Source organism: Cherax quadricarinatus, chromosome 37 (genome assembly GCF_038502225.1).
Source record: "Cherax quadricarinatus isolate ZL_2023a chromosome 37, ASM3850222v1, whole genome shotgun sequence".
Classification (NCBI taxonomy): Eukaryota; Metazoa; Arthropoda; class Malacostraca; order Decapoda; family Parastacidae; genus Cherax; species Cherax quadricarinatus.
In genome coordinates, this window is record NC_091328.1 from 8,330,562 (window position 1) to 8,402,650 (window position 72,089).

Sequence of the window (72,089 nt, forward strand, 5' to 3'; positions counted from 1 at the left end):
ATACACTGGAGTACATGACAGTACATAACAATACATGGGACTGCATGATAGTACATGTGAGTTTGTGACAGTACAACACAAAAAGTGGGAGTACATAACAGCACACGGGAGCACATGACAATACACGGGAGTACATGACAGTACACTGGAGTACATATTACACGTGAGAACATAATACATGGGAGTATATAATACATGGGAGTACATAACAATACACTGGAGTACATAATACACGGGAGTACATTATACACTGGAGTACAAAATACACGGGAGTACATAATACACGGGAGAACATAATACACGGGAGTACATAATACACGGGAGTACATTATACACTGGAGTACAAAATACACGGGAGTACATAATACACGGGAGAACATAATACATGGGAGTACATAATACATGGGAGTACATAACAATACACTGGAGTACATAATACACGGGGGTACATTATACACTGGAGTACAAATATACGGGAGTACATAATACAATGGAGTACATAACAATAAAAAGCAAAAAGAGATTATGAGGCTAAGGTCGCAAGAGATTCAAAGACTAACCCAAAAGGGTTCTTCCAGGTATACAGAAGTAAGATTACGGACAAGATTGGCCCACTTAAGAGTAACTCTGGTCAGATCACTGACAGTGATAAGGATATGTGTGAAATTCTCAATACCTACTTCCTCTCAGTTTTCACCCAGGAAAATACTAGCGATATTTCTGAAATAATAGATTATGTAGAACAGGACAATAATAAACTATGCACGATTGCGGTAACTAGTGACATGGTCCTCAGACAAATAGAGAAACTAAAACCTAACAGATATCCAGGTCCTGATGAACTGTTTGCAATGGCGTTAAAGGAATGTAAAGAGGAACTTAGCATACCTTTGGCTAATCTTTTTAACATATCACTACAAACTGGCATAGTGCCTGATAAGTGGAAAAGGGCAAACGTAATACCTATTTACAAGGCAGGTGACAGATCCTTGGCTTCGAACTATAGACCTATAAGCCTTACCTCCATAGTGGGAAAATTTATGGAATCAATAATTGCCGAAGCAATTCATAGTCATCTTGACAGGCACAGATTGATTAATGAATCTCAACACGGTTTTACAAAGGGTCGTTCCTGTCTTACAAATTAACTAACTTTTTTCACTAAAGTGTTTGAGGAGGTAGATCATGGTAATGAATATGATATTGTGTATATGGACTTCAGTAAGGCTTTCGATAGAGTTCCACATCAGAGGCTATTGAGGAAACTTAAGGCACACGGAATAATTTTTCCTGGGTAGAGGCATGGCTGACAAATAGACAACAGAGTTTGCATAAATGGGAAGAAATCAGAATGGGGGCACGTCACAAGCGGTGTTCCACAGGGGTCATTGTTGGGCCCGTTGTTGTTCACAATTTATATAAACGACATAGATGAGGGAATAAATAGCGACATCAGCAAATTTGCTGATGACACCAAAATAGGCCGTCCAATTCATTATAATGAGGACACTAGAGTACTCCAGGATGATGTGAATAGACTGATGCAATGGTCGGAGAAGTGGCAGATGCAGTTTAATATAGACAAATGCAAAGTTCTAAATGTTGGACAGGAAAATAACCATGCGACATATAAACTAAATAATGCAGATCTTAATACTACTGAGTGTGAAAAGGATTTAGGAGTTCTGGTTAGCAGTAATCTAAAACCAAGACAACAGTGCATTAGCGTTCGCAATAAAGCTAACAGAATTCTTGGCTTCATATCTAGAAGTATTGATAATAGAAGTCCTCAGGTTGTTCTTCAACTCTATATATCCTTGGTTAGGCCTCATTTAGACTATGCTGCGCAGTTCTGGTCACCGTATTACAGAATGGATATAAATGCTCTGGAAAACATACAGAGGAGGATGACAAAGATGATCCCATGTATCAGAAATCTTGATAAATTAGACACATGTGCAACTCTTGGGTATCTTTATTGAGGAAACGTTTCGCCACACAGTGGCTTCATCAGTCCATACCAAGGAGAATCTTGAAGAACAGGAGAATGAGGTAATCAGTCCCTCAACCTTGAGTCGATGTGGTCAGTCACTCAATCTTGAATAAAATACGGCATATGGGCGGAGAAGAAATCTTCCCTATGAAAATAGATTGAGAGCCCTGAATCTGCACTCTCTCGAAAGGCGTAGAATTAGGGGGGATATGATCGAGGTGTATAAATGGAAAACAGGAATAAATAAAGGAGATGTAAATAGGGTGCTGAAAATTTCCAACCAAGACAGGACTCGCAGCAATGGTTTCAAGTTGGAAAAATTCAGATTCAGGAAGGATATAAGAAAACACTGGTTTGGTAATAGAGTTGTGGATGAGTGGAACAAACTCCCGAGTACAGTTATTCAGACTAAAACGTTGTGTAGTTTTAAAAATAGGTTAGATAAATACATGAGTGGGTGTGGGTGGGTGTGAGTTGGACCTGACTAGCTTGTGCTGCTGGGTCTGGTGCCGTGCTCCTTCCTTGAGTGGAGGTGACCAGACTGGATGGGTCATTGGGCTAATCCGGGGGGAGGAGGGGTAATGGACCTGCTCCGCATGGGTCAGTAGGCCTGCTGCAGTGTTCCTTCTTTCTTATGTTCTTATAAAATGGAGTACATAATACACGGGAGTACATAACATTACACTGGAGTACATAATACACGGGAGTCCATGGGAAAGACAGTTAAGAGAAAACCCAAGAACATTGGCACTCCTGATGTTTTAGCGCTTCCCCGTGAATATAAAGGCAATACGGAGCATTAAGAGTCAAATTCATTTGAAAATCTGGTGTTCGGCTAAACCCTGATGGGTTTAACGGGTTGAGTTGGGCAGGTCCACTTCCTCGAAACAAGAGCAATTTCACCGGCAATTTCAAGCCGCATTTTCGCCAGGAAGCGTCAAACACGTAAGAGAATAATGAGTATGTTGAAGCATGAGAGATATGCTGAGTCATGAGAGGTATGTTGAGTCATGAGAGGTATGCTGAGTCATGAGAGGTATGTTGAGTCATGAGAGGTATGCTGAGTCATGAGAGGTATGCTGAGTCATGAGAGGTATGTTGAGTCATGAGAGGTATGGTGAGTCATGAGAGGTATGCTGAGTCATGAGAGGTATGCTGAGTCATGAGAGGTATGCTGAGTCATGAGAGGTATGCTGAGTCATGAGAGGTATGTTGAGTCATGAGAGGTATGTTGAGGCATGGGAGCTATGCTGAGTCATGAGAGGCATGTTGAGTCATGAGAGGTATGCTGAGTCATGAGAGGTATGCTGAGTCATGAGAGGTATGTTGAGGCATGGGAGGTATGCTGAGTCATGAGAGGTATGTTGAGGCATGAGAGGTATGTTGAGTCATGAGAGGTATGTTGAGTCATGAGAGGTATGTTGAGGCATGAGAGGTATGTTGAGTCATGAGAGGTATGTTGAGTCATGGGAGGTATGCTGAGTCATGAGAGGTATGTTGAGTCATGAGAGGTATGTTGAGGCATGGGAGGTATGCTGAGTCATGAGAGGTATGTTGAGGCATGAGAGGTATGTTGAGTCATGAGAGGTATGCTGAGTCATGAGAGGTATGTTGAGTCATGAGAGGTATGTTGAGTCATGAGAGGTATGTTGAGTCATGAGAGGTATGCTGAGTCATGAGAGGTATGCTGAGTCATGAGAGGTATGTTGAGTCATGAGAGGTATGCTGAGTCATGAGAGGTATGCTGAGTCATGAGAGGTATGCTGAGTCATGAGAGGTATGCTGAGTCATGAGAGGTATGCTGAGTCATGAGAGGTATGTTGAGTCATGAGAGGTATGTTGAGGCATGGGAGGTATGCTGAGTCATGAGAGGCATGTTGAGTCATGAGAGGTATGCTTAGTCATGAGAGGTATGCTGAGTCATGAGAGGTATGTTGAGGCATGGGAGGTATGCTGAGTCATGAGAGGTATGTTGAGGCATGAGAGGTATGTTGAGTCATGAGAGGTATGTTGAGTCATGAGAGGTATGTTGAGGCATGAGAGGTATGTTGAGTCATGAGAGGTATGTTGAGTCATGGGAGGTATGCTGAGTCATGAGAGGTATGTTGAGTCATGAGAGGTATGTTGAGGCATGGGAGGTATGCTGAGTCATGAGAGGTATGTTGAGGCATGAGAGGTATGTTGAGTCATGAGAGGTATGCTGAGTCATGAGAGGTATGTTGAGGCATGAGAGGTATGTTGAGGCATGAGAGGTATGTTGAGTCATGAGAGGTATGCTGAGTCATGAGAGGTATGTTGAGGCATGAGAGGTATGTTGAGTCATGAGAGGTATGTTGAGGCATGAGAGGTATGTTGAGTCATGAGAGGTATGTTGAGTCATGAGAGGTATGTTGAGGCATGAGAGGTATGTTGAGTCATGAGAGGTATGTTGAGTCATGAGAGGTATGTTGAGGCATGAGAGGTATGTTGAGTCATGAGAGGTATGTTGAGTCATGAGAGGTATGTTGAGGCATGAGAGGTATGTTGAGGCATGAGAGGTATGTTGAGGCATGAGACGTATGTTGAGGCATGAGAGGTATGTTGAGTCATGAGACGTATGTTGAGTCATGAGAGGTATGTTGAGGCATGAGAGGTATGTTGAGGCATGAGAGGTATGTTGAGGCATGAGAGGTATGCTGAGGCATGAGACGTATGTTGAGGCATGAGAGGTATGTTGAGGCATGAGAGGTATGTTGAGGCATGAGAGGTATGTTGAGGCATGAGAGGTATGTTGAGGCATGAGAGGTATGCTGAGGCATGAGACGTATGTTGAGGCATGAGAGGTATGTTGAGGCATGAGAGGTTATGTTGAGGCATGAGAGGTATGTTGAGGCATTCCTTGGCATGCCTCGGCAGTACGGGAGAGGCATGTCACACAATATTGGTACAATTGTAAGCAGCACAGTAAGGTATATGGCTCACTCAATCATTCTGGAATGCTGTAAACATGGCGTGGATGATGCCATAACTCAATGATAGTGTGACAAGTCTGTTTTATGGTGAGTCTAGGATGCTGCCCTGGGCTCTTTAATCTTGAGAACTAGGATGCTGCCCTGGGCTCTTTAATCTTGAGAACTAGGATGCTGCCCTGGGCTCTTTAATCTTGAGAACTAGGATGCTGCCCTGGGCTCTTTAATCTTGAGAACTAGGATGCTGCCCTGGGCTCTTTTTTCTTGAGAACTAGGATGCTGCCCTGGGCTCTTTAATCTTGAGAACTAGGATGCTGCCCTGGGCTCTTTAATCTTGAGAACTAGGATGCTGCCCTGGGCTCTTTAATCTTGAGAACTAGGAAGCTGCCCTGGGCTCTTTAATCTTGAGAACTAGGATGCTGCCCTGGGCTCTTTAATCTTGAGAACTAGGATGCTGCCCTGGGCTCTTTAATCTTGAGAACTAGGATGATGCTAGGATGCATCTTGGAACTAGTGATGCCATGGGTTCTTTAATCTTGAGAACTAGGATGATGCCCTGGGTTCTTTAATCTTGAGAACTAGGATGATGCCCTGGGTTCTTTAATCTTGACAACTAGGATGCTGCCCTGGGCTCTTTAATCTTGAGAACTAGGATGATGCCCTGGGTTCTTTAATCTTGAGAACTAGGATGATGCCCTGGGTTCTTTAATCTTGAGAACTAGGATGATGCCCTGGGTTCTTTAATCTTGAGAACTAGGATGATGCCCTGGGCTCTTTAATCTTGAGAACTAGGATGATGCCCTGGGTTCTTTAATCTTGAGAACTAGGATGATGCCCTGGGTTCTTTAATCTTGAGAACTAGGATGATGCCCTGGATTCTTTAATCTTGAGAACTAGGATGCTGCCCTGGGTTCTTTAATCTTGAGAACTAGGATGATGCCCTGGGTTCTTTAATCTTGAGAACTAGGATGATGCCCTGGGCTCTTTAATCTTGAGAACTAGGATGATGCCCTGGGTTCTTTAATCTTGAGAACTAGGATGCTGCCCTGGGCTCTTTAATCTTGAGAACTAGGATGATGCCCTGGGCTCTTTAATCTTGAGAACTAGGATGATGCCCTGGGCTCTTTAATCTTGAGAACTAGGATGATGCCCTGGGCTCTTTAATCTTGAGAACTAGGATGATGCCCTGGGCTCTTTAATCTTGAGAACTAGGAAGCTGCCCTGGGCTCTTTAATCTTGAGAACTAGGATGCTGCCCTGGGCTCTTTAATCTTGAGAACTAGGATGATGCCCTGAGCTCTTTAATCTTGAGAACTAGGATGCTGCCCTGGGCTCTTTAATCTTGAAAACTAGGATGCTGCCCTGGATTCTCTAGTGAGTCTTGAGAGCTAGGATGCTGTCCTGGGTTCTTTAATCTTGAGAACTAGGATGCTGCCCTGGGCTCTCTAGTGAGTCTTGAGAGCTAGGATGGTGTCCTGTGCTCTCTAGTGAGTCTTGAGAGCTAGGATGGTGTCCTGTGCTCTCTAGTGAGTCTTGAGAGCTAGGATGCTGCTCTGGGCTCTCTAGTGAGTCTTTAGAGCTAGGATGCTGCCCTGGGCTCTAATCTTTAGAGCTAGGATGCTGCCCTGGGCTCTAATCTTTAGAGCTAGGATGCTGCCCTGGGCTCTAATCTTTACCTGGAGTTTACCTGGAGAGAGTTTCGGGGGTCAACGCCCCCGCGGCCCGGTCTGTGACCAGGCCTCCTGGTGGATCAGCGCCTGATCAACCAGGCTGTTGCTGCTGGCTGCACGCAAACCAACGTACGAGCCACAGCCCGGCTGATCAGGAACTGACTTTAGGTGCTTGTCCAGTGCCAGCTTGAAGACTGCCAGGGGTCTGTTGGTAATCCCCCTTATGTGTGCTGGGAGGCAGTTGAACAGTCTCGGGCCCCTGACACTTATTGTATGGTCTCTTAACGTGCTAGTGACACCCCTGCTTTTCATTGGGGGGATGGTGCATCGTCTGCCAAGTCTTTTGCTTTCGTAGTGAGTGATTTTCGTGTGCAAGTTCGGTACTAGTCCCTCTAGGATTTTCCAGGTGTATATAATCATGTATCTCTCCCTCCTGCGTTCCAGGGAATACAGGTTTAGAAACCTCAAGCGCTCCCAGTAATTGAGGTGTTTTATCTCCGTTATGCGCGCCGTGAAAGTTCTCTGTACATTTTCTAGGTCGGCAATTTCACCTGCCTTGAAAGGTGCTGTTAGAGTGCAGCAATATTCCAGCCTAGATAGAACAAGTGACCTGAAGAGTGTCATCATGGGCTTGGCCTCCCTAGTTTTGAAGGATGCTGCCCTGGGCTCTTATCTTGAAAGCTAGGATGCAGCGTTGGTCTCTCTAGTGAGTCTTGAGAGCTAAAATGTTGGCCTGGGTTCTCTAGTGAGGATGTGAGCTAATATGCTACCCTCATGCTGCTCTAAGCTCACCAGTCAGGGTAATGACAACTACCCTTCCCTCTGCCCCGTCAAACCTGTTTACCTTCCATTCTTTTTTCCTATGAAAATAATAATAATAATAATAATAATAATAATAATAATAATAATAATAATAATAATAATAATAATAATAATAATAATAATAATAATTTATTTATTTATTTATTTATTTATTTAGAAATTTTAGCATACAAACAGAGGTACAAAAAATACAGATAAGAGCAGCATGCCAAAGCCACTTATACTATGCATAGCATTACGGGCTGGCTTAAAATTAACTTAAGATTAACTAAGCAATGATGAAATCAGTGATAAAACATTAATGTAAACAGATTACTATAAAGCACAAGTGAGTATTACAAAGACAGGTCATATGGTTGCATGCATTGCTGTACATTCAGTCGTATGAAGTATTCTGTTAGGTAGTGTATTTAAAAAATAGTAAAGTTAGATTCGGTTTTAGGTTTAACATTTATGTGATATAATTGTGAGAAACATTTAAGATATACAATTTATAAGGTTCAGTTATTCAGTATTTATTTGGTTTTGGGTGAGTAAGTGATCTTTGAGAAGAGACTTGAATTTATAAACAGGTAGTGTTTCTTTTATATTTACAGGTACTGAATTCCAGATTTTAGGGCCTTTTATGTGCATTGAGTTTTTGCATAGTGTGAGATGGACACGAGGAACATCAAAGAGTGATCTGTGCCTTGTGTTATGGTCATGTGTTCTGTTGAGGTTGGCAAGGAGATGTTTGAGGGGAGGGTTAATATCAGAGTTAAGTGTTCTATGTATGTAATAGGTGCAGTAATAAGTATGGATGTTTTGTATGGTGAGTAGGTTTAGTGTATTGAATATTGGTGGAGTGTGCTGCCTGTAGTGAGAATAATAATAATAATAATAATAATAATAATAATAATAATAATAATATAAAGAAGAAGAAAAATGAAAATACTACTACTACTACTATTACTAATAATAATAATAATAATAATAATAAGAAGAAGAAGAACATCGATACCATGCCTAACCCTTTTTGGGCAGGGTAGGTGCCTGAGCCCGAGCCTTTAGCTCATAAGACTGTCCTTCCCATTAGTCCCCTTGGGGCAGGGATGGCAGACCAGAGAGGCCTAGCTTGTGGCTAGGCCTGGGGACAGTTGGTCCCAAAGATGAGGAGGTACTTGTGCCTCCTCCCATGGGAGACTTAGGTCTCAGACACTCCCTAAAGAGGGAGCCAAGGCCGGGCCACCACTTGGAAAAGGCCCGGGCCGGGAGAATACCGGCTAATATTTAATAATAAATAATAAATAATAATAATAATAAGAAGAAGGAATATAATAATGACAGCAATAATAGTAATAAGTCACAGCTTAGAATTAATAAGTTATCATGGCATTTAAACGGAATACTCAGCGCTTTGTTAGAGGAATTTAATATTTTCTAAAATTCCCGGAGAGAACTCCGGGAATTTTAGATATTTGTGCAATTTTGATATTTAGATATTTTTGAATTTAGATATTTGCACGAAAGTAGTAAGAAAATGGAAAAATATATTTCACTGTGTACCGGCGTCATTTTCACCTCGTATCTGCGTTATTTTGTAATATAGTTGCGTCAGGTTTTCTCCATTCATCAGCCAGGAGGAGATAACAAACAACTAATTATTATCGTTATTATTATTATTATTATTATTATTATTATTATTATTATTATTATTATTATTATTATTATTATTATAATCATGACTAAGTGCTAAACCACAATGGTCATACAGCAGAAACTCCTGTTACGTATGTAATGGATAATCAGAAACGGGTTAAGACAAATAGGTCGTCAGAAATAGTAAATCACATCAAACTGGAGAATAAACAACCACTTATGAAAGTGTATATTGGCTAACATGTGGATATTTTTAAATATATATATATATATATATATATATATATATATATATATATATATATATATATATATATATATATATATATATACATATATATATATATATATATATATATATATATATATATATATATATATATATATATATATATATATATATATATATATATATATGTACATGCAATGCAATAAGATCACAGTAAACAGGTGATTTCAGAATATGCAAAACAACCACTATGAAAGAATAGAGAAATTCCAAGCGCTTTCGTGACTACTCACATTATCAAGGAACAATGATCATTGTTCCTTGATATTGTGAGTAGTCACGAAAGCGCTTGGAATTTCTCTATTCTTTCACAGTGGTTGTTTTGCATATATATATATATATATATATATATATATATATATATATATATATATATATATATATATATATATATATATATATATATATATATATATATATATATATATATATATAAACACATCGAACGTCTCCCACCAAGGCAGGGTGGCCCGAAAAAGAAAAACTTTTACCATCATTCAATCCATCACTGTCTTGACAGAGGTGCGCTTACACTACAGTTATAAAACTGCAACATTAACACTCCTCCTTCAGAGTGCAGACACTGTACTTCCCATCTCCAGGATTCAAGTCTGACCTGCTGGTTTCCCCGAATCCCTTCATAAATATTACTCTGCTCACACTCCAACAGCACGTCAAGTCCTAAAAACCATTTGTCTCCATTCGATCCTAAGACACTCATGCATGCTTGCTGGAAATCCAAGTCCCCTTGCACACAAAGCTTTCTTTACCCCCTCCCTCCAACCTTTCCTAGGTCGACTTCAACCCCGTCTTCCCTCCATTACAGATTTATACACTCTCGAAGTCCGAACCACAACAAGCTCTCCTCAGCCCTTTGGATAATAGTTTTGGTAATCCTGCACCTCCTCCTAATTTCCAAACTACGAATTTTCAGCATTATATTCACGTCACACATTGCCCTCAGATGCGACAACTCTACTCCTTCCAGCCTTCTTGTTGCAACAATCACCAACAAGGGTTGTGATGAATGGTTTTGAAAACCGGTTTTCAAAACCATTCATCACAACTGTCAGACACTGCATCATCATGGGATCTGATACAAAGAATTCTCCAACTTGTCCTACCTTTGGACGAAGACCTACTTCTACTAGTGGATGGTACCAGTATGACCCTGCCTCCCCCTGCTTTGCCTCACCTGACTACAGTATATAAGCTACGTCTACGACCCTATGCTGTACATTCTACAAGATTGATGGACTGAACACATCGACTCCAGGCTGAGGGACTGATTACCTCAATCTCCTCCTCTTCTTGCACCTCTCTGCTTTGTATTAGACTGATGAAGCCACTGTGTGGCGAAACGTTTCCTAATAAAGACTCCCATATGGTGCGTAAGTGTCTCAATCTTCAACTTGTCGGTTTTCAAAACCACTCATCACAACTGTCAGACACTGCATCATCATGGGATCATGATACAAAGAATTCTCCAACTTGTCCTACCTTTGGACGAAGACCTACTTCGACTAGTGGATGGTACCACTATGACCCCGCCTCTCCCTGCTTTGCCTCACCTGACTACAGTATATAAGCCACGTCTACGGCCCTATGCTGTACATTCTACAAGATTGAGCTGTATAGTCCTTGTGGCTTAGCGCTTCTTTTTTTTGATTATAATAATCTACAAGATTGAATGACTGAACACATCGACTCCAGGCTGAGGGACTAATTACCTCAATCTCCTCCTTTTCTTGCACCTCTCTGCTTTGTATTGGACTGATGAAGCCACTGTGTGGCGAAACGTTTCCTAATAAAGATTCCCATATGGTGCATAAGTGTCTCAATCTTCAACTCATATAAGGATGAGATTACATGGTGAGTTTAAATATGTGGCCTGTAGTTATAACTTTTCTCTTGACATATGCAAGACATCACCATCCCTGTAGAAGCTATTATTAGATGTACTAGTCATTATATTTTGTTGTTGCAGAAGTACTATGAAGATTCTATGTTCAATAAAGCCTAGAGATAAGGCCTGTGTTTCTATCACAACAATTTATTGAACATAGAATCCTGGGCTACCTGGTGGTGATCCTGCGCTAGACTACATCACAACATGGAGCGTTTACTGAAACCTGAGAGGCTAGACTGTGACCCCAGCTTATCAACGGCTGCTCAGGAATGGAAGCACTGGTTTAAGACTTTCGAAAACTTCTTGGGAGCCCTTCCTAAAGAAGATCTAGATAAACTAAGTCTGCTCATCAATTTTGTGTCACCTAAGATATATGAGGCTATTTCTGAGTGTAATACCTACGAAGATGCTATCAAAACCCTCAAGTCTCAGTATATTAAACCTACAAATGAAATCTTTGCACGCTATCGCCTTGCAACTCGCCGCCAGCAGATTGATGAGTCCTTAGAGGAATACTTTCAAGCACTGAAAATTTTAGGTAAGGACTGTCACTTCCAAGCAGTGACAGCTGCTCAGTATTGTGAAGAGTCCATCAGGGATGCTTTTATCAGTGGCCTGCAATCACCAATAATAAGGCAGCGTTTATTGGAGAATAAAACTCTCGACTTAGCCGCTGCCTTTGACCAGGCAAGAGCTCTAGATTCAGCCCAGAAGAATTCTGAAGTATACAGTACCACTCAGCCTTCTCGAGTGGTAAGTGCTGCAATTCCTGACCAAGACTCTTGCAATGAAGTTACTGGGGAACCTGCCTCAGTGACAGCAGCAGCAGGTACGGTGTGTTTCTTTTGTGGTTTTTCAAGACATCCACGTCCAAAGTGTCCTGCTCGTGAAGCAATGTGCCATAAATGCCACAAGAAAGGTCACTTTGCTAAAGTATGTCGTGCTAATGCATCAACAAGAGCTAGTGCCTCCACACATTCCAGTGATCATGCGACTCTAGCAACAGTGACTTCTGCGGCTACTCCAAATTCACTGTCAAAGGCAGTTGTGAAAGTATTCATCAAAGGAACAGAAGTAGATGGTCTTATTGATAGTGGCAGCTCAGAGAGTTTCATCAACCTTGACTTAGTTAAACGGCTCTCCTTGACTCTACATCACTCATCAGGTACCGTTTCCATGGCATCAACATCTCTCTCTATTCAGACCTTAGGGTTTTGTAAGGTAAATCTCAGAGTTAATGGAAAGGATTATCAAGATGTACATTTAGCTATTCTGCCACAACTGTGCTCTGATGTTATCCTTGGTCAGGACTTTCAGAAGCTGCATGGTAGTGTCACCTTAACATATGGAGGTGAACTGCCTCCTCTTGTTGTCTGTGGACTTAGCACTTTAAGGGTAGACCCACCAAAGCTGTTTGCAAATCTTACCGCGGATTGCCATCCTATATCAGCTAAGTCACGCCGCTATTCTTATGAGGATCGGATGTTCATTGAGAAAGAAACTCAGAGGCTGCTGAAGGAGGGTATTATAGAACCGAGTGATTCCCCTTGGCGTGCACAGGTTGTTGTTGTTAAGGGCCCCTAGAGGTGGTGCAGTATTATCCTGCTGCTGCTCCCCACAGGACCAGTATCACTACAGGTTGTTGTTGTTAAAGATGGTTATAGGAAACGGAGACTGGCTATCGATTACTCTGAGACAATCAACAAATTTACACTTCTTGATGGGTACCCTCTACCTCGAATTGACGATACAGTGAACAAAATTGCTCAGTACTACGTGTTTAGCACAATTGATCTGCAGAGTGCCTATCATCAAGTCCCTATAAGGAATGAAGATAAACCATACACAGCGTTTCAGGCTAGTGATGGCCTGTATCAGTTTACCAGAGTCCCTTTTGGAGTCACCAATGGGGTAGCCTGCTTCCAACGAATTATGGATTCACTCATTCAGGAAGAGCAACTCATGGGAACCTACGCGTATTTAGATAATGTTACCATTTGTGGCAAAACCCAGGAGGAACATGATGCAAACCTTGATAAGTTTTTGGAAGCCGCCAAGAAGAAAAATATCAGTTACAATGAGGAAAAGTGCACTTTTTCAACTAAAAGGCTTAGCATCCTTGGTTATGTAGTGGAAGGAGGTTCAATATTCCCAGACCCTGAACGACTACGACCTCTACGGGAACTTCCAATGCCTCAAGACAAAAAGTCACTCCGAAGAACTCTTGGTCTCTTTGCTTATTACTCACAATGGATCTACAACTATTCAAGTAAAGTCCGCCCATTGAGTGCTACCACATTTCCTGTGACAAAGGAAGCAGAAGCCGCTTTCCATACTCTCAAACAGGACATTGAAAACTCAGTAGTTCAAGCCATTGATGAGTCCCTACCATTCGAAGTGGAAACGGATGCATCTGACATTGCCATTGCTGCAGTCTTATCTCAGGCAGGACGACCAGTAGCCTTCTTTTCGAGAACTTTTCAAGGATCAGAGAAATGTTATGCTGCTGTAGAAAAGGAAGCCCAGGCCATCATAGAAGCAGTTCGCCACTGGAGGCATTATTTAACTGGTAGACATTTCACCATAAGGACTGACCAACGGTCCGTGATGTATATGTTCGACAAGAGGCACAAAAGTAAGATAAAGAATGACAAGATATTACGCTGGAGGATGGAACTATCGTGTTATGACTTTGATATTCTGTACCGACCGGGTCAAGAGAACATCTCACCTGATGCATTCTCTAGGTCCCACTGTGGAGCAGCATGTCATGATTTGCAATCACTCTCAGCTCTCCACAAGGCTTTGTGTCACCCAGGAGTTACACGCCTGTACCATTTTGTCAAATCAAAGAACATGCCCTACTCAGTGGAAGATGTGCGACAAGTGATCAGAGCATGCAGAGTATGTGCAGAGTGCAAGCCAAACTTTCATCAGCCAGAGAAGACTCATCTCATAAAATCCACCCAGCCTTTCGAAAGATTGAATATAGATTTCAAAGGACCTCTACCAAGCACAAATCAGAATAGGTATTTCCTTAACATAGTAGATGAATATTCAAGGTTTCCCTTTGTATTCCCCTGTGCAAATATGGCTGCTTCAACTGTTATTAGTTGTCTTTCACAGTTGTTCTCTATTTTTGGTATGCCAGCTTATATCCATTCAGACAGGGGATCCTCGTTCATGAGTTACGAACTTCAGGAGTTTTTGGCTAGCAAAGGTATTGCCTGCAGCAGAACAACAAGCTACAACCCTCAAGGCAATGGTCAAGTGGAGCGGTTCAATGGTACTATATGGAAGGCAGTTACAATGACATTAAAGTCGCGCAATCTACCTGTTCAACACTGGCAAACTGTCCTACCTGATGCTCTTCACTCTATTAGATCACTGCTGTGCACAGCTACTAATGCAACCCCTCATGAAAGACTCCTCAACTATTCACATCGTTCCTCTACGGGAGCCTCCGTGCCCACTTGGTTATGTCATCCTGGACCCGTTCTCCTGAAGAGTCACCGTAGGATGAACAAGACGGATCCTTTAGTGGAAGAGGTAGAGCTCCTGCAAGCTAATCCACATTACGCCCACATTCGCTACCAAAATGGTGAAGAGACTACAGTATCTACAAGACATTTAGCCCCAGTTGAAATCCCTATTAGTGTGGAATCTCAAGATACACCAATAGATGTGAAAGATGCTTCGTTTTCTCCTCGAAAGCCCCTTGAGACTACCCCTATGGAAATAGAGGATTCTGCTCCAGCAGTTAATCAAACCCCGCTGGAAAATATCGAACCTGGTGAAGAGGCTCAAGGGCTACGAAGGTCGGGACGTGTACGTCGCCCACCTAACAGTTTGGGAGATTACTGTCTCTGATATTTTAGAAGGGGGAGATTGTAGTGATACTGGTCCTGTGGGGAGCAGCAGCAGGATAATACTGCACCACCTCTAGGGGCCCTTAACAACAACAACAGTTTGGTGTGTGTCATGGGCACCAACACATGGTGTGTGATTCTCTCCTACTTTATCCATTTATCAGCTATGCAGATTACATGGTGAGTTTAAATATGTGGCCTGTAGTTATAACTTTTCTCTTGACATATGCAAGACATCACCATCCCTGTAGAAGCTATTATTAGATGTACTAGTCATTATATTTTGTTGTTGCAGAAGTACTATGAAGATTCTATGTTCAATAAAGCCTAGAGATAAGGCCTGTGTTTCTATCACAACAACTACATCTGCAACTTCTCTTCAGAATCTCCCAAAAGCACAGTGTTATCAGCAAAGAGCAACTTGCCAATACCGGAGCATTAATATATATATATATATATATATATATATATATATATATATATATATATATATATATATATATATATATATATATATATATATCCTAGGTAGTAGGTTGGTAGACAGCAACCGCCCAGGGAGGTACTACCGTCCTGCCAGGTGAGTGCAAAACGGAAGCCTGTAATTGTTTTACATGATGGTAGGATTGCTGGTGTCCATTTTTCTGTCTCATAAACATGCAAGATTTCAGGTATGTCTTGCTACTTCTAGTTACACTTAGGTCACACTACACATACATGTACAAGCATATATATACACACCCCTCTGGGTTTTCTAATATTTTCTTACTAGTTCTTGTTCTTGTTGTTTATTTTCTCTTACCTCCATGGGGAAGTGGAACAGAATTCTTCCTCCGTAAGCCATGCGTGTTGTAGGAGGCAACTAAAATGCCGGGAGCAAGGGGCTAGTAACCTCTTCTCCTGTATATATTACTAAATGTAAAAGGAGAAACTTTCGTTTTTCCTTTTGGGCCACCCTGCCTCGGTGGGATACGGCTGGTGTGTTGAAAGATATATATATATATATATATATATATATATATATATATATATATATATATATATATATATATATATATATATATATATATATATATATATATTATTATATATATATATTATTTATTATCACACTGGCCGATTCCCACCAAGGCAGGGTGGCCCGAAAAAGAAAAACTTTCACCATCATTCACTCCATCACTGTCTTGCCTGAAGGGTGCTTTACACTACAGTTTTTAAACTGCAACATTAACACCCCTATTTCAGAGTGCAGGCACTGTACTTCCCATCTCCAGGACTCAAGTCCGGCATGCCAGTTTCCCTGAACCCCTTCATAAATGTTACTTTGCTCACGCTCCAACAGCACGTCAAGTCTTAAAAACCATTTGTCTCCATTCACTCCTATCAAACACGCTCATGCATGCCTGCTGGAAGTCCAAGCCCCTCGCACACAAAACCTCCTTTACCCCCTCCCTCCAACCTTTCCTAGGCCGACCCCTACCCCGCCTTCCTTCCACTACAGACTGATACACTCTTGAAGTCACTCTGTTTCGCTCCATTCTCTCTACATGTCCGAACCACCTCAACAACCCTTCCTCAGCCCTCTGGACAACAGTTTTGGTAATCCCGCACCTCCTCCTAACTTCCAGACTACGAATTCTCTGCATTATATTCACACCACACATTGCCCTCAGACATGACATCTCCACTGCCTCCAGCCTTCTCCTCGCTGCAACATTCATCACCCATGCTTCACACCCATATAAGAGTGTTGGTAAAACTATACTCTCATACATTCTCCTCTTTGCCACCAAGGACAAAGTTCTTTGTCTCCACAGACTCCTAAGTGCACCACTCGCCCTTTTCCCCTCATCAATTCTATGATTCACCTCATCTTTTATAGACCCATCCGCTGACACGTCCACTCCCAAATACGTATCTGAATACATTCACCTCCTCCATACTCTCCCTCCAATCTGATATCCAATCTTTCATCACCTAATCTTTTTGTTATCCTCATAACCTTACTCTTTCCTGTATTCACTTTTCATACATCTGCTTTATTACATTCGTGAGAGGAGGAAGAGGGGGGGAGGGGATTAAACCCATAGGGGTTCTACTGTGCCTGGGGAAATGACAGGCATTCATGGTTAATCCAAGGAAGGGAAGCACAGATTTAGAGCCCATCACTAGCATCAAGGAACCTCCTCCAAGGGTTCCATACATTTTTAACATTCACCACATTGCTGTCCTATCCACATTGTCTTTATACAGTGGAACCTCAAAAATCGAACTGCTCCCAACACAACCAATTATGTAAGTGTATTTTTGTAAGTACTTTTATAAGTGTATTTTTGAGGGTCTGAAATGGACTAATCTAATTTACATTATTCCTGATGGGAATAAATTCATTCGGTAAAGGCACTTCAACAGCCTTCTGGACCGAAGAAAGTTCGATATTTGAGGTTCCACTGTAATTGCAAGAAACACACATTACAATTACTTAAGTGTCACTCACTCTTTTGCTTCAATGATCACTTGATCTACGCACTTTTTTTTTTTTTTTTAAATATGCCGGCCATTTCCCGAGGCAGGGTGGCCCAAAACTTAAGAAAAAAACTTTTGTCATTCAACACTCTCACCATCACTCATACATAACCAGTCTTTGCAGAGGCACTCATACAACAGTTTAGATGTCCCTCCAAACTGCCATTATCCTAAAATACCTTTTTTTTTTTTTTCTTTTTTTTTTTTTTATACAAGTTGGCCGTCTCCCACCGAGGCAGGGTGACCCAAAAAGAAAGAAAATCCCCAAAAAGAAAATACTTTAATCATTCAACACATTCACCTCACTCACACATAATCACTATTTTTGCAGAGGTGCTCAGAACACAACAGTTTAGAAGTATATACGTATGTATAAAGAGACACAACACATCCCTCCAAACTGCTAATATCCTGAAACCCCTCCTTTAGAGTGCAGGCATTGTACTTCCCATTTCCAGGACTCAAGACCGGCTATATAAAAATAACCAGTTTCCCTGAATCCCTTCACTAAATATTACCCTGCTCACGCTCCAACAGATCGTCAGGTCCCAAATACCATTCGTCTCCATTCACTCCTATCGAACACACTCATGTACGCCTGCTGGAAGTCCAAGCCCCTCGCCCACAAAACCTCCCTTACCCCTTCCTTCCAACCAAAATACCTGTAGTTACAAAATACCTGTAATTGTTATGGGGAAGCACTAAACCCATATGCACTCCAGGTATGATTGGAAGGGGAGGACAGGTCAAATTCCTTTAATCAAGAGCACATCAGACACCAAGGCACCCTCTCTTGAGAAAACAATTACTAAACTCATATGAATCAATGCCACAAGTCTAATATTGCCACTAATTACACAGCTAGTGCGCTAAACCTGTAGATTATATAGTACCTGGGAAATCATATTCCATCCAAGGGAGGCCAGAGCCAATGAAGTCTAATTTTCTAGATCTAAAGCTCTTCACCAATATCAAGGAACCTCCCTTAAGAGGCCGACTAGGGTAGTCGAGGTAAATAAGATATTAACAGCACACTGTCTTTATTCTTCTAAAAGAATTAGAATTTACTTTGGATTCCAATAAATTAACAGTTTAGGTTTACAGTATATACGAGTCATTAAAATGAGATCTATTAGCCTGTCCAAATTATTGAAATCAAAACTCCAGCATTAAACCCACACGTCATACAGCACTGCAGCCAGTCCAAAGATAAGTACGTTGTACAACACATTTAAGTAGTGATTTTACCAACAGCTTTTTATTTGTTCAGTAGCCAAGATCCAATTATGAGACATTTCCAAATCTTGCTTCAAGGTGCCAATATAAGAGGTAAACTAAACAATGAACAAAAGATATTTTTTTTATTATTATTATTATAATCAAAAAGAAGCGCTAAGCCACAAGGGCTATACAGCGCTGCAGGGTAGGGAAGGAAGCAAGGGAATTGGATGACAGGAGGGAGGGGGGATGATCAGCAGGTTACAGAAAACAGCGGGGCAGGGGATAGTACGGGGGTAGAGGGTAGCAAGAGATACAAGTAGAAAGGGCTGAAAGTATCAGAATTTGTGAAGTAAGTCAGTCGTTGTCAAAAAGTCAATAAGAGAGTCCGGATGAAAGGTGGGTCCATCAGCGAGAAGGGAAGGTAAAGAGAGAGCAGCGGGGCGAAGACGACGACAGAGGTAAATTCTGCGTGCTCGTTGATAAAGTGGGCAGTCCAACAGAATGTGGCTGACTGATAATGGAGCTTGGCAATTCTCACAGAGAGGAGCAAGACGCCTCTCCATGAGATATCCATGAGTAAGACGAGTATGGCCAATGCGAAGACGGGAGAGAGTAGTCTCCCAACCTCGACACTGGTGATAAGAAGACGGCCAGTAACCTATACTCGGTTTAATAGACTGAAGTTTGTTGCCGAGCATAGTAGACCAACGTTGTTGCCAACGGGTGTGAAGGTGGGAAGATATTACAGCAAAATAGTCCGTACATGGAATACCTCTGTAAGAAACTGGTAGGTCATGTACTGCTGACCGCGCAGCAGTGTCTGCCTGTTCATTGCCCTGTACGTCAACATGACCAGGGACCCAACAAAAAACAATATCTTTATGCTTAGTAAAGATGCGGCGTAGCCAAAGTTGGATACGGAGGACTAAGGGGTGAGGTGTATCAAATTTTTGTATAGCCTGTAAAGCACTAAGGGAGTCTGAGACAACCACAAATGATGACACAGGCATAGATGCAATACGGATAAGTGCTGTAAGGATGGCATATAATTCAGCAGTAAAAATACTAGCTGAAGATAGTAAATGCCCTTGTACGACGCTGTCCGGAAACACTGCTGCGAATCCTACGCCGTCAGAAGACTTAGAGCCATCTGTGTACACAGCAATGGCATGAGAATGAGAGTGAAAGTGGTCAAGAAAAAGAGAGCGGGAAGCGACCGTAGACAGTTGGGCTTTCGAGCAAGGGAGGGAGAAAGAACAGACTCGAACAGCTGGGACCTCCCAGGGGGGTAGGGAAAAGTGAGATGCTACATGTACATAGAAAGGTGGTAGTTGAAGAGAAGACAAGAGCGAATGAAGGCGAAGAGAGAAGGGACGGAGTAAGCAGGGGCGGCGAACAAATAAAGAATGTCTACTAATATCAGTGACCATTCTATAAATGGAAGGATTGCGGAGATCATGAGAGCGTACATAGTAGCGCAAGCAATGGGCATCACGGCGATCGGATAAGGATGGAACGTTCGCTTCTGCATAGAGGCTTTCGACAGGGGAAGAGCGAAAAGCACCAAGGCATAAACGTAATCCTTGGTGATGAATGGGGTTAAGGCTAGAGAGAGTAGCAGGAGATGCCGCTGAATAGATCTGGTCACCATAATCAAGTTTCGATAAAATAAGGGTGGAATGTAGGTGAAGGAGGGTTCGACGATCAGCTCCCCACGAAAGATGAGCAAGGGTTTTAAGAAGGTTCAGCCGGCTGTGACAAGTTGCCTTCAGAGAGGTAATGTGAGGTTTCCAGGATAACCTACGATCAAAGAGGAGGCCCAGAAACTTGACTGTATCACGTTCAGGGATACGTGAGCCATAGAGGTACAAAGGATGATCAGAGATGACAGAGCGTCTAGTGAAAGTGATTTGGTGGGTTTTAGTGCTGGAAAATTTAAACCCATGTGTGGTGGCCCAATTGGAAACACGGTCGACTGCATGCTGGAGAGAAACTGTAAGGAGGTGACAGTCAGCGCCTGCACAGGCAATAGCGAAGTCATCAACATAGAGTGATGACCAAATATTTGATGGAAGACTAGAGGCCAAATCATTAATAGCAAGGAGAAAAAGTGTTGTGCTCAGAACACATCCCTGGGGGACACCTTCAGCTTGGATAAAGTCCGGGGAGAGCACATTATTAACCCGAACACGGAAATGCCTGTCAGTTAAAAAGTTCTTAAGGAAGGATGGTAGATTGCCTCGAAGGCCTAAGGAGTGGGCTTGGGCTAAAATATTATACCTCCAAGTTGTGTCATATGCCTTCTCAAGATCAAAAAATATGGCAATAACTGAGTGGTTATTCGCAAAGGCATTACGAACATACGTATCCAAGCGCAGTAAGGGGTCTATGGTAGAACGTCCCTTACGAAAGCCATATTGACGAGTGGAGAGACTGTTGTGTGTCTCTAAATACCACACTAAACGTCTATTTACTAGACGTTCCATTACTTTGCAAACTGCACTGGTAAGAGCAATGGGACGATAGTGGGAGGTTTCATGTCCCGTAGTGCCTGGTTTGCGGAAAGGGAGAACAATGGCGGATTTCCACAGCTGTGGAAGAACTCCTTGTGACCAAATAAGATTGTAAAGGCGTAATAGGACTGCAAGGGCTGACTGATGTAAATGTTGTAGCATACGAATATGAATGTCGTCGGGCCCAGCTGCCGATGATCGACAAGCTGAGAGTGTTGCCTCCAGTTCTTGAAGTGTAAAAGGCACATTATACTGTTCTTCTCTGAGAGAAGAAAAGTCCAAGGGTGCTAACTCTCTGGCAGACTTTGAGGAAAGAAATGAGGGGCATAGATGGAGTCCCTGAGAAATACGGACCAGATGATTGCCAATTTCATTGGCAACATCTAGTGGGTTTGCTATATCAACACCGGCAACCCGCAGAACAGGAGCCGGGTCAGGAGAATATTTACCACTCAGTTTTCGTACTTTTTTCCAGACTGCACTCATAGAGGAAGCAGAGGTGATGGTGGAGACATAATCTCGCCAGCAAGTGCGTTTAGCGTCACGGATGACACGGCGAGCGATCGCACGCTTCTGTTTAAAATCAAGGAGTCGCTCTGTGGTTCTATTGTACCGGTACCTGCCCCATGCAGCGCGTTTCAAACGTACTGCACGAGCACAAGCAGGAGACCACCAAGGCACGCATTTCTGAGAATGCCTGCTCGAAGTTTGGGGTATAGAATGAGAAGCTGCGGTGAAAACGGAGGATGAGAAGAGGTGTAAAAGCTCATCGATGGAGGACGAAGAAGGAACCTCTTTAAAAACAGTCAGGTGTGAGTAAAGGTTCCAATTTGCCCGATTAAATTGCCAGCGTGGGGTGCGAAGAGGTGGCGAATATGAAGGGGAAGTAAGAATGATTGGGAAATGATCACTGTCATGTAAGTCCGGGAGAACAGACCAAGTAAAGTCTAATGCGGCGGAGGAAGAGCAAACTGAGAGATCGATGCAAGAGAGAGTATGAGTCCGAGGATCAAAATGGGTGTGAGTACCTGTATTTAAAACATGGAGGGGGTGGGTGGCAAGAAAAGCCTCTAACTGAATTCCACGGGAATCACAGTGAGACCCTCCCCAGAGGAAATGGTGGGCATTAAAATCACCAAGTAACAGAATTGGTGGCGGTAATGACGAAACAAGGAAGGCAAAATCCGGAATAGATAATGCCCGAGAAGGAGAGAGATATAAAGAACAGAGCGTATACCACCTATGTAAGTGGATACGGGCTGCTGTGTAATGCAGCGAAGTATGAACAAATAGCTGATGGTACGGAATATCAGTGCGGAGAAGAAGGGCACTTTCATTAAAGGTCCCATCAGGAAAAGGATCTGAAGAATACAATAAATTATAGCCTGAGATGTGAGAAATAACAGCAGAGTGTAATTTTGGTTCCTGTAAGCAAACACCAACAGGGGCAAACTGGGAGAGTAACATCTGAAGCTCACCCCGATTACCCCTGAGGCCACGTATATTCCACTGTAAAAAGGCCATGAATGGCAATGATAAAGATACTTGAAATCCGCAGGTAAGGGTTCCTACGGACTAGGAGGGTTAGAAAAGTCCACATGCGGAGGCAGTGGAAAATGTTCAAGCAGCGAAGGAACGGTGCGCTGTGAAGAAAGGAGTTGCGCAGATGGAGCAGAGGAGAGAGAAAGAGCGGAAGGTGGATCAGTGTCCATTGATGGTTTGGTCTCTGCAATATATTCAGAGATTGCTTCAAGTGTTTCAGAATTCAGAGATGTTGTATGGGAGACAATATTGGGAATGGTAGGGGGAGGATGAGTAAAGATTGGAACTGTATTGGACTGTACCAAGGTAGGGGGGGGCGAAAGGGTGGAGGGAACTGGAGAAGCGTGGCAGGGGACAGAAGAGACAGGAACCTGGGAGGTAGCAGAAGAGGAAGAAACTTGGGAGGGAACAGGGGAGGAAGGTACATTACGAGGAGGAGGGTGAACCTCTGCACTTGTAACTGAGCCAGTGAGAGGGGAAGAACTAGGGACAGAGACAGGGAGGGTAAAATGAGGAGGTGGAAGATGGGTAGGAGGTGTTACCGGACCTTTTTTTGACTTTTGAGAAGTAGAGGGACGATTGGGAAGAGGTGTCGTACGAGGTCTCGTCGATACTGAGGCTTGTAAGAGAGAACTCGAAGAAGCGAGATTAGACTGAGGCGTTGAAGTAGGGACGTCTGAGCCGAGGACAGCAAAAGGATTAGATACAGGAGTGATTATGGGAGAGGTAACCACAGAGGTGGGTGTAGAAGATGGGATACCAGAAGTGGGGGGACGTTTTGAAACACGGGAATAAGAAACACGTGGGAGTCTCCCTTGGAGGCGGAGATGAGAAACTGCCATGGCATAAGGGAGACCTTCTGTCTCTTTGAGGTAACGGATTTCCCGCTCGTTTAAATAGACCTGACAACGGCGAGAGTACGAAGGGTGAGCCTCATGACAGTTAAGGCAAGAGGGAGATCGATTGCAAGACGTATTAGAATGGTCATCGGCACCACAGACTGGGCATTCGGCGATAGATCTGCAATATTTCGCTGGATGGCCAAATCGCCAGCAATTTCTACACTGTTGTGGTGTAGGGATCACCTTTCGAACTTGTAACCGATGTCCTGCTATATAAACTGAGGATGGGAGTTCTCGGCTGTCAAAAGTTAAACGAGCCACATTGCTAGGGTATCGTCTCCGCCCACGGGCAGGAAGAACGTAAGTGTCTACCTTGAGGATTGGGAGATCTTGGAGTTCCAGCTGTTCTAGAATGTCGGTGCCACATGTCTGGAAATTTTGTTGAACTATGGTATGGGGCAGAATAACGGTACCACTACAAGAATTGAGGGAATGATGTTTTTCAAGGGTGACAGGAACAGTATCTATATGGGAAAGACGAGAGAGCTCACGAGCCTGGGTAGCATTCTGTACGGTAATGATGCGCGTACCGCTCTTAAGAGCATGAAAAGAAATATCTTTACCAACATGGCGTAGGAGTGCCTTGCCAATACTATGGTCAGAAAGATAGGCAGTAGAGGAAGTTGGTCGTAAAGTGAAGAATTTAGTCCACTGTTCAGTCTGAAACTGAGCGTGGAAAGGTAGTGAAGGACGTGTCGATCTTTTCTGAGAAGAACGAGAAGGTGAAGGTGGAGAAGTATCATCAGCAGGTAATTGTCGTTGACGTTTAGGCGTGGGACCAGAGTTGGTCCGACGTGGAACGGGTCGGCGATTTGAAAATTGCCGCACCGTAGAGGGAGAGGCCGGAAGCATAGTCAGAGGAGAGCGAAGGTCTGGTAAATCGAAGGAGTCAGTCGAGGCCTCAGTACCTGAAGCAGGTGAGGAAACAGCACCGGCAATAGGTACAGAGGCATGAGGAATGTCTGAAGAGTGGTCCAAAGACGAGGCGGGGTCAGAACGGGGTGCGGTATCAAGAAGGGGCCCGGGGGTACCAGGTTCATGGACTAGGGCTGCCATGGTTAGGTTACTTCTTTCTTTTTGTTTTTAAGAAAAAAAAAGAAAGAAGAAAAGAAAATAAAAATAAAAAAAAGAAAAAAAAAAGGGGGGACCGGGGAGGGATAGTTCCTAGGAGGAATGAAAGGGCCAGAAATCTCCCTCCGCGCCCAAGAGGACTCGACACCGCTAGTAGCGCAGATGCAGCATGGAACCCGTGCCATACCCTACCCTTCATGCCAGTAAACCAGCAATCTGGGATAGCAACCTCACATCTGCCGAGCTACCTCGGTGGACAAAAGAGAGGGCGGCCGGATATCCGCCACAAAGCATACCTCCTTCAGCCACCACCCCCGGAATCCGAAAGGTGGCTTCCAGAGATACACCCGTCGCCCAAAAGACACCCAAAGCTACTCCGGGATACCGGAGAGGGATCGGGACATCCCTAGGCAATCCAGATTCCACGGCAAACTACGCCACCGCCAAGAAACCTCAACGGAATGGGATCGACCCCGGTGTCCTTTCCTCTACCTAGGAACTAGCGTGCCTGTGGGAGAAATCCCAAAGGACAAAAAGAGGAAGGGCAAAAGGGAGGAGTGGGGAGGAGGAGGAGGAAAGGAAAAAGGGGAGGATGGGGAGGATGGGATAGGGGAGGGGAGATTGGGGGGTAATTAGGTTCGGTCTGAGGAAGAAGACCGATAGGTCTAATTCCTCAGACCAAGAGCCTCTTCACCACGCCAAGGAGCCCCCCTTGAAGAGGTACACTGGTTAGAATCTCAGCATATTTCTTTTAGACGATTTTTATTTTTGTACAATTATTACTATACGCTTAGGAACTTTTGCCATATCACTCACTATATAATAGTATAACAGATTATGCGAGTAAATGACCATTAACATTCTTGCACTAAAGTATTTGATACAAGTTACCCCCTAAATTTCTACCTCTCAAAAGTAAGTACTAGGATGCATCACAGTCAGAAAACATTTTAAAATATAAAATGAAGCTACAGTGTCTAAGGACAATTTCACTTTTAAAGTAAATGAGAATTATGGATCCTTTAGTTTTTAGGTATGGCTTAAAATACGAATCTTAAAAAATACATTACATTTCATAAGAGTACAACATTTCAGAAAGAAAAAGTGAATCTTATTGAGTATGGTATTTTTATCTTTAGATCAAAAGTTGCATAATGCCAAAAAAATTGGTGAATAAAAGATATGTAAAACACATGAGTATCTTTAACGAGATACCCGGGTGTTGCACATTTGCCTTATTCATCAACTCTAGTTGTTGCACGTGACCTCTAAATATAAGTGCTATACATACACAATTTTATGTCTAAATATGGTTCAAATATTATATATGTAGTTTCAAAATTAAAATATTAATACTATATAGAACATTTATGAAAATATATGCTAAAGAGCTCGTATACACAATTTACAACATTCTAATAAATTTATATATATACTGTATATCCATATAACATTGCACCTCTACAAAAATATAGCATTTAGTTATTTAAGAGATTTTATAAAAATACTGTGTAAGTACTCTAGAAAAATACATCTTTATTAATATGAGAAAAAGATTAATTACAAAATATAAAAGATCTCTGAACCTTAAAACATTTCCTTTTATTCAACAGGATACTCAGACTCCTACATCTGCAGTACAGTAATTTGTGAACCTATAACAATTCATGACAATTAGAGTCCCGAGATGCATTACGTTTTTTCTCTGCACTCCTCAGGTTGTACCTCGGGATAATGCCACTCTGAAATACAAATATATCAGGATTAACACATTTTTTATTTTTACTATACTCCCATTAAGAAAAAGGGTTTGTATTATTTACAACACACTAGAACTGTTTGGTTATTCAGCACTTTAAACTTATTCCATTCATCAAATTTACATTATCATCAACTTGTAATTCCGGTGACCAATTCTTTGTTTTTTATTGAAATGACTGTCTCCAAATGACCTTCCAAACTGCTACATCCTTACTCATTTTAGATTACTTCCCACCTCCATGACAAGTCCAGCTAATCAGTATCTCCTAAATCCAATTCTTGTATACATAAGAACATAAGGAGGAGCACTGCAGTGGGTCTACTGGCCCATGCTAGGCAAGTCCAAGTCATCTACTAGCCTAAGCTAGACAGCTCGAAACAAGTCACAGCCATTTAAGAAGGAAGGAGCAATGCATCAGACCCACTGGCCCAAGCCAGTCAAGATTCAACTTTGTATTACATTAATCGTAATCACAAAGCATGTAAAACGATTCAAAGACTGTTTTCAGATTCCATAATCCAGACAAGCATCACTGGCCATGTTGGCAAATTAAGACAAAAGGATACATATCACCACCATTTATGCAGAAAGAGATGCTGTGTCCTTAGTAGAGATGTATCGGATGAGAAAATTTTGATATCCATGGATGCGGATATGTATGTCTTACTTATTTTGGGGATGTGGATGTAAGAAATAGTGCAGATGTTCTGCGGATATCTGTTTACAGTAAAATGCAAATGCAAGAAATTGTGCGGATATTCCGCAGATGTGGATATCCGATACATCACTAGTCCTTAGCCAGGCAAGTACCCTATGGGTAGTGCGACATCCCTCCAAGAAGCCAAAACCCCCAGGCATCAACTACGTGTATTAGGCTCAGTCTGCCCAAAAAGCCTCGGCATGATAGTGGCCATCTTTGTACTTAGCAAATCAAAATTGTAATTACACACTGTAATCTTTACAAAAATAAACTTGACTCGTATCCCTGCACCACATTTAAGTGACCCAGCATCGGGGGGATCATTTTAATAAGGAACAGCAAGGCATTTTATATAAAAATTAAAATTCTTTGGAATTAAGTCAGAAAAATATTACTGAGAAGGTAAAGGATAAAATAAATACCAAAGAATTATTTTATTCAATGCTTATACAGTGGACCCCCAGTTAACGATATTTTTTCATTCCAGAAGCATGTTCAGGTGCCAGTACTGACCGAATTTGTTCCCATAAGGAATATTGTGAAGTAGATTAGTCCATTTCAGACCCCCAAACATACACGTACAAACGCACTTACATAAATACACTTACATAATTGGTCGCATTCGGAGGTGATCGTTAAGCGGGGGTCCACTGTATTTAAATAACTACGTAAATGACAAAATAAAGAAACTGAAAAACATTTTTCATTCAACAATACAGTGGACCCCCACATAACGATCACCTCCGAATGCGACCAATTATGTAAGTGTATTTATGTAAGTGCGTTTGTACGTGTATGTTTGGGGGTCTGAAATGGACTAATCTACTTCACAATATTCCTTATGGGAACAAATTCGGTCAGTACTGGCACGTGAACATACTTCTGGAGTGAAAAAATATCGTTAACCGGGGGTCCACTGTATTTAAATTTTTTAAGGTGACCTATTTCAGAAGTTGTTTGCACATAACAGTAACTTTTGTCAATCACAATAAAAGTCTAAAGATTATTAGTGTATGCATGTCAGTAAACCTGAAACATGAAAGTTATTTATCATATTTAAAGTTTCATTTTTCCAAGTATCTTCACTGGTAAAGTATTAAACATTTCCTTGATCTAAAAGAAGTAAGACAGCTTACCTTTGAAGAATCTTGTGCTCTGCAACCAGGAGATTCTATATTGCTCGTGGTTTGGCTGGACTCCTGTAAATATTGATAGTCAAATATACAGAATGGTGTATATTAAAGAGAATGATAAGCAAGGAAATTTTTAAAAATAGCCAGTGCCAATTTGTAAAAAACACTGCCATGCTATAATAAAAATGTTATGCTAACATTACTTTGATTTATTTATTTATTTATTTATTTATTTATTAACAATTTGAGCACACATACAGAGGTACAAAAAAATACAGATAAGAGCAGCATGCCAAAGCCACTTATACTATGCATAGCATTACGGGCTGGCTTAAAATTAACTTTAGATTAACTAAGCAATGATGAAATCAGTGATAAAACATTAATGTAAACAGATTACTATAAAGCACAAGTGAGTATTACAAAGACAGGTCATATGGTTGCATGCATTGTTGTACATTCAGTCGTATGCAGTATTCTGTTAGGTAGTGTATTTAAAAAATAATAAAGTTAGATTCGGTTTTAGGTTTAACATTTATGTGATATAATTGTGAGAAACATTTAAGATATACAATTTATAAGGTTCAGTTATTCAGTATTTATTTGGTTTTGGGTGAGTAAGTGATCTTTGAGAAGAGACTTGAATTTATAAACAGGTAGTGTTTCTTTTATATTTACAGGTAATGAATTTCAGATTTTAGGGCCTTTTATGTGCATTGAGTTTTTGCATAGTGTGAGATGGACACGAGGAACATCAAAGAGTGATCTGTGCCTTGTGTTATGGTCATGTGTTCTGTTGAGGTTGGCAAGGAGATGTTTGAGGGGAGGGTTAATATCAGAGTTAAGTGTTCTATGTATATAATAGGTGCAGTAATAAGTATGGATGTTTTGTATGGTGAGTAGGTTTAGTGTATTGAATATTGATGGAGTGTGCTGCCTGTAGTGAGAATTTGATATCATTCTAACTGCAGCCTTTTGTTGGGTAATTAGTGGTCTGAGATGGTTAATTGTTGTTGAGCCCCATGCACAAATTCCATAGGTGAGATAGGGGTAAATAAGAGAGTGATATAGGGCCAGGAGGGCTGACTGTGGAATATAGTACCGTATCTTCGATAGTATGCCTACAGTCTTGGAAATTTTCTTAGAAATTTGTTGTATATGTGTATGAAATTTGAGTATTATCAAGGTGGATTCCTAAGAATTTTCCCTCTGTTAGCTTTGTGATAGGTGATCCGTTTATCATTATGTTAAGAGGGACATCTGTAGCTCTGTTACCAAACTGAATGAAGTAGGTTTTGTCAATGTTTAGTGTAAGTTTGTTAGTCCTCATCCAGGTAGATATTTTCTGTAATTCGGTATTTACAGTATTGGCTAGCGTGACTGGGCTCGGGTGAGAGAAGACGTATGTAGTGTCATCTGCAAATAGCGTGGGCTTGAGTAATTGCGAAGCATTTGGAAGGTCATTTATGTATAGGAGAAAGAAGAGGGCCCAGGACACTTCCCTGTGGGACACCAACTGTAATTGGTTTCGCAGAAGAGTTTGCCCCATTTGCGTACACATATTGGCTTCTGTTGCTGAGGTATGACTTGAGGTAGTTGAGGGAGTGCCCTCTTATACCATAGTGTGACAATTTTACGTGGAGCAAGTCATGGTCAACTGTATCAAAAGCTTTACGTAAGTCAATGAAGATCCCCAGTGGGACTTCTTTTTTCTCTATTGCAGTGTATATATGTTCTAGCATGTGCATAATAGCATCATTAGTATTTTTATTAGGCCTGAATCCAAATTGGCAGGGACTGAGTATGTTTTGGGAGATAAGGTAGGAGTAGATTCGTTTATGAATTAATTTTTCGAAGATTTTTGAGAGAGGGTGCAAGTTGGATATTGGCCTATAGTTATTCAACTCTGTTTGGTCTCCTCCTTTGTGGATCGGGGTGACCCTTGCTATTTTGAGTACTGTAGGGAAGGTGGAGGATTCAATGGATTTGTTAAAGAGTGTTGCAATGATTGGTGATAGCACTTGTGACACTTTTTTGTATATAAAGGGTGATAAGGTATTTAGATCTCCTGCCTTGTTTTTTAGTGCGTTGATAATAAGGGAGACTTCGTATGGGTTAGTCGGAGCTAGGAACAGTGTGTTCGGGTAGTTGCCGGTGAGGTAGTCATTTGGTGGGGTATCTGAGCTTGGGATTTTATTGGCAAGGTTTTGTCCTATAGTGGAGAAGAAATCATTGAGTCTGTTTGCTGTTTCTGTTGGTGGGAGTAGGAGTTCATCTGATTTTGCTAATTTTATTTCGCTATTTCGTGATATCTTTTTTGTTCCCAGAATTTCTGATAGGGTTTTCCAGGTCTTTTTTATATCACCTCATAAGTTGGATAATCTGTTCTCATAATACAATTTTTTTGCCCTTCTTATCAGGCTGGTTAGGATTGACGAGTAACGTTTTGTTTGGTCTCTGGTTATGTGACCCATTCTGTACTGTTTTTCATATTGGTGTTTTGTATTTATGGATTTGAGAATGCTGGGTGTTAGCCAGGGACTGTTCAGTCTCTTAGCTGTCATCTGTTTAGTTTTTTTAGGGCAGTGCTTGTTATAGAGGTATTGGGTCTTTTTTAGAAAATTATTAATACATTCGTCAATATCTGTATAGATTTCATGGACAATGTGTTACACTATACATATTAAAGTAGGAGATATGTACTCTTGTTTAAAACAAGGCCATAGGTTATAGAGGTCCCACTTGCCAATCACAAGGTTGCATCCACACAGTTTTTCCTATAATTTCCTAGTACAGTGGACCCCCGGTTAACGATATTTTTTCATTCCAGAAGTATGTTCAGGTGCCAGTACTGACCGAATTTGTTCCCATAAGGAATATTGTGAAGTAGATTAGTCCATTTCAGACCCCCAAACATACACGTACAAACGCACTTACATAATTGGTCGCATTGAGAGGTGATCGTTAAGCGGGGGTCCACTGTATTATTAGAAGCAAAATTAAAATGAATTCAGGTTTTTTCACAATGCTTACAAGTTCTTACAAATATGAGAAAGATAATTTCTTGAGGTTAAAACTTAAAGTGTATAAATTATTTGAGCAGTGTAATAAAATAAGACAACTTGCAACAAACCATACATACTAAATGTGGTCAGGACTATTTAAATAACATGTTACATAGAGCAGTATGGGTGGGACACTGGCATTAAATGTTACTTCAAGGAGGCAGGAGGCAGTGGAGCTGTCATGTTTAAGGGCAATATGTCGTGAGAATGTTATGTAGAGACTTCAGAGCAGACACATTAGAAGGGAGTGTGAGGGCATCAAAACATTAATTCAGGATATGATTCAGAGGGTGGAGGAGAGATTAAGTGGTTTGGGAATTTAGAAAGGATGGAGCTTGAGAGAATGACCAAGAGCATGCACAAATCAGGAAGGAAGGAGGAATAGGGATCATGCCAGGAAAGGCTGGAGGGAGGGGACAAAGAAGAACTAGATGCTCGAGGCTTGAGCACCCAGCGGAGCTTTTGTGAATGTATTAAATCGGAGTGGAGAAAAGTGATTTTCATTACTTAATGTGCTGTTGGAGTTTGAGTAGGGTAACATGAAGGAATTCATGAAAACCAATTAGCTGGACTAGTCCTAAAGGAGGGAAGTACGGTGCCTGACTCTGAAGGAGGGGTTGGGATGTTGCAGTTTGAAGTGTGATGTCTGGATACTTGTGGCAAGAAGTGGTGGTGAACGAGTTTCCTAGTTTTCTGGGGTAATCCTATCTTAGTGGAATTAATATAATCAAAACCAAGCACTAAACCCACTAGGGTCATACAGCTATCTTAGTGGGAGATGGCTGGAGTGTAGTAAAAAAAAAAAAATATATATATATATAAAAATAAAAAAACTTCATCACATTCAAGCTGAGGTAGATAGGCATTTTGAGATCTGAATAGTGTATTGCTCTGGTAGGTCACACAGAGCACTCTTGGCAATTAAAAATAAATACAACACAAAAACATCCAAGGTAAAATTAACCAAAAATTAAAAAAATTACTACCATAAATAAAAGCCAACAAAAACTAACATGCAAAATTAAAATGGCCACTGTTAAAAATCCCAATGTTCAAGGTCATAACTTCAACATTCCTCAGAGTTTCACAAGCCAAGAATAGTTATCTTACCTTACCTGGAGTTTGCCTGGAGAGAGTTCCGGGGGTCAACACCCCCGCGGCCCGGTCTGTGACCAGGCCTCCTGGTGGATCAGAGCCTGATCAACCAGGATGTTGCTGCTGGCTGCATGCAAACCAACGTACGAACCACAGCCCGGCTGATCAGGAACTGACTTTAGGTGCTTGTCCAGTGCCAGTACCTTGGCTAGTTTAAAAGTCTAGCCCCAGTTGAGGTATATATAGTACTGTTCCCCAGAATGCAGTTGAACAGTTAGATAACAGTCAGGAATGAGACCTATTTATTGTTAGGTGAAGAAAGGTAGCAGGTAGGGATATTCCAAAGTATTGATACTGGCTGCACTGACTAATTTTGATGGTATCAGCCTAAAATTGAGTATGTTTTTTTTATTATATCTGTACTGGTATAAAAATTTTTGGTGTAAGGAGACCTGGCAATAAAGTCATATAGCCTTAGTAATGTAACCCAGGACCTTGTAATTGTGAGTTACATACTGACCCCTAAGCTACATTTAAGAGCCAGATGGTCATTTAAAACAAGTAAATGGGAATATCTTACTCCAAATCAAAAACCTACAAATTTTTAATCAAGCATAAATAAAGACAATTTGAATTACATTAATTCTAGATCCACCAAGGACAAGAATATTTAATTATCTTTCATTTCCAAGATACCCACATTAAATGCAAGTAGACAGTATATATTAGTTTTAATTACCTTTTCAATGTAAGAGCTGGCAGAGTGCACACCTTTCAATGAGTGTTGGTCATCTGTTTGGGAAGTGGGTGAGGCAGGCAATTGAGGATCAAGGAAGCCCAAGAATTCTTTAGTAAAGTAGCATTCTGGAGAGACTGCAACACTTTCAAGTCGTTCTTCATCTACACTGCTAATTTCATTACATTCATGAAATTCCGTAGGTGTATGAACTGGCAAAATTTGTGGGTCAACTTTGACACTGGATGTAACCAGTGGAATAAAATTATCTGTAGAAGTTCCCTCTGTTCTCTCATTTTCTGATATGTCTACAAGGCCATCATTTTTGTTACCTTCTTTTGTGTACTGTGATGGGTCAATTTTTTCTTGACACAATGCACTACATTGCTCGCCTGTAGGAGTTACACAGAGATGGGGAAATTCAAATTCCCAATCATCCTGAATTACTGATGAAAGCTTGACTGAGTGCTCAGTGGGCTCTATGTTTTCAAAGGGCTGCAGCATCTTGAATTCATCACTAAATCCTACATCTCTTAAGAGATCATCAAAAACTACAGATGGAACTGCATCAGTTTTTTGGGAAGATTTATTAGGGAAGCTTTCATAAACCTTAGGCTTTTCATAATACTTTGGCTCTTGGTTCAACAAAGGATCAGGGTATTCCTGTTCAGCCAATAATTTATGTAGCAATCCAGACTGCCTAGCTTGCTTGAGTTTTTTCAACAAGCTTTTCAACATGGGTAACTGAAGTTCCATATTATTAATGGTTAACTCTAAGCTTTGAATTTCCATGTTTAGAAAAAAGGGTTCATCCTCATACATCACTTTAGGTTTATAATTTTCTGGGCAACTAGTTTTATCATTATTATGCACTATATCAGCATACACTTTATTATGTAAGGATTTCTTAAAATCTTGAACATAAGACACTGCATTGTAGATCTCTTCAGCATCAAAGGCATTTTTGTCATCCACTGACAGAGTACTAGTCTTTGATGAACATGTAGAGGTGTCAGTTTTATATAAATTCAAGTTAATTGCATTAGTCTTTTCATAACAAGGAAAGCCCTTTGAGACAGACGATTCTTCACAGTAACTGGAGGAGTCGCTGCTGCTAATACTACTGTATAAAGGTGATGAACTGAGTTCCCCTGAAGTATCTGAACAGGTTTCCCAGGAACTGCTACTGCTGTCTATATCTGCATCTTCAGCATTACTGGAATTAGCCAAGTTTTCAAATTTAAACCTACTACTTATCTGTTGTGAAGTAGACAAGCTAGATTCATCTCTAGCTGTTTTATCTGCCACAGCCTTAGACATGGCAGTGTCATTTCCTTCTGGAGTGATGCCAGCACCAGCTTCAGACATGGTAAATTCAGCCACTTCTTTATGGAATACCTGCAACAAGTATAGCACTGTAACTGAAAACAGCCTTATGGTTAATACAGCAATTAATAACACTACTAGGGTATGCCTACATGAAAACAGAGTCTACTGTTCAACTATGAAATAACTACTATCCTACTGTACAATTATGATATAATCCTTAGTGTTAAGTAGACTGTAAGCCAATAATGCTAAGTTGGCCCATAATGCCTAGGCATAATAGAGGCTCTCTTTGCATTGCAACCCACTATTGTGAATCTAAAATCTCAATGTACTGTTTGCAAAGACATTAAATAAATAAATAAATAAATAAAAGATTTAAAGCCTGACAAATTTCACTCCATAATTAGTAACTTACAAGAGATTACATTAGGAGTATTTATATGAAAATCTTTCAGCAAATGAGATCTTACACTTAAGTGCTACATACTACTGTTAAGCAGGGTGGCTCGTGCATCATACAGTGGTCCCTCGTTGTTCGTAATTAATCCGTTCCTGGAGCCGTTACTATAAGCGAAATTTACGAATCAATTTTCCCCATAAGAAATAATGTAAATACAATTAATCCGTTCCTGACACCCAGAAGTATTAAAACAAAAAAAATTTTAACATGAAATATACATGTAGTACATAAACAATACAATGGGAAATGATGAATGAAACATTAACAGCATAACACTTACCTTTATTGGAGATTCTTCTTAGTGTATGGGAGACTGGAGGAGGAGAGTGTTGATTGTTCATAGTTTGGAAGGGGAATCCCCTTCCATCAACACCTCAGGTACCATTTGCTTTTCTGGGGTTGTTTCTCTTCTCTGTTTCTTAATGCCACTAGGACCACCTTGAGAGTCACTGGAGTCCTGTCTCACAAAATAACTGTGGAGAGAGCTCTGTTTCTGGCGTCTCTTTAACACTTCCCTAAAATGGCCCAATACTTTGTCACTGTACATGTTGCCAACCTGGCTTGCAACAACCTTGTTAGGGTGATGTTTCTCCATAAAGCTTTCCATCTTACCCCACATAGTAAAAATCTCTAATTTCTGAAGAAGGCACCTTCTTCCATCTCTCTTCCTCCTCCTCTGCAGCAAGATTCTGAGCTGAGATGTGTTGCTCTTCCTGCTGAAGCTCTTGCAGCTCCTCAGTGGTGAGCTCTTCATTGTGGTCTTCCACCAATTCTTCCACATCCTCCAAACTCACATCCAACCCCATGGAACTCCCCAGTGCCACAATTGATTTTACAACAGACATAGGCTCATTAGGGTCAGTCCCAAATCCTTCAAAATCCCTCTTGTCGACACAATCTGGCCACAATTTTCTCCAGGCAGAGTTCAAAGTCCTGGTAGTCACTCCCTCCCAAGCCATACCTATAAGGGTTATGCAGTGGAGGATGCTGAAGTGTTCTCTCCAAAATTCCCTTAGGGTCAAGTGAGTGTCTGTGGTCACAGTCAAGCACCTATGAAACATTGCTTTTGTGTACAGTTTTTTAAAGTTTGCAATAACCTGCTGGTCCATGGGTTGGAGGAGAGGAGTGGTATTCGGGGGCAAGAACTTTACTGTGATGAACCCAAACTCCTCGAAAATTAGGTCATCCAAGTTTGGAGGATGAGCAGGTGCATTGTCCATTACTAGCACGCACTTGAGATCCAATTTCTTTTCCAGGAGATACTCCTTCACACTAGGGCCAAACACTTCACTGAACCACTCGACGAAAATTTCCCTCGTGACCCATGCCTTACTATTAGATTTCCAAAACACACAATTTACTCTTCATAACATTGTTTTTCCTGAACACTCTGGGATTTTCAGAATGGTACACTAGTAATGGCTTCACTTTGAAATCCCCACTAGCATTAGCACAGAACATTAGCGTCAGCCTGTCTTTCATAGGCTTATGTCCTGGCATTGCCTTTTCCTCTTGTGTAATGAAGGTCCTCTTTGGCATTTTCTTCCAAAAGAGGCCTGTTTCGTCACAATTGAACACTGTTCAGGTTTCAGTCCTTCAGCCTCTATGTACTCCTGGAATTCATGCACATATTTTTCAGCCGCCTTGTGGTCTGAACTGGCAGCCTCACCATGCCTTACCACACTGTGTATGCCAGTACGGTTCTTAAATCTCTCAAATCAGCCTTTGCTGGCCTTAAATTCACTCACTTCACCACTATTTGCAGGCAATTTCTTTACCAAATCTTCATGCAACTACCTAGCCTTTTCACAAATAAACGAAGTCATAAGAGTATCTCCTGCAAATTGTTTCTCATTTATCCACACCAATAATAACTTCTCAACCTCTTCCAGTACTGGTGATCTCATTTTTGTCAGCATAGTTACTCCCTTTGCAACAACAGCATCCTTTATTTCATTTTTCTTGGCCACTATGGAACATAAGGTTGTGTAGGGTTTCTTATACATCCTGGACAGTTCGGCCACACTTGTACCACTTTCATATTGTTCAATGATGGTTTTCTTAAATTCAATCGTATTTCTCACCTTCTTTACCACAGGCTTGGCACTAGGAGCTTTCTTTGGAGCCATGGTAGCTTATTTAGTACTACTTGCAAGCACTAAAATAAATGGAATATTATGAAATATTTCGCTGGAGCACGTGAGGGGACCTTCGCTCACTGGTAAACAATGCCAGACTGGCTGCCGCCCTGGCTCACGCCGTGGGTACGCGTCCCGGACGAACTACGACTCGCGAGTCAACCTATGAAAAGCGAGTCCATGTTTATACGAAAATACCCCTATGATTGGCGAATTTTACGATTGCCGGGAACTACGAAAAGCGGGGGACCACTGTATGTCCTTACATTCATATATCCTTCAATAAAAAATATCTTACCAAATGACATTCAATCATTTAAGCACTTGTTCCTCTCTGTTCAAATTTCAATTGTAGCTACTGAACTATTTACAACCTGCATGAAGTGATTATAGTATTGTTATGAACTAAAACATTAACACTTTGAAGCTAGAGATAACTTATCAAATATAAAAACCAATCATAAGAAAAAAAAAAAAGAATATCAGATCCTGGGAGGCACTGGAATTTCTATACTGTGGGTAGACTGCACAAGTTTATTCAGTACAAGTACACAAAATAGTTACATAAATTAGGGGTGGCAATCTAGATGGAAAGATGGGGAGGGGGGGCTAGGAGTCTTGTTTTGAAGCAGCATTAAAATTACTACAGTGGAATCTCAGTTTTCGTTTGCCCTGGTTTTCGTCAAATTCGGTTTTTGATGACTGTTTTCATCAAAATATTGTCCCAGTTTTCATTCATCACCTCTGTTTTCGTCCGCTGTACCAAACGTGTCCATCTGCCTGCACCCACACAAAGCATCCCATGCATTCTGATTCAATCTGGCTTTGTTTCTCGAGTGAACATTACCCTGCGCAGTCATATGAAACATTTTGTAATAATCCATTGTTTTTTGTGCTTGTTTATAGAGTGCAACTGCTAAATAAGCCACCATGGGGCTAAAGAAAGTTCCGAGTGCCAGCCCTTCGATAAAGATGAGAAACACGATAGAATTCAATGGTGTCAGATGGTGGTAGTGATGGTGGTAGAGATAACATCTCCCCTCCTTGCCGTCTTCCATATGCCAACAAGTCTTTAATAAAGGTAAAAGTGATTTAAATATTCATTTATCCATTTCATTAGTGCTCTATATTTATTTCTCATTGTTATCTGTATGTAAAACTATAGTTATGGGTGTCTGGAATGGATTAATTAGATTTACATTATCTCTTATGGGAAATATTGCTTCAGTCTTCATCGAATTCGGTTTTTGTCAGACTGTTACGAATTAAAGAAGAAAACCGAGGGTCCAGTCCCTGGATCCATTATGTACCTCTAATCATTTGACTACCGCCCACAGGATGGGTATGGGGTGCATAATAAAGATATTAAACTAATTAAACACTATTTTCATTTCTGCCTGAAATGCCTCGGCATGATAATGGTTTTCTTTGCTTCAAATTATATGTGAACACACATTGTAACCTTAGCAAAGAAATAATTTTTATAATATAACAATAATAATTTCATTATTATTATTATTATATTTGCAAGGCTTTGGGGGAAGCTGAGGGAATTTTGAGAGGCTAAAGTCCCTCAAGCCCCCCATCCCCCTCTTGATACCATTAGCACAACTAAGCACAATCAACTTAATACTTTACAATGATCCTATCTCTTATTCAAACTATAATTAATGGCCGAAATCGGCAGAGTACTAGTAGTTTACTATTATTGTGATTGCCCAAAATAAGTTTACCATTTTCAATATCTCCAAAATTATAAGGGTGTATGTATTTTAAAATATTTTCGCTAATATCTCCAAAATAACAAGATTGTATGTATTGTAAAATACAAACTAATGCCAGAATTCCCTCGAATAATCGTCACTATATCCTGTAACTTTTACCGTTTATTTTGCTCAAGATTTTTTTAATATTTTCTGCACCATCTACAAAAATAACTAAACTTTTACAAGATGACTGATATACTGTACTGAGCAAATACAAATAAATTTATTACATGATACACTGTTTATACAGAAATGGGTGACAGTTGAGTAGGAAAGATGAATTATAGAATTAAGTGTTGATAAGTACCATGTAACGAAAAAGACGGGGGGAGGGGGAGGGATAGCAAACCACATAAACTTGCCCGATTAACTCGCAATTAAACATACTAACCCCGTGACAGGTAGAGAAGAATCAGGTATGGTGACAACTGATGTTGTTACGGACGCCACAACTGACGGTCAGACGTCAACTTCCAACACCTAAGATAACTTTTTTGTACCGAAAATATTCTTATTTTAATCTCAAACAAAAAACTTTTTACAAACTAGTACACACAAGTGTAAACAGAAACAATAAGTTAATTCAATTTGACACAATATGTAATTTGCATATTAGGCATTTTGATCAAAATAATGTTACAATTGTTATTTTATTTTCGGAAGATGAGATCCATGTCACAGAAAAATCAGTTCAAAACTGAATTTATAATCTCAACTTTAAAACATTTACAACAAAAATCTCATATTGCAATGTTTAACACTCAGATAATTTTGACGAATTATTTATATTTAAAACATTATTATATATCTTAAAAGCAACAAAAAAATTTATCCACGTATGAACCGAAATTTAATTCTGTACATCTGATAAAAATATACAATGAAGTAATTTTAAGCTTAAGTATACTATTTTTTTTCAAGAATAAATATAGGTTAGGTGAGAAAACTTGACCATACAAGGGGTCATGCAAGAAATATTCTAGAATTAGTTGCTGCATCATAAATAAGTTAAGCTTAGAAATTTGGTGTGAAAGAATCATTTTGAAATTATTTACTGTGTTGCGAATAAAGTCTTAGGCAGAGTTGTACCATATTTAACTAAGTTAAACCTGACCTCTTAACTGTAGCCTAGGGAACGGGAGGTAATCAAGTTCGATCCGAGGAAGGGGAGAGTAATTCGAACTCCTAGGATCAAGAGCTCATCACCATCACATATTCCTGAGTTAATGAATCTTAGTGCGTATTTAAAATTTGCTAGGAGGTAATTCATGGTTCCTAGCATCTAAATAACCTGTGCTCTCACCATCCATTATAGTAATTACTTAGAATAAGAATTTATACTAATATTACTGCTGTCTCAATTAACAAAATATTTTGTTAATACTGAAGAAAAAATATTTATAGTTTTCGTAATTTTAGTTATCAACATTAAAGCTTTAATGATTCTAACAGTGACCATTTTTTTTTATATTATTCTCACTATTAATGATAGCAGCTCCATCTATTATTGAATTTCCAAAAGTAGGATGGACAATGTAAGTTCATCAAAGTCAACAAAAATTACTAGCTAGCAGCTACATGAGGTGAGGCATTCAAAATTCTATATTTTCCTATCTTATTGTGCATAAACATTTATATCGTAGTAGTTAGCAGTGGAGTGGTTGGTGTCGGTGCTTATGTTGTGTGGACTGAGGTCAAGTCAGGTCATTACTGCTGTTCACTTTCCACGGGGTCATATATTCCAAATGTTAGTTGTGGTTGGTTAGTGAAGTGTCTCTCGCATATATCCGACGCTATGCTCTACAAACTTCTATGGATATTGTGGGTATTCTACCTATATCTTGTAAGTACCAATCTCTGTATTAAAAAAAAAATTTGTTACCGTAATTACTCGTAATGCTATTAGACCCATCAAAGAAAGAGGAGGGGGAGAAGGATGCCTTGATGTTGAAGAGTTCTTGGTCCAAGGAATCGGCACTGCCTTTTCTTTTCATTAAACCTGACTTCTCATTCCCCAAGAGCTGCATGGTCTTCAGGGGCCTCGTACTGCCTCGTATTATACGCATTAAACACCGACTGTACTCTCCTTCGTTAGTTTTAACCTACTAACGTTAGCCCCCTTCATGTGGCTTTCAGTGATTCCCTCTCCTCTCGGTACTAATCCCTCAAGGAAGGTTCCTTGATGTTGGTGAGGGGCTCTTGATTTAGGGAATTGGATCTGTGCTCCAGTTCCCCGAATTAAGCCTGAATGCCTTCCACATCCCAGCCCAGTCGCTGTATAATCCTCCGGGTTTAGCGCTTCCCCCTTGATTATAATAATTAATAATAATAATATCGGTACTAAGTTAGCCCCCTTCGTGCAGCTCTCGATGATTCCCTTTCCCCTGCTGACTTTGGCCACTGACCATGCAGTGCTGAATATGACTTGCTTAAACTTTTCTAAACGGTTAATCATTTAAGTACCTAAGACAATATTTACTATTACTGGGCGTTAGAATTGGTATTAGTTTAGGCTTTAACTATCTACATTACAATAATTTTTCATTGCGAGAGGTTTATTAGTCTAATATCTTCATTATGCACCCCATACCCATCATGTGGGTCGTAGTCAAAAGATTAGAGGTACATAATGGGTCCAGGGACTGGACCCCAAAGTTTTGATACTTGAAAAAGTTATACGACAGGTTACAAAGGTAATGAATCTACACGTCTATACACTATCATGAACAAATTGCAAAGTAATAAGCCATTCACGTCCATACTCGGTCACCATTGTAATTCTAGTTTTGCATTTTGATTTATAGTACTAAATCACAAATATTAAAATTGTATCTAGTATCTTAGTATACATTTCTCTTCGTATACTGGATAGGTAGGCAATTTTGTATTTCTTAATTTTACATTAGTTTTCAACATTTCTTCAGCCAGTGGCAGTTCATACCGCCCACTTGCCAGCAGATGCCACGAACACCTCGGCCAATATAATTACTGCCGCCAGCCAAGTTATTAGTGAAGATGAGGATGTTCAAACCTCAATAGACATAGATGATCTAATGGGACAAACGGAGAACAAACCCCTGGGAGTTCTTAAACAACTGATGAACCCAACTTCTAAAACAAAAGGAATCTTCAACATAAAATCTGAAGGAAGCAAGGTTTCGAGCTCTCCCGATGGTGCTGGAACACAACCGGTGAAAGAAATAAAAGGAAACTCTTTGAAACAGAGTAACTCGTATGGAGACGAGGGTGGTTCTAGAGTGGTGTTTAGTTCTGCAGGAATAGGCCCATCTGTACCCGTGGAGACCTATGATCCACTAAAATCGCAGAATTCTGCTGGTGACAAGGTAAACAAACTTGATTTCAAAGTACGCTTCATATCTTTAGGGATCTACAGCCAACCTTAAATTGATGGCAAATTTAAATCTGGGCTGTTGAGTCAGTCCTGGCAATGGTCCAGGGCTGACTGGAAAATGTATTTTTTTTCTCTAATTAGGTTTTTAAAAGTTATCTAACCCTTTACTAGCCTAACTCTTCGTGGAAATCTTTATCCACTTCCTATTATTTTTCTTAGCTGCTTCTAAATTTCCTTGGCAAAAATCTCCTTATTTTATTCCAACCTTTGGTCAAGCAGGCCGGGTCTTCCTCCCGACAAGGACCCAGAAGAGAATCCTTCCTAGTGACTCACGGCAGTCTCTTAGACACTTCCAGTACCCATCCCCCTCCACCACTCCCTCAGCTGAATCACGTGGTGAGACTTGTAGCATTTGAGATTTTTCATAAAGATGTTGAAAATACTACTAACTGAAGACTATACATTAAGTTTTAGTATGAACATTGCTTCATAATGGATGTTACATAATTGCTTAAATAAACACAGTACAATGACAAATACGGAGGTTAAAAAAATTGTTCATTAAGCCGTTAGCAATGATTGGGTACTACCAGATGTAATTATTGTTCTAAATTTCCTTTAACCAGTTTCGTATGTCGCCTGGAAGAGAGGAGCAGCAGCAGCAGCCCCAGAAACAACGTGAGATGGTCAGCAAACAAGAACTGATACTGCTCTTCAGCAACAGTGGGAGAGGAATAAACACTTTATCTTCTGGGTGTTCAGTACAACATGTAAACATTAAGGTTAGCTGATCCTACACTGCAATGCACTGAAAGCAAGGCTTTCTATGGATAGCCTGAAGCAGCTAGTCTGTTTGTCTAGTATATATATAAATTTCCTAGAGCTTCAAAATGCATTTTTTTTAATACTTTCAGCACTTTGAACCTCAGTCGGGGTAAGGTTGTAGTTATAAAGTAAGATTTGATTAAGTGTCGACTTGCATAAGACTACTACTTAGACTAATAACATTTTGCAGTCTAGATGTTCTGCCAACGTGCTGGAGCTGTCTGCCAGTTCTAGAGTTCCCGTCTTGTGTAAAATATCGTTAGTGGAAGGAGAAGGCGAGGTGCTCATGGATGGAGCATATATGGTAAGTGTACTCTCCTGCTAGTTTGTTGAGTTTTGTGTAAAGTTGTTCAACATTTAGTAGTGGCAACCATACATCTGTGAAACTTAGCCTTCCTAAGAACGCTGAAGGATATTTTGGTCCCAATGCTCTTATTTTTTTTTTCCTATGGTGCCTGGGTATTTGCGGGCGACACCTCCAGATGGAGAAGTGCCAAAGAGGATGGGGTTGGGTTATCTTTACGGTAAGACTTTCAAGAAGGAATTGGAGCTACCCTCTCCTTGGATCAAACTTTTCTAAAATTCTTCGGGGGGAGGGGGGAAGACCCATTAGTAATTTAACTCTACCATTTCCAATGAGAAGCGGTAATTGCCACAAGTGTCATTTTTTTTCCCCCAATGCCGGGAAACCGGGACTAGTAAGGTGGAAGATAAGGGCACGAGTGTGGAAGATTTTAATAAGTTATTGTAGCTCTGAAGGTTTACTATACCAGTCTTATTTTGGTACTTTGATTATATTATGTAAACAAAGCTAAAAGGTTGTATACACAATTCTTGTTACTGGTAAAGACGAGGGGAGTAGTCGTCTTGTAATCCAAGGAATTTGACTTCCTTCCCTTCCTAACGTTGCATCTGATTGCCTAGCTCTTTCAGAAAGGTCTCCTATCAGTAGACACGCAGTGATCTTTTTGATTGCAACACGCTTATGCCAACATTAGCTTTCCTTGTTAGCTTTTACGTTCATCCGTTGACCTACTTTCCTTAGCCTATTGCTCTAACTTTTGGCGCTTTGATTCGTATGAATTGATTATTATTATAATCAAGGGGGAAGCGCTAAACCCAGAGGATTATACAGCGCCTGGGGGGGGATGTGGAAGGCATTCAGGCTTAATTTGGGAAACTGGAGCACAGATCCAATTCCCTAAATCAAGAGCCCCTCACCAACATCAAGGAACCTTCCTTGAGGGGTCGTATGAATTGAGCACTTGTGTCTGTAAGGCCTACGGGTTTAGCTCTACTGCTAATTAAAATTTACCGCAATAGCTGGTCTTTAAATTTAGCGCTACCACTTATTTAAACTTAGCTAAGCCTAATAGCCCATTTCATATTTAAATCTGTAATCTGATGAAAAGTATAGGTGCTTGATAAGAGTGCTATTTTAGTGTAAAATTTCATGTACTGCTTAGCTAAGCAAATAATGACTATTTTTTTGTTCTAAATTTCGCGATCATGGGAAATTATTGCATTAGTCAACACTGGGGGCGTACATGTGTTTGAAAACGCAAAATTAACAAAAAAAATCTGTAGGCCTTACAAATTTTTAAAATGAAGCTTCCTAGCTTCCCCTCCCTCCCCGTTCTCCAGACTCCTTTGTGGGTGGGTTCTTTTTTTTTCTTCGGCAAGACCTAGGTACTTAGGTTAGTACACTGGCTTAGATACGAGTGATATTGTCAGAAGAAAAGAATACTGAACTGTGAGTGACTTGCCTTGGACACAATCCTCACCAGGTGATGTATGCAGTACTAGGCGTCTCCTCCGGCAGTACTACCACTGGTTGGAGGCTCCTCAAGGACCTACATAACACAGACGTCAACAGGAAGTGTGCTACGTGCGACTCCCTCAGGGTCGCTGTTCTAATAAAGGTGAGTTCACCTTGTTGGTAGAAAGCCTCGTACATAAGAGTTTAAAAATTTTGAAATTTTATTTTTTTTATTTAATAAAAAAATTAGCAAAATGCTGACCCAGTAGTGTTTACCTGGAGAGAGTTCAGGGGGTCAACGCCCCCGCGGCCCGGTCTGTGACCAGGCCTCCTGGTGGATCAGAGCCTGATCAACCAGGCTGTTGCTGCACGCAAACCAACGTACGAGCCACAGCCCGGCTGATCAGGAACTGACTTTAGGTACTTGTCCAGTGCCAGCTTGAAGACTGCCAGGGGTCTGTTGGTAATCCCCCTTATGTGTGCTGGGAGGCAGTTGAACAGTCTCGGGGCCCCTGACACTTATTGTATGGTCTCTTAACGTGCTAGTGACACCCCTGCTTTTCATTGGGGGGATGGTGCATCGTCTGCCAAGTCTTTTGCTTTCGTAGTGAGTTAATTTCGTGTGCAAGTTCGGTACTAGTCCCTCTAGGATTTTCCAGGTATATATAATCATGTTTAGCATTTTGGTCCCTGTCATTTTTTTTGATGAATTTGCTCTTCAACGCGGAAGATACGGGAATCGCCCAGTGCAAATGTATTTTAAATTGATGCAGAGATTTTAAATTAGGATCTCGCATAGTGGGCAGAAAATTCTTTAATTTCACTCAAACCTTTTCAAATTATAAAGCGCTGATTGGTCCAAGTGGTTGCTTATATAACATGTAATTACAGGTGGGAGACTCCACATGTATGGTAGAGGTAACGTGCCAGAACAAGGGAGGAGCAAGAGTAATAAACTTCACTCCTCAGGCGATAGATAGATCACAAGAGTCAATTTTTCCAACCACGCCGACGCTGGTGACAGCCCCCAGTGCAACCTTCAACCAAGTCTCTGTCCAAGATGCAACTAGCACTGCCAAAACCACTCTGTCCCTCCTCCACGGTAAGAATTTTGGGCTTATTTCGCTAAAACTAGTGAAGTCTGTAATGACTAGTATATTTGGTATCTTAATCTCAAATGGAAATAGTGACCCAAGCAGTGGGACTTATTAATTGTGACCTTGTTAAATATAAAAAATCGCAAATTAAATTGTACAAGAGGCCTAAAAACGTGGAAATGCTGCCCATGTTTACCTAACAGTAGAGACGCCCAAGAGGACTTCTAAGAGTAACCCAAAGGAGGGGTTAGTATACCTCTAACAAATTGTCATGCGTTAGACAAGCTAATAACTTTAATTACATGTTAAATATAGCACTTAATCTAAAGTATTGTATCATGTTTGCACAGGATCTGATCCGAGTGGTTCACTTGTAACTGGTGTGGTTGATCTGGGCACAAAAATGGTGCTGGTGGTTAGCGTCTACTGCAAGGACATCACCCTAGACCTGCATATGGTAAAGTGTCAGGCCAAGGGTGAGGATGGTCTTGCTGTCTCCCTCGTCAAGGTTGGTATGAAGCCAGGTGTCCTAGGTATTCGTTAATCTTTTAAGGCTTCTGAACCTAGTGGTTCTGTTCAGATAAATATTTAAAGATTGTTAATGCAGGATTACTTTTAATGTTTAATACATGCATTATATACTATTATCAATCCTTAATGGATCCACAATGTACGTAAATTTGCATCCTTAGTGACTGAATAATAAATGCCTGAGTGCGATAATTTTCTTGATGCAAGAGGCGCCGAGCAATGCTCGTGATATAATGTCGATATAAAATAGCTTCGGCTAGTGTTCATGGTTGTGGTATCTACTAGTGGACTGTATATTCATTTCCCTCAGGGACGGTTCCTTGACGCTGGTGAGGGGCTCTAGATCTAGGGAATTGGACCTCTGCTCCAGTTCCCTGAATACCTTCACATCTCCCCCCCCCACCACAGGCGCTGTATAATCCTAAGAGTTTAGCGCTTTCCCCTTGATTATTATAATTGCATTCATTACAATGCGGTTGCAGGATGGGTGTAGCGTGTCTCAGGTAATGGGAGAGTTCAGAGAGGTGCTGGGCATTGTACACGAGAGCAGCTTTGGCGCCACCCCGGTGCGAAGAGTCACTCAATACGCCCAGATAGAAGCATTCAACACCAGACCCTCTCAGCAAAATATTACAATAATTTGCACAATTAAGGTGAGCGGGCCAGCAGCGAAGTCTAAAAGTTAAAATGCAACTTTAATATAATGTACACTATAAAAATCTAAATTTTCATTACTTGCTCAGTTTAGGAATTAGTTTAGTTTGATAAATTTATGTACAGAATCCCTTAAGGGGTGAAATGGACGCTGGTGAAGAAAAGTTCCTTCCTAGTCACAAGTTTACACATCACAGCACTGTCCTTAATTCAGCTTGGTGAAAAGCTATTATTCCAAGGAATTGAAACTATCCTAACTTTTCCTCTAATCAAATCAAATTGCCTTTCCCTTTAATATAATATACAGAATTGCCATTTTGCATATTAGCAATGCTCCTTCCTCAGATGTGCAGTGAAGTGTGCTTAGAGCAGCCAGCGTGTGTACACTCTGACATCAACCTTGGCAGGAGTAAAAGGCCCACAATATCACAATATTCTCAAATGGTCACTCTAGGCAAAGCCTTCAGGGTAGCTGGTTTGTCAGGAAGCTCGTCTGGTATGTAGTATGGTCACTTATTGTTTGCTGGGGTGTTGTCTATAGCGCTGAGTGACCTACTCGGTCAAGTACTCGGTAAATGTCACTAGTACATATTTTTTGATATAATGTGATGGCTTCATGTACATCATACCCATTGAGGGAAGCGGTATACTCCCAGCCTTGAGTGGATCGATACTTCCTTCTCTCAAAATTCTTTCCTATGGGCGGCAGTGAAAGATTAAAGGCACATAATGGCTGTTCAAATTATGGAGCATTAACCATTGAACTCAAAAGTTGGAAGTATGATCTTTTTAAGCAAATATACTGTAACTAGTTCTTTAAGCCCTCTTCAAGGGGGGCTCCTTGGCGTGGTGAAGAGGCTCTTGGTCTGAGGAATTAGACCTATCGGTCTTCTTCCTCAGACCGAACCTAATTACCCCCCAATCTCCCCTCCCCTATCCCATCCTCCCCATCCTCCCCTTTTTCCTTTCCTCCTCCTCCTCCCCACTCCTCCCTTTTGCCCTTCCTCTTTTTGTCCTTTGGGATTTCTCCCACAGGCGCGCTAGTTCCTAGGTAGGAGAAAGGACACCGGGGTCCATCCCATTCCGTTGAGGTTTCTTGGCGGTGGCGTAGTTTGCCGTGGAATCTGGATTGCCTAGGGATGTCCCGATCCCTCTCCGGTATCCCGGAGTAGCTTTGGGTGTCTTTTGGGCGACGGGTGTAGCTCTGGAAGCCACCTTTCGGATTCCGGGGGTGGTGGCTGAAGGAGGTATGCTTTGTGGCGGATATCCGGCCGCCCTCTCTTTTGTCCACCGAGGTAGCTCGGCAGATGTGAGGTTGCTATCCCAGATTGCTGGTTTACTGGCATGAAGGGTAGGGTATGGCACGGGTTCCATGCTGCATCTGCGCTACTAGCGGTGTCGAGTCCTCTTGGGCGCGGAGGGAGATTTCTGGCCCTTTCATCCCTCCTAGGAACTATCCCTCCCCGGTCCCCCCTTTTTTTTTCTTTTTTTATTTTTATTTTCTTTTCTTCTTTCTTTTTTTTTCTTAAAAACAAAAAGAAAGAAGTAACCTAACCATGGCAGCCCTAGTCCATGAACCTGGTACCCCCGGGCCCCTTCTTGATACCGCACCCCGTTCTGACCCCGCCTCGTCTTTGGACCACTCTTCAGACATTCCTCATGCCTCTGTACCTATTGCCGGTGCTGTTTCCTCACCCGCTTCAGGTACTGAGGCCTCGACTGACTCCTTCGATTTATCAGACCTTCGCTCTCCTCTGACTATGCTTCCGGCCTCTCCCTCTACGGTGCGGCAATTTTCAAATCGCCGACCCGTTCCACGTCGGACCAACTCTGGTCCCACGCCTAAACGTCAACGACAATTACCTGCTGATGATACTTCTCCACCTTCACCTTCTCGTTCTTCTCAGAAACGATCGACACGTCCTTCACTACCTTTCCACGCTCAGTTTCAGACTGAACAGTGGACTAAATTCTTCACTTTACGACCAACTTCCTCTACTGCCTATCTTTCTGACCATAGTATTGGCAAGGCACTCCTACGCCATGTTGGTAAAGATATTTCTTTTCATGCTCTTAAGAGCGGTACGCGCATCATTACCGTACAGAATGCTACCCAGGCTCGTGAGCTCTCTCGTCTTACCCATATAGATACTGTTCCTGTCACCCTTGAAAAACATCATTCCCTCAATTCTTGTAGTGGTACCGTTATTCTGCCCCATACCATAGTTCAACAAAATTTCCAGACATGTGGCACCGACATTCTAGAACAGCTGGAACTCCAAGATCTCCCAATCCTCAAGGTAGACACTTACGTTCTTCCTGCCCGTGGGCGGAGACGATACCCTAGCAATGTGGCTCGTTTAACTTTTGACAGCCGAGAACTCCCATCCTCCGTTTATATAGCAGGACATCGGTTACAAGTTCGAAAGGTGATCCCTACACCACAACAGTGTAGAAATTGCTGGCGATTTGGCCATCCAGCGAAATATTGCAGATCTATCGCCGAATGCCCAGTCTGTGGTGCCGATGACCATTCTAATACGTCTTGCAATCGATCTCCCTCTTGCCTTAACTGTCATGAGGCTCACCCTTCGTACTCTCGCCGTTGTCAGGTCTATTTAAACGAGCGGGAAATCCGTTACCTCAAAGAGACAGAAGGTCTCCCTTATGCCATGGCAGTTTCTCATCTCCGCCTCCAAGGGAGACTCCCACGTGTTTCTTATTCCCGTGTTTCAAAACGTCCCCCCACTTCTGGTATCCCATCTTCTACACCCACCTCTGTGGTTACCTCTCCCATAATCACTCCTGTATCTAATCCTTTTGCTGTCCTCGGCTCAGACGTCCCTACTTCAACGCCTCAGTCTAATCTCGCTTCTTCGAGTTCTCTCTTACAAGCCTCAGTATCGACGAGACCTCGTACGACACCTCTTCCCAATCGTCCCTCTACTTCTCAAAAGTCAAAAAAAGGTCCGGTAACACCTCCTACCCATCTTCCACCTCCTCATTTTACCCTCCCTGTCTCTGTCCCTAGTTCTTCCCCTCTCACTGGCTCAGTTACAAGTGCAGAGGTTCACCCTCCTCCTCGTAATGTACCTTCCTCCCCTGTTCCCTCCCAAGTTTCTTCCTCTTCTGCCACCTCCCAGGTTCCTGTCTCTTCTGTCCCCTGCCACGCTTCTCCAGTTCCCTCCACCCTTTCGCCCCCCCCTACCTTGGTACAGTCCAATACAGTTCCAATCTTTACTCATCCTCCCCCTACCATTCCCAATATTGTCTCCCATACGACATCTCTGAATTCCGAAACACTTGAAGCAATCTCTGAATATATTGCAGAGACCAAACCATCAATGGACACTGATCCACCTTCCGCTCTTCCTCTCTCCTCTGCTCCATCTGCGCAACTCCTTTCTTCACAGCGCACCGTTCCTTCGCTGCTTGAACATTTTCCACTGCCTCCGCATGTGGACTTTTCTAACCCTTCTAGTCCGTAGGAACCCTTACCTGCGGATTTCAAGTATCTTTATCATTGCCAATCATGGCCGTTTTACAGTGGAATATACGCGGCCTCAGGGGTAATCGGGGTGAGCTTCAGATGTTACTCTCCCAGTTTGCCCCTGTTGGTGTTTGCTTACAGGAACCAAAATTACACTCTGCTGTTATTTCTCACATCTCAGGCTATAATTTATTGTATTCTTCAGATCCTTTTCCTGATGGGACCTTTAATGAAAGTGCCCTTCTTCTCCGCACTGATATTCCGTACCATCAGCTATTTGTTCATACTTCGCTGCATTACACAGCAGCCCGTATCCACTTACATAGGTGGTATACGCTCTGTTCTTTATATCTCTCTCCTTCTCGGGCATTATCTATTCCGGATTTTGCCTTCCTTGTTTCGTCATTACCGCCACCGATTCTGTTACTTGGTGATTTTAATGCCCACCATTTCCTCTGGGGAGGGTCTCACTGTGATTCCCGTGGAATTCAGTTAGAGGCTTTTCTTGCCACCCACCCCCTCCATGTTTTAAATACAGGTACTCACACCCATTTTGATCCTCGGACTCATGCTCTCTCTTGCATCGATCTCTCAGTTTGCTCTTCCTCCGCCGCATTAGACTTTACTTGGTCTGTTCTCCCGGACTTACATGACAGTGATCATTTCCCAATCATTCTTACTTCCCCTTCATATTCGCCACCTCTTCGCACCCCACGCTGGCAATTTAATCGGGCAAATTGGAACCTTTACTCACACCTGACTGTTTTTAAAGAGGTTCCTTCTTCGTCCTCCATCGATGAGCTTTTACACCTCTTCTCGTCCTCCGTTTTCACCGCAGCTTCTCATTCTATACCCCAAACTTCGAGCAGGCATTCTCAGAAATGCGTGCCTTGGTGGTCTCCTGCTTGTGCTCGTGCAGTACGTTTGAAACGCGCTGCATGGGGCAGGTACCGGTACAATAGAACCACAGAGCGACTCCTTGATTTTAAACAGAAGCGTGCGATCGCTCGCCGTGTCATCCGTGACGCTAAACGCACTTGCTGGCGAGATTATGTCTCCACCATCACCTCTGCTTCCTCTATGAGTGCAGTCTGGAAAAAAGTACGAAAACTGAGTGGTAAATATTCTCCTGACCCGGCTCCTGTTCTGCGGGTTGCCGGTGTTGATATAGCAAACCCACTAGATGTTGCCAATGAAATTGGCAATCATCTGGTCCGTATTTCTCAGGGACTCCATCTATGCCCCTCATTTCTTTCCTCAAAGTCTGCCAGAGAGTTAGCACCCTTGGACTTTTCTTCTCTCAGAGAAGAACAGTATAATGTGCCTTTTACACTTCAAGAACTGGAGGCAACACTCTCAGCTTGTCGATCATCGGCAGCTGGGCCCGACGACATTCATATTCGTATGCTACAACATTTACATCAGTCAGCCCTTGCAGTCCTATTACACCTTTACAATCTTATTTGGTCACAAGGAGTTCTTCCACAGCTGTGGAAATCCGCCATTGTTCTCCCTTTCCGCAAACCAGGCACTACGGGACATGAAACCTCCCACTATCGTCCCATTGCTCTTACCAGTGCAGTTTGCAAAGTAATGGAACGTCTAGTAAATAGACGTTTAGTGTGGTATTTAGAGACACACAACAGTCTCTCCACTCGTCAATATGGCTTTCGTAAGGGACGTTCTACCATAGACCCCTTACTGCGCTTGGATACGTATGTTCGTAATGCCTTTGCGAATAACCACTCAGTTATTGCCATATTTTTTGACCTTGAGAAGGCATATGACACAACTTGGAGGTATAATATTTTAGCCCAAGCCCACTCCTTAGGCCTTCGAGGCAATCTACCATCCTTCCTTAAGAACTTTTTAACTGACAGGCATTTCCGTGTTCGGGTTAATAATGTGCTCTCCCCGGACTTTGTCCAAGCTGAAGGTGTCCCCCAGGGATGTGTTCTGAGCACAACACTTTTTCTCCTTGCTATTAATGATTTGGCCTCTAGTCTTCCATCAAATATTTGGTCATCACTCTATGTTGATGACTTTGCTATTGCCTGTGCAGGCGCTGACTGTCACCTCCTTACAGTTTCTCTCCAGCATGCAGTCGACCGTGTTTCCAATTGGGCCACCACACATGGGTTTAAATTTTCCAGCACTAAAACCCACCAAATCACTTTCACTAGACGCTCTGTCATCTCTGATCATCCTTTGTACCTCTATGGCTCACGTATCCCTGAACGTGATACAGTCAAGTTTCTGGGCCTCCTCTTTGATCGTAGGTTATCCTGGAAACCTCACATTACCTCTCTGAAGGCAACTTGTCACAGCCGGCTGAACCTTCTTAAAACCCTTGCTCATCTTTCGTGGGGAGCTGATCGTCGAACCCTCCTTCACCTACATTCCACCCTTATTTTATCGAAACTTGATTATGGTGACCAGATCTATTCAGCGGCATCTCCTGCTACTCTCTCTAGCCTTAACCCCATTCATCACCAAGGATTACGTTTATGCCTTGGTGCTTTTCGCTCTTCCCCTGTCGAAAGCCTCTATGCAGAAGCGAACGTTCCATCCTTATCCGATCGCCGTGATGCCCATTGCCTGCGCTACTATGTACGCTCTCATGATCTCCGCAATCCTTCCATTTATAGAATGGTCACTGATATTAGTAGACATTCTTTATTTGTTCGCCGCCCCTGCTTACTCCGTCCCTTCTCTCTTCGCCTTCATTCGCTCTTGTCTTCTCTTCAACTACCACCTTTCTATGTACATGTAGCATCTCACTTTTCCCTACCCCCCTGGGAGGTCCCAGCTGTTCGAGTCTGTTCTTTCTCCCTCCCTTGCTCGAAAGCCCAACTGTCTACGGTCGCTTCCCGCTCTCTTTTTCTTGACCACTTTCACTCTCATTCTCATGCCATTGCTGTGTACACAGATGGCTCTAAGTCTTCTGACGGCGTAGGATTCGCAGCAGTGTTTCCGGACAGCGTCGTACAAGGGCATTTACTATCTTCAGCTAGTATTTTTACTGCTGAATTATATGCCATCCTTACAGCACTTATCCGTATTGCATCTATGCCTGTGTCATCATTTGTGGTTGTCTCAGACTCGCTTAGTGCTTTACAGGCTATACAAAAATTTGATACACCTCACCCCTTAGTCCTCCGTATCCAACTTTGGCTACGCCGCATCTTTACTAAGCATAAAGATATTGTTTTTTGTTGGGTCCCTGGTCATGTTGACGTACAGGGCAATGAACAGGCAGACACTGCTGCGCGGTCAGCAGTACATGACCTACCAGTTTCTTATAGAGGTATTCCATGTACGGACTATTTTGCTGTAATATCTTCCCACCTTCACACCCGTTGGCAACAACGTTGGTCTACTATGCTCGGCAACAAACTTCAGTCTATTAAACCGAGTATAGGTTACTGGCCGTCTTCTTATCACCAGTGTCGAGGTTGGGAGACTACTCTCTCCCGTCTTCGCATTGGCCATACTCGTCTTACTCATGGATATCTCATGGAGAGGCGTCTTGTTCCTCTCTGTGAGAATTGCCAAGCTCCATTATCAGTCAGCCACATTCTGTTGGACTGCCCACTTTATCAACGAGCACGCAGAATTTACCTCTGTCGTCGTCTTCGCCCCGCTGCTCTCTCTTTACCTTCCCTTCTCGCTGATGGACCCACCTTTCATCCGGACTCTCTTATTGACTTTTTGACAACGACTGACTTACTTCACAAATTCTGATACTTTCAGCCCTTTCTACTTGTATCTCTTGCTACCCTCTACCCCCGTACTATCCCCTGCCCCGCTGTTTTCTGTAACCTGCTGATCATCCCCCCTCCCTCCTGCCATCCAATTCCCTTGCTTCCTTCCCTACCCTGCAGCGCTGTATAGCCCTTGTGGCTTAGCGCTTCTTTTTGATTATAATAATAATAATAATAGTTCTTTAAGCATTGACAATAGTCATAAATTGTAGATGGGTTAATAAATGTAATATTTACTGTTTTGTTAAATATTTCATATCTTGCACTAGTATAAAACGCAATTCTCTAAGCCCTAATAAATACTGATATTGCAGAAGGGCCTTCAAAAATTCTGAGAGGTGGAGCCTCTCCAAAGGATGCAGTTATATATGACACTACTGCATTAAGTACCAAGTGTATGCCTTATAAGAGTGTATACATCCTAGTGGGGATGTTGAGTGGTATGTACCTGATCATCCTGGGTGTGTGCGTGTACTGCGTCCACCGCTCCGCCACCAGGACAGTCGTACAAAGTTGCTTAGAGGACTATGAATCTCCCAAGAAGGCTCTCTACCCAGAGTACAGCTCCCCACGCAAGCGCTCGCCCAAGGGTTCGCCTGAATATTCGTCTTTACTATAAATGGTAGAGCTGCGTTTTAGCAGTTTCTTGGTAAAAAAAATTTGTAGTATATACGAAATTCTCGTGGGACATGTTTTTTTTTCGTAAATATTCCAATATTAATCCTTTCATGAATTTTAATTTGCAGTCTTGTAAGTTCAACATTTTAATCTTTACTTTTATTCATTTCAAACCTTAAGATTTTAGCTTTGTCTTCGTACTAACTTTCAGAAACATTATTTTGCAAATTACTAATTTTCAATCTTTCTCTTAAAAACCACGCTTTCCGCAGGATTCTGTCACTTGTACTATAAAGCTTTCTTTGCATAACCCCTAATAAATGCCCCTAAACTTAAACTCCAGGACTTTACCTGGAGGCGTTGTGTATGTACTACTCGAATCCGTTTTTAGGATATACATGTATCTTGAACTGCGGCCTATTAAGCCTCGTGTAGTGTATATCCAGACAATTTTTCCTGTATTTCTTGTGAACGCTTCATTTTAAGCAGAGTTAAAATTAATGGTTCAACTTTCAGAGTACCTAATATACAAGGTAGATAATAACATACAAGATAATGAGTCCGGTAAACTTCTTGTAACTGGGTCAAATTATCAAAATACTTGAGGAAATGTAAACTAGTGTACTCGATTAAACTAAGTTCCACAATGTTTGGCATTGTAGTGGAGTTTGACATTACTCTAGCTTCTGTCAATCGGATTAATCACTTAGGAAGTCTAGCAAGCGCCTAGCAGCGACACATCACGAACTAACACTAGTGGCAACACCAGTCACCGCCAGAAGAAATCTCTCGCTGCTCGTGTCGTGGAGGCAATTACTGGCTGGATGCATGCGTCGCCACGGTGTTGAACTATTTAATCATGTGTAACTTCTGTTTTTTTAAGTTTGAAAATGGTTTTATTGTTCAAATCCGGTATGGTTTTTTTTTATAGTTAGCGTAGCCTCGGGAACACAAATATTTGTATGCACTGCTTTAAAAGATCATTAATTTTGAGTATTGTGAAGAGGCACCCTGTTAATGTGTCAATTTCTTTCTTTAAATTGTGTATTGGTTTTAATATTGTTTAGTGTTCATAGCTTTATCTTTGTTACTGATGTATTTGTTTTATTGGTTGAAATTATAAGGCTTCTGCAGTAAAATTTCTTATTTTTTAATTTTCACTCTGGCATTGTTGGACCTGAACCATCGAAGAACCGGAAGTTGGTATGTCAGATTATTTTTTTACTTTCTGGGGGGAGAGGGGGGAATGCAATAAATTCAGGGTCGCGGGGGCATTGACCCTCGAACCCTCTCTAGGTATAATTATTGACAGGTATAATTATTTACAGCCATTAGGAAATGAAGGCCATTACATTGTCAGTGAAAAATAAAGGTAGTGTAAATTCCTTAAAGTAAGATCACCCCCCCCCCTCCTCAAGGTAGGTGTCTAGATGCCGGTGAGGGGGAGGGAAGGTTCTTGGTCAAAGGCAGTGCAGGAATGGTACAATAGATGGTTACTAGCATCAAAGCAACTCAAGGGAGGTGCTTTGATGCTAGTAAGGGGCTCTGGATCCAAGAAACTGCGATTTTCCCTTCCTTGGATCATGCCTGAATGCTTCTTCCGCGGACAATGACTAGTACGAATTTATTTTTCCTGTTTGTCAAATCTTGAAATGAGGTACCAAATACGGAATACATAGTTAAAGAAGCGCTAAACCAACAGGGGCCGTACAACACTGTGGAAAATACTGTATATATTTTCCAGAAATACAGTAGTTTACATGTAAATAGATGACCTATATTGTATTTAATAAAAATTGTTATAAAAATGGGAAGCTGCACCTGGGCAGAAGAGACTCGCCATGTTTGAATTGAGTCAACACAAACGTTAGTGAATAATCCGAAGAATTTTCGTGCTCGAGAGGTTATATTGGGTTTAAAACCTTTCAAATAGGGTGAGATTGTTGGATGTGCATTCCTGCATAACTTGAGATATCAGGCGACTGGACAAGACAGCTCCAGGAACCTCAGATAAGCTATCTAGATTGTGTTGCAATTCTGGCCAGTATTATCATCAAATTTAATTAGAATGTTTTTTGAGTATGAAACGCATTAATCTCCAGTCAAATTGGTGAGCGATATTAAGATATATTCTCCTTCTGTTATATAAATGTGTATAAGTATCATTAATTTTTAATTTTAATATACAGTCCACCAATTTTTATATTTACCAGAATTCCTGGCGTGTATGTACATTTCATAGGTCTAGAGCAACTTGTGGATATGACAGTTGTAGGTATCGAAGGGGGACATTTTTTGTGACCTAGGTGTCCCAAATTCCTACTTGTCTATGTAACTTTGATAAATAATAATTATCTTTGTTACCATTTACTGGTATGTACATTATGAGTTAAATCCAGATAAATGTAATTTTCCACAAACACCTTGGGAATGGGAGATGAGAATAAGGTTAGTTTCCACATGATTAAAGTGACAAGGAACTTCAGTTCATAATGGAAGTTTCTTGATGAAGGGCTCTTAGAGGAAGTGGAGTTACCCCTTAATATTTAATGATTGCGTGTAAACTTTAAACCCCCGTCAAGAAAACCCCTGAAGGCAGAGGTTCCTTGATGCTGGCGAGTTACTAAAAAACAACAGACATAGCCCCACTCCACAAAGGGGGCAGTAAAGCAACAGCAAAGAACTACAGACCGATAGCACTAACATCCCATATCATAAAAATCTTTGAAAGGGTCCTAAGAAGCAAGATCACCACCCATCTAGAAACCCATCAGTTACACAACCCAGGGCAACATGGGTTTAGAACAGGTCGCTCCTGTCTCTCAACTATTGGATCACTACGACAAGGTCCTAGATGCACTAGAAGACAAAAAGAATGCAGATGTAATATATACAGACTTTGCAAAAGCCTTCAACAAGTGTGACCATGGCGTAATAGCTCACAAAATGCGTGCTAAAGGAATAACAGGAAAAGTCGGTCGATGGATCTATAATTTCCTAACAGAACAGTAGTAGTAAACAGTAAAGTCCGAGGCAGCTACGGTGAAAAGCTCTGTTCCACAAGGCACAGTACTCGCTCCCATCTTGTTCCTCATCCTCATATCTGACATAGACAAGGATGTCAGCCACAGCACCGTGTCTTCCTTTGCAGATGACACCCGAATCTGCATGACAGTGTCTTCCATTGCAGACACTGCAAGGCTCCAGGTGGACATCAACCAAATCTTTCAGTGGGCTGCAGAAAACAATATGAAGTTCAACGATGAGAAATTTCAATTACTCAGATATGGTAAACACGAGGAAATTAAATCTTCATCGGAGTACAAAACAAATTCTGGCCACAAAATAGAGCGAAACACCGTCAAAGACCTGGGAGTGATCATGTCGGAGGATCTCGCCTTCAAGGACCATAACTTTGTATCAATCTCATCTGCTAGAAAAATGACAGGATGGATAATGAGAACCTTCAAAACTAGGGAGGCCAAGCCCATGATGACACTTCAGGTCACTTGTTCTATCTAGGCTGGATCTGTGCTCCAGTTCCCCGAATTAAGCCTGAATGCCTTCCACATCCCCCCCCCAGGTGCTGTATAATCTTCCGGGTTTAGCGCTTCCCCCTTGATTATAATAATAATCTATCTAGGCTGGAATATTGCTGCACACTAACAACACCTTTCAAGGCAGGTGAAATTGCTGACCTAGAAAATGTACAGAGAACCTTCACGGCGCGTGTAACGGAGATAAAACCCCTCAATTGCTGGGAGCGCTTGAGGTTCATAAACCTGTATTCCCTGGAATGCAGGCGGGAGAGATACATGATTATATACACCTGGAAAATCCTAGAGGGACTAGTACCGAACTTGCACACGAAAATCACTCACTACGAAAGCAAAAGACTTGGCAGATGATGCAACATCCCCCCAATGAAAAGCAAGGGTGTCACTTGCACGTTAAGAGACCATACAATAAGTGTCAGGGGCCCGAGACTGTTCAACTGCCTCCCAGCATACATAAGGGGGATTACCAACAGACCCCTGGCAGTCTTCAAGCTGGCACTGGACAAGCACCTAAAGTCGGTTCCTGACCAGCCGGGCTGTGGCTCGTACGTTGGTTTTCGTGCAGCCAGCAGTAACAGCCTGGTTGATCAGGCTCTGATCCACCAGGAGGCCTGGTCACAGACCGGGCCGCGGGGGCGTTGACCCCCGGAACTCTCCAGGTAAACTCCAGGTTCATGATCCATGAAATAGGATTTGTTCTGGATCTAATCTGATTGCCTCCCATTTCCCAAGAACTATGATCTTTTACGGGTTTAGCGCTTCCCCTATAAATAACGGATGTATAGTCCTTGTGGCTTAGCGCTTCTTTTTGATTATAATAATAATAATATAAATAACGGTAAAAACAAATCTGGTAAGGAGACGCAAGGTGCAGAATAGTCTTTACGATTTGGGAATGGGAAGTACATTAATGAGGCTTGTGTGCACCAGGACAGACCTTGGGTCATTACATTACATCCTTAGAGGCGTACCTTGATGCTGGTGAGGGGCTCTTGATTCAAAGAATCTTAACTGTCCTAAAACTTCCTTTGCTTATTCTCCCAGGCGCTGTGTGACCCCTCTCGCCTACAATTTTAGCCCTTCCACCATGAACGTAAATCTCCCCAGTGTTTACCTAGAACTCTGCCTGTTCCCATCACTTCCCTCAAGGGAGGTTCCTCGATGCTAGTGAGGGGCTCTTTATCTAAGGAACTTCATCTATGCTCCAATTCCTTGAATGCATTCATCCCTTCCCCCTCGCATGCGCTGTATAATCCATACGGGTTTAGCGCTCCACATAGTGTCCCCCATCACTTTCTAATTTTTCCCTCTCTAAATTTACTGACACGGCTGATAACTCGTAACACATTATGAATGATTGTGGGATGTGAAATTTAACTTTTGGAAGTGCTTTGATTCCAGTGAAAGGCTTGTGATGCAAAGAGCTAGTCTTGTCCTCCCCTTGGCTCTATCGTGAATGACTTATTCCCCCAGACGTTTGATCCCTACTTAAAGCTAAGTTTTGATTGTAATATGACCCCCTACGGGTTTAGCGCGTTCATGATTAAATTCGATTTCTGTAATACGCAACAGGAGCATGTTAATGGTGTAGACTGATATATGCAGTAAGTGGTGGAGGTAATGGTTGCCAATATGACATTTTCCAAAGTATTGTATAACTGGCCAAGTTGCACATATTTCTAACAGGAAATGATCATGTTGTACAAGAGTGGTATACAGTACCGACAAGGTGAAGAATTGCACGTGTACAACGTCTGGGTATCTTGATTTGTAGAAGTTTCGCCGACCACCAGTGGCTTTCAGTACAATAAGACCCTTACGCGTTTAGCGCTTGGTTGAGTGCCAGTACAATACAAGGACATTGTGAAGACAGTAGCATTACATAAAGACGAGGTAATCAGTCCCTCGTCTTTGGAGTGGAACCTCTTCAAGGGGGGCTCCTTGGCGTGGTGAAGAGGCTCTTGGTCTGAGGAATTAGACCTGTCGGTCTACTTCCTCAGACCGAAACTAATTACCCCCCAATCCCCCATTCCCTATCCCATCCTCCCCTTTTTCCTTTCCTCCTCCTCCTCCCCACCCCTCCCTTTTGCCCTTTTTTTTTTTTTTTTTTTTTTTTTTTTTTTTTTTTTTTTTTTTTTCTCCCCCCCCCCCCACAGGCACGCTAGTTCCTAGGTAGGGGAAAGGGTACCGGGGTCCATCCCATTCCGTTGAGGTTCTTGGCGGTGGCCTAGTTTGCCGTGGAATCTGGATTGCCTGGGGATGTCCTGATCCCTCTCCGGTATCCCGGAGGGTGGCTTTGGGTGTCTCTCGGGCGACGGGTGTATCTCTGGAAGCCACCTTTCGGATTCCGGGGGTGGTGGCCAAAGGAGGTATGCTTTGTGGCAGATTTCTGGCCGCCCTCTCTTTTGTTCACTGAGGTAGCTCAGCAGATGTGAGGTTGCTATCCCGGATTGCCGGTTTACTGGCATGATGGGTAGGGTATGGCACGGGTTCCATGCTGCATCTGCGCTACTTGCGGTGCTGAGGTCCTCTTAGGCGTGGAGGGAGATTTCTGGCCCTTTCATTCCTCCTAGGAACTGTCCCTCCCCACTCCCCCCTTTTTTTATTCTTTTTTTTATTTTATTTTCTTTCTTCTTTTTTTCTTAAAAACAAAAAGAAAGAAGTAACCTAACCATGGCAGCCCTAGTCCATGAACCTGCTACCCCCGGGCCCCTTCTTGATACCGCACCCCGTTCTGACCCCGCCTCGTCTTTGGACCACTCTTCGGACACTCCTCATGCCTCTGTACCTCTTGCTGGTGCTGTTTCCTCACCCGCTTCAGGTACTGAGGCCTCGACTGACTCCTTCGATTTATCTGACCTTCGCTCTCCTCTGACTATGCTTCCGGCCTCTCCCTCTACGGTGCGGCAATTTTCGAATCGCCGGCCCATTCCATGTCGGACCAACTCTGGTCCCACGCCTAAACAACAACGACAATTACCTGCTGCTGATACTTCTCCACCTCGTTCTTCTCAGAAAAGATCGACACGTCCTTCACTACCTTTCCACGCTCGGTTTCAGACTGCACAATGGACTAAATTCTTCACTTTACGACTGACTTCCTCTACTTATCTAGGTGTGGGGTGGGAGCACTGGCAACTGCAGTGGAGGGAGCAGTTAGGACTTTAAACTAGGAATAGTTAGTGGTATGGGTTTTGGCAGGAAAACAGTGAAGTCCCAGTGTAGTAATATTACGAGTTCTAGGGGAACTAGTAATAATAAGAACGAGATAGATATTGAAAAGCCAGGGACCTTGGGTGATAAGGACAGTAATAGGTTTAGTAGAAAAATAGAAATGAGCAGGAAGGGTAAAGAGAAAGGAGAGTCTTTCAATGTTTATTATGCTAATTGCCGTAGTGCTAGGAATAAGATGGACGAGTTGAGATTAGTTGCTAGTGTAGGTAACATTGATGTATTTGCCTTAACTGAGACGTGGTTTAATTCAAAAAGTCGGGACATGCCTGCGGAATGTCATATTCAGGGTTTTAAATTGTTCCAAGAAGATAGAAGTATTGGGAGGGGGGGTGGGGTGGCATTGTATGTCCGAGATCGCTTGAACTGTTGCATAAAAACGGGTATTAAGTCTGAAGTAACACATACAGAGTCTGTTTGGATAGAATTTTCAGAGGGGCATGAAAAACTGATTTTAGGAGTGATATACCGTCCCCCAAACTTAGATAGGGACCAAGGGAAACTACTATGGGAGGAAATTGTTAAGGCCACAAGGCACGATAATGTAGTAATTCTAGGAGACTTTAACTTTAGTCATGTTGATTGGAATTTCTTGATTGGGAATTTAGAATCATACGACTTCTTAGAAGTATTTAGGATTGTTTTTTGAAGCAGTTTGTGACAGAACCTACAAGGGGAAATAGCCTGCTTGACTTAGTTATGTCAAACAATGAATCCCTTGTTAATAATTTAGAAATTTCAGAGGAACTGGGTGCTAGCGACCACAAATCAATTACATTTAGCATTGAATGGAAGTACGATAGTAGCGATAATTCAGTAACAGTCCCAGATTTTCGCTTAGCAGATTACGATGGGCTTAGAGAACACTTATCATCTGTTGACTGGGGTAACGAAGAGAGCTATCAATATGACAGTTTTCTGAACACTATACATGCTGCTCAAGGAGCGTTTATCCCATATAAAGAAATTAGATCAAATAGAAATGACCCAAAATGGATGAATAATAGGCTCAAGTATCTACTAGGGCATAAGAAAGGAATTTATAGGCGTATCAAAAGAGGTGAGGGTCATCTTATGAATCAGTATATTGACATTAAGAGGGACATTAAAAAGGGGATAAGAAAAGCTAAAAGGGACTATGAAATTAAAGTTGCTAGGGATTCTAAAACTAACCCAAAAAGTTTTTTCCAGGTCTATAGAACAAAAGTTAGAGATAAGATAGGTCCCCTTAAAAATAACTATGGGCACCTTACTGACAAAGAGAATGAAATGTGCTTGATTTTAAATAATTATTTTCTCTCAGTTTTTACACAGGAAGACACTAACAATATTCCAGTAATTAATTTTTACAGTGGGCTAGAAGAAGATAAATTATGTAACATCACAGTCACTAGTGAGATGGTTGTGAAGCAGATAGACAGACTGAAGCAAAATAAGTCGCCGGGTCCTGATGAGGTTTTTTCAAGGGTTCTTAAGGAATGCAAAATGGAACTCTGTGAACCATTAACTAATATTTTTAATTTATCTCTTCAAACAGGTGTAGTGTCTGATATGTGGAAGATGGCTAATGTAATTCCTATTTTTAAAACAGGGGACAAGTCGTTACCGTCAAATTATCGCCCAATAAGCCTGACCTCAATTGTAGGCAAATTACTAGAGTCAATTATAGCTGAGATTATAAGAAGCCATCTCGATAAGCATAGCTTGATTAATGATACTCAGCATGGATTCACAAGAGGCCGGTCTTGTATAACTAATTTATTAACTTTCTTCAGTAAAGCTTTTGAGGCTGTTGACCACAATAAAGAATTTGATATTATTTACTTAGATTTTAGTAAGGCTTTTGATAGAGTTCCGCACCATAGACTGTTAAAGAAAGTGGCAGCTCATGGCATTGGGGGAAAAGTGCTCTCGTGGATCGAGTCATGGCTCACTGACAGGAAGCAGAGAGTGTCCATAAATGGGGTTAAGTCCGAGTGGGGATCTGTAACAAGTGGCGTTCCACAGGGATCAGTCTTGGGCCCGTTGTTGTTTATAATATATATCAATGATCTTGATGAGGGAATTACTAGTGATATGAGCAAATTCGCCGATGACACAAAGATAGGTAGGATAATTGATTCAAACGTAGATGTTATGGAACTTCAGGAGGATTTAAACAAACTCCATTCTTGGTCAGAAAAGTGGCAGATGCAGTTCAATGTAGATAAATGCAAGGTTCTGAAGCTTGGGAGTGCCCATAATCCTAGTACTTATAAGTTAAATGATGTAGAACTTAGCCATACAGATTGCGAAAAGGACTTGGGGGTTATGGTGAGCAGCAACCTTAAACCAATACAGCAATGCCTAAGCGTACGTAATAAGGCAAATAGATTACTGGGATTTATATCAAGAAGTGTAAGCAACAGAAGTCCAGAGGTCATACTGCAGCTTTATACATCATTAGTAAGGCCTCACCTAGATTATGCAGCTCAGTTCTGGTCTCCGTATTACAAAATGGACATAAATTCGTTAGAAAATATTCAGCGTAGGATGACTAAATTAATACATAGCATTAGAAATCTTCCTTATGAAGAAAGATTGAAGACTCTTAAGTTACATTCACTTGTTAGACGAAGAATGAGGGGAGACCTGATCGAAGTGTATAAGTGGAAGATAGGTATTAATAAAGGGGATATTAATAAGGTCTTGAGGATGTCTCTCCAAGAGAGAACCCGCAGTAATGGATTTAAATTAGATAAGTTTAGATTTAGAAAGGACATAGGAAAGTATTGGTTTGGAAATAGGGTAGTTGATGAGTGGAACAGTCTACCTAGTTGGGTTATTGAGGCTGGGACTTTGGGTAGTTTCAAATCTAGGTTGGATAAGTACATGAGTGGGAGGGGTTGGATTTGAGTGGGACTTTCACATCAGAGCTTATTTCTTGGGTGGCATTGAAAATTGGGCAAATGTTTTGTTAGTGGGATGAATTGTAAAGGACCTGCCTAGTATGGGCCAGCAGGCCTCCTGCAGTGTTCCTCCTTTCTTATGTTCTTATGTTCTTATGTACTGCCTATCTTTCTGACCACAGTATTGGCAAGGCACTCCTACGCCACGTTGGTAAATATATTTCTTTTCATGCTCTTAAGAGCGGTACGCGCATCGTCACCATACAGAATGCTACCTAGGCTCATGAGCTTTCTCGTCTTTCTCATATCGATATTGTTCCTGTAACTAGTGAAAAGCATCATTCCCTCAATTCTTGTAGTGGTACCATCATTCTGCCCCATACCATAGTTCAACAAAATTTCCAGACATGTGGCACTGACATTCTTGAACAGCTGGAACTCCAAGATCTCCCAATCCTCAAGGTAGACACTTACGTTCTTCCTGCCCGCGGGCGGAGACGATACCCTAGCAATGTGGCTCGTTTAACTTTTGACAGCCGTGAATTCCCATCCTCAGTTTATGTAGCAAGACATCGGTTACAAGATCAAAAGGTGATCCCTACACCGCAACAGTGTAGAAATTGCTGGCGATTTGGCCATCCAGCGAAATATTGCAGATCTATCGCCGAATGCCCAGTCTGTGGTGCCGATGACCATTCTAATACGTCTTGCAATCGACCTCCCTCTTGCCTTAATTGTCATGAGGCTCACCCTTCTTACTCTCGCCGTTGTCAAGTCTACTTAAACGAGCGGGAAATCTGTTACCTCAAAGGGGCAGAAGGTCCCCCTTATGCCATGGCAATTTCTCATCTCTGCCTCCAAGGGAGACTACCTCGTGTTTCTTATTCCCGTGTTTCAAAACTTCCCCCCCACTTCTGGTATCCCATCTTCTGCACCCACCTCTGTGGTTACCTCTCCCATAGTCACTCCTGTAGCTAATTCTTTTGCTGTCCTCGGCTCAGACGTCCCTACTTCAACGTCTCGGTCTGATCTTGCTTCTTCGTGTTCTCTCTCAAGCCTCAGTAGCGACGAGATCTCGTATGACACCTCCTCCCAATCGTCCCTCTACTTCTCAAAAGTCAAAAAAGGTCTGTTAACACCTCCTACCCATCTTCCACCTCCTCATTTTCCCTTCCCTGTCTCTGTACCTGGTTCTCCCCCTCTCACTGGCTCTGTTACAAGTGTAGAGGTTCACCCTCCTCCTCGTACTGTACCTTCCTCCCCTGTTCCCTCCCAAGTTTCTTCCTCTTCTACCACCTCCCAGGTTTCTGCCTCTTATGTCCCCTTCCACGCTTCTCCAGTTCCCTCCACCCTTCCGTCCCCCCCTACCTTGGTACAGTCCATTAGTTCCAATCTTTACTCGTCCTCCCCCTACCATTTCCAATATTGTCTCCCATACGACGTCTCTGAATTCTGAAACACTTGAAGCAATCTCTGAATATATTGCAGAGACTAAACCATCAATGGACACTGATCCACCTTCCGCTCTTTCTCTCTCCTCTACTCCATCTGCGCAACTCCTTTCTTCACAGCGCACCGTTCCTTCGCTGCTTGAACGTTTTCCACTGCCTCCATATGTGGACTTTTCTAACCCCTCTAGTCCGTAGGAACCCTTACCTGCGGATTTCAGGTATCTTTATCATTGCCAATCATGGCCTATTTACAGTGGAATATACGCGGCCTCAGGGGTAATCGGGGTGAGCTTCAGATGTTACTCTCCCAGTTTTCCCCTGTTGGTGTTTGCTTACAGGAACCAAAATTACACTCTGCTGTTATCTCTCCCATCTCAGGCTATAATTTATTGTATTCTTCAGATCCTTTTCTTAATGGGACCTTTAATGAAAGTGCCCTTCTTCTACGCACTGATATTCCGTACCATCAGCTATTTGTTCATACTTCGCTGCATTACACAGCAGCCCATATCCACTTGCATAGGTGGTATACGCTCTGTTCTTTATATCTCTCTCCTTCTCGGGCATTATCTATTCCGGATATTGCCTTTCTTGTTTCGTCATTACCACCACCGATTCTGTTACTTGGTGATTTTAATGCCCACCATTTCCTCTGGGGGGGGTCTCACTGTGATTCCCGTGGCATTCAGTTTAGAGGCTTTTCTTGCCACCCACACCCTCCATGTTTTAAATACAGGTACTCACACCCATTTTGATCCTCGGACTCACACTCTCTTGCATCGATCTCTCAGTCTGCTCTTCCTCTGCCGCATTGGACTTCACTTGGTCTGTTCTTCCAGACTTACATGACAGCGATCATTTCCCAATCATTCTTACTTCCCCTTCATATTCACCACCTCTTCGCATCCCACGCTGGCAATTTGATCAGGCAAATTGGAACCTTTACTCACACCTAACTGTTTTTAGAGAGGTTCCTTCTTCGTCCTCCATCGATGAGCTTTTACACCTCTTCTCGTCCTCCATTTTAACTGCAGCTTCTCTTTCTATACCCCAAACTTCGGGCAGGCATTCTCAGAAATGCGTGCCTTGGTGGACTCCTGCTTGTGCTCGTGCAGTACGTTTGAAACGCACTGCATGGGGCAGGTACCAGTACAATAGAACCACAGAGACTTCTTGAATTTAAGCAGAAGCGTGCAATCGCTCGCCGTGTCATCCGTGATGCTAAACGCACTTGCTGGTGAGATTGTCTCCACCATCACCTCTGCTTCCTCTATGAGTGCAGTCTGGAAAAAAGTACGAAAACTGAGTGGTAAATATTCTCCTGACCCGGCTCCTGTTCTGCGGGTTGCCGGTGTTGATATAGCAAACCCACTAGATGTTGCCAATGAAATTGGCAATCATCTGGTTCGTATTTCTCAGGGACTCCATCTATGCCCCTCATTTCTTTCTTCAAAGTCTGCCAGAGAGTTAGCACCCTTGGACTTTTCTTCTCTCAGAGAAGAACAGTATAATGTGCCTTTTAGACTTCAAGAACTGGAGGCAACACACTCAGCTTGCCGATCATCGGCAGCTGGGCCCGACGACATTCATATTCGTATGCTACAACATTTACATCAGTCAGCCCTTGCAGTCCTATTACGCCTTTACAATCTTATTTGGTCACAAGGAGTTCTTCCACAGCTGTGGAAATCCGCCATTGTTCTCCCTTTCCGCAAACCAGGCACTACGGGACATGAAACCTCCCACTATCGTCCCATTGCTCTTACCAGTGCAGTTTGCAAAGTGATGGAACGCCTAGTAAATAGACGTTTAGTGTGGTATTTAGAAGGGACCTTCTACCATAGACCCCTTACTACGCTTGGATACGTATGTTCGTAATGCCTTTGCGAATAACCACTCAGTTATTGCCATATTTTTTGACCTTGAGAAGGCATATGACACAACTTGGAGGTATAATATTTTAGCCCAAGCCCACTCCTTAGGCCTTCGAGGCAATCTACCATCCTTCCTTAAGAACATTTTAACTGACAGGCATTTCCGTGTTCGGGTTAATAATGTGCTCTCCCCGGACTTTATCCAAGCTGAAGGTGTCCCCCAGGGATGTGTTCTGAGCACAACACTTTTTCTCCTTGCTATTAATGATTTGGCCTCTAGTCTTCCATCAAATATTTGGTCATCACTCTATGTTGATGACTTCGCTATTGCCTGTGCAGGCGCTGACTGTCACCTTATTACAGTTTCTCTCCAGCATGCAGTCGACCGTGTTTCCAATTGGGCCACCACACGTGGGTTTAAATTTTCCAGCACTAAAACCCACCAAATTACTTTCACTAGACGCTCTGTCATCTCCGATCATCCTTTGTACCTCTATGGCTCTTGTATCCCTGAACGTGATACAGTCAAGTTTCTGGGCCTCCTCTTTGATCGTAGGTTATCCTGGAAACCTCACATTACCTCTCTGAAGGCAACTTGCCACAGCCGGCTGAACCTCCTTAAAACCCTTGCTCATCTTTCATGGGGAGCTGATCGTCGAACCCTCCTTCGCCTACATTCCACCCTTATCTTATCGAAACTTGATTATGGTGACCAGATCTATTCAGCGGCATCTCCTGCTACTCTCTCTAGCCTTAACCCCATTCATCACCAAGGATTACGTTTATGCCTTGGTGCTTTTCGCTCTTCCCCTGTCGAGAGCCTCTATGCAGAAGCGAACGTTCCATCCTTATCCAATCGCCGTGATGCCCATTGCCTTCGCTACTATGTACACTCTCATGATCTCCGCAATCCTTCCATTTATAGAATGGTCGCTGATATTAGTAGACATTCTTTATTTGTTCGCCGGCCCTGTTTACTCCGTCCCTTCTCTCTTTGCCTTCATTCGCTCTTGTCTTCTCTTCAATTACCACCTTTCTATGTACATGTAGCATCTCACTTTTCCCTACCCCCCTGGGAAGTTCCAGCTGTTCGAGTCTGTTCTTTCTCTCTCCCTTGCTCGAAAGCCCAACTGTCTATGGTCGCTTCCCGCTCTCATTTTCTTGACCACTTTCACTCTCTCTCATGCCATTGCTGTGTACACAGATGGCTCTAAGTCTTCTGACGGCGTAGGATTCGCAGCAGTGTTTCCGGACAGCGTCGTACAAGGGCTTTTACTATCTTTGGCTAGTATTTTTACTGCTGAATTGTATGCCATCCTTACAGCACTTATCCATATTGCATCTATGCCTGTGTCATCATTTGTGGTTGTCTCAGACTCCCTTAGTGCTTTACAGGCTATACAGAAATTTGATGCACCTCACCCCATTAGTCCTCCGTATCCAACTTTGGCTACGCCGCATCTTTACCAAGCATAAAGATGTTGTTTTTTGTTGGGTCCCTGGTCATGTTGACGTACAGGGCAATGAACAGGCAGACACTGCTGCGCGGTCAGCAGTACATGACCTACCAGTTTCATGTAGAGGTATTCCATTTACGGACTATTTTGCTGCAATATCTTCCCAACTTCACACCCGTTGGCAACAACGTTGGTCTACTATGCTCGGCAACAAACTTCAATCTATTAAACCGAGTATAGGTTACTGGCCATCTTCTTATCACCAGTGTCGAGGTTGGGAGACTACTCTCTCCCGTCTTTGCATTGGCCATACTCGTCTTACTCATGGATATCTCATGGAGAGGTGCCCTTCTCCTCTCTGTGAGAATTGCCAAGTTCCATTATCAGTCAGCCACATTCTGTTGGACTGCCCACTTTATCAACGAGCACGCAGAATTTACCTCCATCGTCGTCTTCGCTCTGCTGCTCTCTCTTTACCTTCCCTTCTCGCTGATGGACCCACCTTTCATCCAGACTCTCTCATTGACTTTTTGACAACAACTGACTTACTTCACAAATTCTGATACCTTCAGCCCTTTCTACTTCAATCTCTTGCTACCCCCTACCCCCGTACTATCCCCTGCCCCGCTGTTTTCTGTAACCTACTGATCATCCCTCCTCCCTTCTGCCATCCAATACCCTCGCTTCCTTCCCTACCCTGCAGCGCTGTATAGCCCTTGTGGCTTAGCGCTTCTTTTTGATTATAATAATAATTTGGAGTGGAAGAGTACGGTAGTCTTCAAGAATGGAGGGCGAAATTTCTACAAATATTTAATTTTTCACTGATAATGTAAGGTACCACCCCTAGAACTTTACTGGGAACCCTCATCCTCAGAAGACAACGTACCTCAGGGAAAACTCGAGGTTCTCCCCGGAGCCGTTTGAATATTTTCTACCACCCCCTATATTTTATATTACATGTTAACTTTATTAGAGTACATTGACAGAAAACACAAACATGAATACATTGGTACAATATATCAAAGGTTATGAATCTCCTCCGAAGCCGGATGCGAGCCCTGTATGCAGCAAGCATTTCCCCTCTGGAGGCCACGTTGAGGCGTTGGAACACGGTAGTGGCTGCCCTTGGGTTCCTGGTGGTGTCGATGAGTCTGGAACTCGTTTCTTTAAGGAAACTTGTGGTATTTTTCCCCATGATCCCAAGGTCTCTGATCCCACTGGGACAAATTGATACTGTGGGCTTATGTCTCTATACTTGCCGATCTTGTACAAATAGATATTCAGATGCTGCACATGTCTAATTCATGAATAACCGTAAATTGATACAGTACTCAAACATCTCTTGGGTGAAGTCATTTACAGGTGAATCAAAAGGCTAAGGTCACCTTGTTGAGCAAGACATTAAAGTAAGCAAGTCAAAGTAACGAGAGCCAAAAGTGAATATAAAATTAAGGTTGCGATGAAATAAGAGGCAAGATATAAATTTGGATTTATTTCACTATGATACAATGTTTGTACGGAGGTGCTGTAGGACCCTTAGTAAGTTTATTCAGGTATACACAAATAGTTACATAGATTATCGCTGTATAATCCTACGGGTTTAGCGCTTCCCCTTTGATTATAATAATAATAATACATAGATTATCATACATAGCAGCATGTGTGTAGAGAACCTAGGATAACCCAAAAAAGTCAGTGACTTATTTCCATTGGGGTCCTTTAATCAAGATTTATGCCAGTGCATGACAGTGTCTTCCATTGCAGACACTTCAAGGCTCCAGGCGGACATCAACCAAATCTTTCAGTGGGCTGCAGAAAACAATATGAAGTTCAACGATGAGAAATTTCAATTACTCAGATATGGTAAACATGAGGAAATTAAATCTTCATCAGAGTACAAAACAAATTCTGGCCACAAAATAGAGCGAAACACCAACGTCAAAGACCTGGGAGTGATTATGTCGGAGGATCTCACCTTCAAGGACCATAACATTGTATCAATCGCATCTGCTAGAAAAATGACAGGATGGATAATGAGAACCTTCAAAACTAGGGAGGCCAAGCCCATGATGACACTCTTCAGGTCACTTGTTCTATCTAGGCTGGAATATTGCTGCACTCTAACAGCACCTTTCAAGGCAGGTGAAATTGCCGACCTAGAAAATGTACAGAGAACTTTCACGGCGCGCATAACGGAGATAAAACACCTCAATTACTGGGAGCGCTTGAGGTTTCTAAACCTGTATTCCCTGGAACGCAGGAGGGAGAGATACATGATTATATACACCTGGAAAATCCTAGAGGGACTAGTACCGAACTTGCACACGAAAATCACTCACTACGAAAGCAAAAGACTTGGCAGACGATGCACCATCCCCCCAATGAAAAGCAGGGGTGTCACTAGCACGTTAAGAGACCATACAATAAGTGTCAGGGGCCCGAGAC

General features: G+C 42.1%; 2 protein-coding genes across 3 annotated transcripts; one reads left to right on the forward strand and one right to left on the reverse strand.

Moving 5' to 3' along the window:
* Window positions 1-25,633: 25,633 nt before the first annotated feature.
* On the reverse strand, window positions 25,634-39,638 carry LOC128703953 (uncharacterized). Its single transcript, XM_070091860.1, has 4 exons — window positions 39,488-39,638; window positions 33,407-34,801; window positions 28,511-28,573; window positions 25,634-26,654 (listed from the first exon to the last, which is right to left on the reverse strand). The coding sequence occupies exons 2-4, from the start codon at window positions 34,769-34,771 to the stop codon at window positions 26,568-26,570; spliced, it is 1,515 nt and encodes a 504-aa protein (XP_069947961.1). The 5' UTR covers window positions 34,772-34,801; window positions 39,488-39,638; the 3' UTR covers window positions 25,634-26,567.
* A 1,096-nt stretch (window positions 39,639-40,734) lies between these two features.
* On the forward strand, window positions 40,735-56,328 carry LOC128701256 (uncharacterized). 2 transcript variants are annotated; one of them, XM_053794862.2, is made up of 11 exons: window positions 40,735-40,939; window positions 42,021-42,440; window positions 42,728-42,844; window positions 43,075-43,230; window positions 43,464-43,577; window positions 45,061-45,195; window positions 45,924-46,134; window positions 46,480-46,637; window positions 47,143-47,313; window positions 47,660-47,810; window positions 54,883-56,328. In XM_053794862.2, the coding sequence occupies exons 1-11, from the start codon at window positions 40,892-40,894 to the stop codon at window positions 55,185-55,187; spliced, it is 1,986 nt and encodes a 661-aa protein (XP_053650837.2). In that variant the 5' UTR covers window positions 40,735-40,891; the 3' UTR covers window positions 55,188-56,328. The 2 variants fall into 2 exon arrangements, with proteins under 2 accessions (XP_053650837.2, XP_053650847.2); XM_053794872.2 differs by lacking the exon at window positions 45,061-45,195.
* Window positions 56,329-72,089: the final 15,761 nt, after the last annotated feature.

Excerpts from the sequence above, each read along its gene's own strand:
- LOC128703953 (XM_070091860.1), bottom strand. The coding sequence starts at position 34,771 with ATGTCTGAAGCTGGTGCTGGCATCACTCCAGAAGGAAATGACACTGCC. Across the intron at positions 28,574-33,406 it reads CCAGCTCTTACATTGAAAAG|GAGTCCAGCCAAACCACGAG; the intron begins GTAATTAAAACT and ends CAATATTTACAG. Across the intron at positions 26,655-28,510 it reads GAGCACAAGATTCTTCAAAG|AGTGGCATTATCCCGAGGTA; the intron begins GTAAGCTGTCTT and ends TTTGTATTTCAG.
- LOC128701256 (XM_053794862.2), top strand. The coding sequence starts at position 40,892 with ATGCTCTACAAACTTCTATGGATATTGTGGGTATTCTACCTATATCTT. Across the intron at positions 42,441-42,727 it reads AGAATTCTGCTGGTGACAAG|GCCGGGTCTTCCTCCCGACA; the intron begins GTAAACAAACTT and ends TTGGTCAAGCAG. Across the intron at positions 42,845-43,074 it reads TCCCTCAGCTGAATCACGTG|TTTCGTATGTCGCCTGGAAG; the intron begins GTGAGACTTGTA and ends TCCTTTAACCAG.